A 66,324-nucleotide genomic window follows, 5' to 3' on the forward strand; every position below is an offset into this window, starting at 1 on the left:
CGGGTTTCCCGCATTGCGGGCAGACGTTTTACTATCTGAGCCACCAGGGAAGCCTCTTCAAGAGGATCTTCCCAACCCAGAGATCGAACCCGTGTCTCTTCTGTCTCCCGCATCGGCAGGCGGATTTTTAACCACCTATCCCAAATAGTTTGTAGCGGAGCATTCTGGGCTTTGTAGTAACTTCGTTCGTCGAGTTGTTGCAACCGGCTCTCGCAGTTACACTACATTTCCCAGAAGCCTTCGGGGCCGGTTGTTTGCTTGTCCCTCACCCTGACTTCCGGCGTCGCCAGGATCCAAGGGGCCAATCGGAAGGCTGGGATTGCCGGTTCCCGGCACGCTGATTGGTGCGTTTGTGCAGAGTCGGCGTTCAAATTTTTCAACGGTACTGAATGAGTCCCGCGGCGGGTCTTCGCGGCGGTCGGTTGACAGCGCTGGGCTGAGGTGAGCAGTGAGGAGGGAAGAGGAGCAATTGGGGCGCCCGGCGGTCTTCACCCTAATTTCAAGCGACTGGAGGTCTCCGCGTGCAGGGCGCAGCTCCTGGGACGTGTACTGCGGGGGTGCCGCCCTCACCCGCGGTGCAGGAGCGGAGCTTCCGGCCTCCCTTCCCTTCGCTACAGGATTTCCCCGTGAAGTTCGGCGGACCGGGTCTAGCAGGCTGTGTTAGCAGGTAGAGGCGGAGGCCAGCGTGGGAAATGGAGGAATTAGGGCGAGGCTGTGGGCTAAGGGTAATGACAATTATATTATTACCCAGCACACAGGCAATTAGAGTTTACTGGACTCAGCACTGTGTGTTTTTTCATTTAATTTTCTTCCCAAGCCAGTGAAGTCGGTGCTAGTCTTAGCACTCGTTTATAGGAGGGGAAATGAGGCCCGTAATCTAGATAAATTTCTAGAAATGGGTGATACAGTAGCCCGCCCTCAAGACGTGGCGTTTGGTGGAGGAAAACAGGTGTGGCTACGAAACAACTGCATCTCATAACTATTTTGTAAAATAGAAAGGTAAAGGAAGTGAGAACATAATTGAAGGCGTGTAATTCGACTTAACTTTCTGTTGGGGGATTTAAAATTCATTCGGTTTTATCAGCTCTCCCCCTTTGTGTGCATCACGGGGTATTGCCTTTCTGATTTCCTGTCCTAAAACACTTAACAGATTGGAGTGGAAAGAAAAAGTGAACCAGATTATAATATTGTAGGATTGTTTTTCTCCCTGTTTTCTTCATTGCTGCTGCTGCTGCTAAGTCGCTTCAGTCGTGTCCGGCTCTGTGCGACCCCGTAGACGGCAGCCCACCAGGCTCCTTTGTCCACGGGATTCTCCAGGCAAGAATACTGGAGTGGGTTGTCATTTCCTTCCCCGGTTTTCTTCATTAGTGGTTTCTTTTTCTCACAATTTTCTAGTACTTAGGTACCAAGAACTTCCAATCAGTCCTGCTTAGGACAAGATAGCATCTGAGTGCTCTACAGATTTTGCTTTATGATCATCACTTGGAGTTTGCCCTGATTCAGCCTTACCTTGTCTTGATAATCTATGGCCTGTCTTTGAAATTGTCTCATGAGATGTCAAAATTCGAACTATTTGCTGCAATACTAAGAATATTTTTGTGTTGCAGCCTCAGTGTATCACACCCCCTGTCAAGCCACCCCTAAATCAAACTTGAGTCCCTTTGGTTGGTTGTTTTGGTTTTGTACTGTGGGCGTGTCAATTCAGTATTAGGTTGTCACTCTTGGGATCAAAATTATTGTGACTCCTAGCTCACTTAGCTAATTGATCTTTGAGGTTATTTATACTCTGTGCTCAGATTGGTGTAAGATACTGTGTGTGTACAGTCAAAGGGTTTCTGGTATGCTTGAGGACAAAAGTCCGATTCAAGTTGACAAGTGACAATTAGAACAAGACAAGATAGCATCTGCATATTCTAGTTTTTGTATTGTAAGCACCTGGCAGTTTAGAGGTAAGGGAGATTGTTGAGGCTTAAAACAGGCAAAGGTAGCTTTGGGGAGCAGGGGGGACGCAAACTGCTCTTGATAGAGTTCGGTTAGGAACCAAGGCAGTCTTGGTGCATGGAAACCACCCATTCAATATCTGTTGAATTGGAAAGGCAAGGAGGTGTTACCTTAAATTGACTACAAAATTTCAGGTATGAAAAACTGAGTATATTGAATTAGATTGATAAATTTGTTTAAATCTTCAAGTCATTTAAATAAAATAGTTATTTTGGCCAGCCTTATGCTTAAGTCTGTGCATTCTGACCTTAATAAAGTTACCTTATCCTGTAGCTGCAATTAAGTTTCAATAGGTGACAAGATTAGTGGAAGGGTCCTTTATTTCTTAGGCACCAGGAGAGGGTCAGAGTTCTCCCATATTTCCTATGTGTATTTTTTCTTTAGCCTTTCCCTAATTCTTTTGAAATTGTTGGGGAGGAAAGGAGGAGGAGAGTTTTGTGGGTTTTTTTTTTTTTTTGAAAGTTTTGAGGTGTTTTTTTTTTCCCAAGTCTTTAGTTTATGGCTGAATTGCGTCTTCATTGCGGCACATGTGCTCTTCGTTTTGCTGTGCTCAGGCTTTCTCTAGTTGTGGTGTGCGGGTGTCTTCTCTTGTGGACCTTAAGGCATGCAAGCTTCAGTAGTTGTGGCTTGTAGGCTTAGTTGCTCCATGGCATGTGGCATCCTAGGTCCCGGACCAGGGATTAAACCCATGTCCCCTGCATTGACAGGCAGATTCCCAACCTCTTGACCACCAGGGAAGTCCCCAAGAGGAGAGATTTAAATGTCCTTTGGCAAACAAATTTTCTTTGCCATGGGTAAAGGTAGGAAGCAGAGTTTACTCCAGGGACATTGAACAACCCAATTAATTCTGTGAATAGATCTGTGTTTGAGACAGTTCACCTGCCAAGGTACTTTGTGAAGAAAGTATAGGTAACTGGAAGGGGTTCTGTTTTTGTTTGTTTGCGTAAAGAAACTTGATTGGGGGAAATTAAGGTTAGTGAGAAAGATATAAAATTGTATGTAGGAGCAAACTTTAGAAATTTTTTTAATAAAATGCTGTTTCTCCTTTTTTAAATTTAAAAAGGTAGTAAATTTTTTTCATATACAGTGTGCCTACACTTTGTCCTGATATTTGAATAGGACACACACTAATGACCCCTTGATGTTAGTGTTCCTCAGTTGCAGACTGTGGAGAGGTTGCTTTGAAGTGGAAGTATGTAACAGCAAAAACACAGGGGCATAGCACATATACCCTAAAAAACTTTAAGAACACTTTTACACTAATGAAACAATAATATGTTAAGTTTGGTGTTTGGGGGCATCATGCTATTTAGACCTTAGCTCTCGGAAGTACTCTGGTTTTAAGCATGGTTATCCTTGGTGTTTTATACCACCCCTTCTGTTCTCTGCTAACCTTTTTTGCTACGAAGAACTTAAACCTGTTTCATCATCTTTCTGCTTCTTTCAGATTCTGGAAAAGAAGTATTTTCTGGACTTCAGAATTTCAGAAGAGAGGTGAAAGAGTATATTGCAACTTTGAATAAAGTCTGTAGTCAGGGGTACTGACCAGATTAAACCACAGGTAAGGCTGTGTTCACAGTGTTACATTGAAAAACAAGGGGACTGCTAATAGCTTAAAAATTATTTAAATAATTTTCATTCATCTTTGTAATAACATTTTGGAATAAAATTTATTTAATATGGAAAAGAAAATAATGTCACCCACTATCCTGCTTCTCAGATAAATTATGGCTAGCATTTTGGTAGATCTCCTTCCAATTTGCGGGGGGACTGGGTAACGTATATTTAGTTTCAAGAAATCACGCACTAATAACTATCATTTTTTTCCACTTTATAATTAGGCTATGAAAATTTTGTCATTTCATTAAAATTTTCTGTAACATAATTTTAATGGTTAATATATCATTCCATTATATGGTTCTGCTGTAGTATTTTATACAGTTGAATCACTGATCAAAAAGAATGGATATTTTTATAAGACTTTCGTACGAAACAACAAATTGCCTCATAGGGAAATTGTGCTGATTTACCTATCCACTGACAGTGTACATCACACAAGCACAATTTTACATTTATAAAAAATTTAATATTTAGATTCACGAGGTGCAAAAATCAAAGTAATATAAAAAAATTTAGCATTCAAAATCTTCCAACCCTGTCACTGTCTATCTCACCCCTTGCCACCTCATTGGTAATCACTTTTTGGGGTGTCTGCTTTCCAAGCTGGAGAAGGAAACGGCAGCCCACTCAGTATTCTTGCCTGGAAAATCCCATGGATGGCGGAGCCTGGTAGGCTACCGTCCATGGGGTCGCAAAGAGTCGGACACGACTGAGCAACTTCACTTCACTTCACTCCACTTCACTTCTGCTTTCCAAACCAGACACCTTTTGAGGGATATCATTCTCTGTAAGACTGAGTGAGATTTGACTAGGATTGTAACCTCCTATAGCCCCACTGTCAGCCCTTACAAAGTCTCTTAGCTCCTTACTTTTGGAACATCAGAACACTTTGGTAAAGGTAAAAGTTGTTATTTGGCCTAGAGGTAAATGGCATCTTTGATTTCTATCCAGGTTCTATTAGTCATGTAAGAGTGAATTATGGTTTATAGAGTTCTGTGGATGAATAAAAAAAGTGGAACTGAATTTGTAATCATTCAAAAATGAAATATGAAAGTTTGGAAGGAAAGGGATAGAAAAGTGTGTTTGCTTGAGATTTTTGGACAGTGATGAATTAGAACAAATGTCCTTGTGTCCTGTGCTGACTTCTAAGTGCTTGGACAGTGAGAGATTGTCATTGGATTTTAAATTGACCCAATTTTGGAAGCTTCATAGATCTGTTTCTGTAAACAGATCTGATTTCAACATAGAAGTTAGCAAACAAATGTGGAAACACAAAGTCCATTAACTTCCTTCAGACTTGGTTTGTGACTTTGATTAACAATGAAAATTGCAGCCTGGATTGTGTTGCCATTTGCTGTCTCTTGCTAATCCTATGTATAGGAAAAAAAGAAAAAAAGAATGTAGGTATTTTCTCCCTGGGTAAGATGAAAATAACTCAACTCTAACTTGTGGTAGTGTAACAAGATCTCTTATCCCTTGTGGAAATAGGAGAGGGTGTCCCTGGGGAAATGGCACTGCCTGGGATAGGACCATTTTAACTACACTTCTAATGAGGTCCTGACTTACTCTGTTTATTCTGTTGTATTACCATTTATTTAACTCATGATTTTCCTCCAAAAGAACAAGGCAAGACAGTTCACAAGTAAACTGTGAGGTACTTGAGATCATCTATCACACCAAAGTTTTGGTGTGTTTTGCTCAGGAGCTGCTGGTCTGCTATTTCAGCCTTGCTTAGAATGCATCCTTTTCCAGCTTTCCTCCACCCTACTCTAAACCTGCACCTATTGATTTATAGAGCTTGTCATGGCTGGTTATTTTTGGTTGGAGAGTGAAGAGAGACAGGGAGCCATGGAGGTTAATTTCAGTTTAATGTGGAAATATGTTACATTGCTTCTTTTACAATCTTTCTCAATTGCATGCTTCCCGGTATGTGTTTTCCTTTTCCATTTATTTCTTCTGCTAGAAAAAGTCAGTATTCATCTTTATTTTTTTTTTAATCCTGTTAAGAATTTATTCAGTGAACATTTCTTACTAGATCAATAGAGTAAATTTTTTGATAGCACATCTTTAATTAACAGTCTTTATTGGTTCACTTCAAGTCTGAAAATAAGGTTTTGTTAAGCTACCCTCCCATTTCTCTCTGGTGATTCTAACCTATTCTTTTTTTTTTTTTTTAGTATTTTATTATTTTTTAAAAAATGTAAATTTATTTATTCTAATTGGAGGCTAAATTACTTTACAATATTGTGTTGGTTTTGCCATACATTGACATGAATCCGCCACGGGTGTACACGTGTTCCCCATCCTGAACCCCCCCTCCCACCTCCCTCCTTATAGCATCCCTCTGGGTCATCCCAGTGCACCAGCCCCAAGCACCCTGTATCATACGTCAAACCTGGCCTGGCGATTCATTTCACATATGATATTATACATGTTTCAGTGCTGTTCTTGCAAATCATCCCACCCTCGCCCTCTCCCACAGAGTCCAAAAGACTGTTCTAGACATCTGTGTCTCTTTTGCTGTCTCGCATACAGGGTTGTCGTTACCGTCTTTCTAAATTCCATATATAAGTGTTATTATACTGTATTGGTGTTTTTCTTTCTGGCTTACTTCACTCTGTATAATAGGCTCCAGTTTCATCCACCTCAGTAGAACTGATTTAAATGTATTCTTTTTAATGGCTGAGTAATACTCCATTGTGTATATGTACCACAGCTTTCTTATCCATTCATCTGCTGATGGACATCTAGGTTGCTTCCATGTCCTGGCTATTATAAACAGTGCTGCGATGAACATTGGGGTACATGTGTCTCTTTCAATTCTAGTTTCCTTGGTGTGTATGCCCAGCAGTGGGATTGCTGGGTCGTATGGCAGTTCTATTTCCAGGTTTTTAAGGAATCTCCACACTGTTCTCCATAGTGGCTGTACTAGTTTGCATTCCCACCAACAGTGTAAGAGGGTTCCCTTTTAGTATTCATCTTTAGCCTGCAGAACTCTGCATGTCTGTCTGTATCTTTTATGTATCACTTCCACCAGCAAACCTTCTCTGACCCTCCTTCATCTATTACCCTTTTCTGCACTTCCACAATGCTGTTTGTTTATCCCTCATTACTGCACAGTTCACCCTGTGTCACAATTAACTGTGAGTTCCTTATGGGGAAGGATTATATGTATCTTTTCAGACTTTGTTTTTTTGGAAACAAGAATAAGCTATGTGATATGATGGATGGCACTCAATAGGCAGTTTTAAAAGGAACCTAACTAGTTCATAACGTAGGAGAAGCCTTTCCCTCAGGTCTGTCATAGGATTATTGGTCAGGAAGAGCTATTTCTTCACACAGAATATTTAGTTTTGCAGGAGTCTGAAGCTGTGGTGAATTCAGGTAATTTTGAAATGTGAAGCCGATTCTCTTGCGGCAGCTTGATTTGTGTTGGGGAATGTGGTTGACGCATGTGCTTTTTTTTTTTTTTTCAGTGAAACCTGTTGACAGAAATTCAATCTTGATTAAGGGGTGCAGGAAAGCATCCAGTTCCACCCTGCTTGGGGCTCTCATTTAAACAGTTGGCTTTGGCCTGTTTCATTTCCCACAAGGCTTTTAGTATTTGAAGGTTTTACATCCTAATATTTGTGGGAGAGGCGCTGTAATGAAGCTAGCGGTTGCCAGTAGTTACTTTTGGTTTTGTTCATGTATTTGTGCAGTCACTCTTTATTGAGGAGAGTCAGACTTCTCAATGGATATATATTTATTTGTTCCTTTTTTTTTTTGGTAGTAGGGTAGAGGGGTGTACTAGACTAAAAGATGACTCAAAAGAAGATTTTTTGAAAAAGAGATCATTTTAAAAATTAGTATTTTAGTTTAAAATGTTTAACCTACATAAAAATTAGGCATATTTAGGTTTGAGCCCCCTTTGCCTTTTAACCCGCACTGATCAAATGCAGTCCTAGACTTCAGAGCACATCCCTCCTTCTGATGCTTGAGTAGTCCCTTTTATTTTACTCTGAACTGAGAGATTCAGACAAACCTCCATCTTGTTTATAGCAAAAATTTATATGCAAGAGTACAAACTTAGAAAAAGAGAAATTAAGGGGTGATGTTTTAGTTTATGAGAAGATTCAGCTCCGAGCTTTCTTGGTATACTTAGAATAGGGTTTTTAATTTACCAGGGTGTTCTTTTTGCAAAACTTGTTAAAAATGCTTAATTTTTCTGTAGAGAATAGTTTACTTTTGCATTTGTCTAACAGCCTCCTCATTTTTGAAGGAATATTGATAGGAAAACCCTGTGTATTATAGTGACCTCAGATTTTGTAATCCTATAGACCGAGTCTTATAACTCAGTACTGCTACCTGCCAGTTTGTGATCCTGGAGTAGCTTGGATCCTGGAGGAACTGAGTGAAGTCGCTCAGTCGTGTCCGACTTTTTGTGACCCCCGTGGACTATAGCCTGCCAGGATCCTCCATCTGTGGGATTTTCCAGGCAAGAATACTGAAGTGGGTTGTCATTTCCTTCTCCAGGGGATTTTCCCGACCCAGAGATTGAACCTGGGTCTCCCGCGTTACAGGTGGGCTCTTTACTGTCTGAGCCACCAGGGAGTAGCTGAGTCAGTTCCTTATTTGTAAAACAGTGATGATGATATTTACTTTCTGTTTTGTTAATACAGTTTAAATGAGATAATTTATATGAAGTGCCTAGTAAAGTGCTTGTGCTTGGCCTGTAGTACACAATCAGTATTTGGAAGTTATTATCTAAATAATATTGTCTCTCACTCCTTGACATTTGATATTGATCTACATAAATATCTATCTTTAAGCAGATAGGAGAGGCATTGGATAGTGTGGTGGATAAGGACACTCCCTTTAGGGCTTGTCTGAGTTCAAATCCTGGCTCTGCTATTTATGTGTATGACCATGAACAAATAGTAAATCTCTCTGTGCCTCAGTTTTCTCATCTGTGAAATTAATAATAGTACCCACTTGATAGAATTACTGTGAAAATTTAGTGGAGTTAATACATGAAAACACTACACAGTGTCTGCTTGTCATAAGTATTCAGTAATTAATAGTTATTACTATTTTTAACTTTGCTTTCAAAGTTTTTATTAGGTCAATACACAGGATATTATACAGAAACATTAACAAAGGAAATATTTATCATTTGGGTATGTGAAGTTAGTATCGGGTTTATAGACCATGTAAATGGGAAGCATTATTTCCAAAAATCAAAAGGTTTAACAGTTATTGCTGGATTATAAGAATAATACAAATCCCAGAAAACCTAATGACTTCTGGACTGTCACCATGGATTTCGGGGGATAATAATACTGCTTAACTAGCTCTTTAAACTGCAAAGATATGCATTGAAATAATAGAATACGAAAGTCAATATAGTGAAAAGTGTTCCCCTGACCCAGACCTCTCAGCTTTCTTCCCAGTCCCAAATGCTGTTAACACTTTTGTGTCTTGTGCAATAGTCTATGTATGTATAAAGGTATTCATGAGTATACATTACCTCTTTCCTCTTTAACTTGAATGAGAGCACACACTTGTGCATTTTGCTTTTCTTATTTAATAGTTCTTGGAGCTCATTCTGTAGAAATCACATATGTAACATTATTTAATATTAAAGTTACTTAATATCTCAACATGTGATTGTGCCATAATTTATTCAACTAATCTATTGGTCAAATTCACATATTCAGTTTTTTGGCTTTTACGAACATGCTTTGTGAGTATTCTTATATATGCATAGATACATGTTTATAAGATAAATTTCTACTTTTGGCAAGAACTATCAAAGAAAAATGCAAATTATTTTCCAGAGAGCCTAGCAGTGTAGCTCCATAATTTAAAAAGAAAAAAGGCTGTGAGGGGTTAAATTTGAATTCTTTCCAGGTGGTTTTCAGCAGCATGCTTTGGTGGAATCATGATTTTTAGAAGACTAAGTGGGATTGCTGCATATTACATTCCTGCCTCTTCCCTCCCCCTAGCTTTACTTGTCTTTGTAACATTCCTGCCTGGGAAGTCTTCCCAGTGACCTGGGTTAGGCATTAAGATCATGGGAATCCAAGATTTTCCCATGTCTTCTAGGATGTTTGTTCAAAGAATAGGAAAACTTTCTTCTTACAGCAGAGGAATTTTAGCCACTGTCAGTTGCCTGGAGAATCTTCCAGCAGGGTCCTTTGAGTAGAAATATGGTCAAGGAGAGGAAAGGTATCAGTAGGTCAAAAGGCAGTGATCATATCATAGCACTCAAAATACTTTCTTTCTTGTTTATGGAAAGTAGGTAGGCAGAAAGGTGGAGTGACTTCCCCTTTGTCATATACATCAAGTAATGCCCGGGAGAGGCCTAGAATTCTGTATTTCCATGTTGGGATTGCTTAGTAAGGACCTATATGAAGAGAATTTTATTGTCTGGAGGTAGGTGGTTGCTGATATTTCATCATCACTGATCAGTAGCTCAGTGGTACCTGTTACTCTCGGCCATTTACTCCTGTGTGTATGATGACTGCTGTAGCTCTAGCCATTACATCTGCATTCAGGCGAGAAGCAAGGTAAGGACAAGGGGAGGAGCAAGGGCTGTAGTATATATTAGGAAAGTATGAGTTTTCTTATGAATCCCTCAGCAGATTCCTGCTTTGTTCTTATTGGCCAAACTGTCCCATGGCTACTACTCCAGGCTTGGAAACTTGGTGATCAAGGGGGTGATTTCTGTCTTAGAGCACTTTTTACTGTTTTGATGGTGTTCAATGAAAAATATTTAATCATAGCTTGACTTAAGCCATGTTAACCTCTAATTTTCTTTATGCTTATAGTTCATACTATATGATTTAAATATGTATACCATCTTATCTCTTAAGTCTGATTAATAGTCTTAAAATAAGTCTAGGTGTCCCTGATGGCTCAAATGGTAAAGAATCCACCTGCAATGCAGGAGACCTGGATTTGATTCCTGGGTTGGGAAGATTCCCTGGAGGAGGGCGTAGCAACCCACTCCAGTATTCTTGCCTGGAGAATCTCATGGACAGAGGAGCCTGACAGGCTACAGTCCATGGGGTCATAAGGAGTCTGACACGACTGAGTGACTAAGCTCAGCACATCTTTTAAGTCTGATAGGCCTCCTGTCTAGATTTTGAATTCCTTTGTGTCTGGGACTAAATCTTATACTTTTTGTATGAGACAGTGTCTCATCCTTGAATATTAGTGAGAAAGGAGCTCCAGTATTATCAAGCCCAGATTTATGGCCCCTAGCAAGTATGAGTGAACTGCTAACACATAGCTTACTGAGTTAAATTGAATAATGAAAGTAGAAATGGGGAAGTGTGAAAACTTAAGAATTGAGGATAATAAAGAATCCTCGATTCAGGGTAAAAGACTATGAAGACTGTCTCTACTTGGAAAGAAATACAGTACTGTTTCCTATGCAAATATAGACCATAACTACATTAACATGCTTCTCTAATTCACAGGGTGAGGGCAGATGATGTAGAAAACATATTATACTAAAGTCAGGTGCCTCAGTTCTAGATCACATTCTTCATTTATATAACTTTATGATATTGGGCAAATCTTTTTCAATTTCCCTTACTTTCAGCTTCTTCTTCTAGGATGGGAATAATTGATGCTTTAGAGGATTGTTGAGGGTATTAAAATTGTATGTATTTAGTATTGTTATTTCATGGTGCTTGGCATGTGTAAGCACCTTTGGTACCTTGTTTTTACCATGATCATTAGTAGTAGTGTTGTATGATCCTAGAGGACCTCATTTTGCTTTCTTTAATCTTTATCTATAAACTGAAAAATATAGGTGTTATTTAAAACTCCTCCCAACTCCAAAATGTCATATTTCTACACTAAGTACTTCAATTGGAGCATTGTTACAAAGATACCTGTGGAGGTATAGCTTCAGTGAGTTCATAGGGGAGACCATGGGAGGATGAGGTTCTTTGGTGTGTAGATTGATTTCACCATGTAAACCAAATAGAACAAATTCCTTCTGAATTACCCAAGTCCACTGAGAGAAATTACCCAAGTCCACTGACCAAACCACCGAGCAACAATGAGGTTGCTGCTACTGCTAAGTCACTTCAGTCGTGTCCGACTCTGTGTGACCCCATGGATGGCAGCCCGCCAGGCTCCCCTGTCCCTGGGATTCTCCAGGCAAGAACACTGGAGTGGGTTGCCATTTCCTTGCATGAAAGTGAAAAGTGAAAGTGAAGTCGCTCAGTTGTGCCCGACTCCTAGCGATCCCATGGACTGCAGCCTACTAGGCTCCTCCGTCCATGGGATTTCCCAGGCAAGAGTACTGGAGTGGGGTGCCATTGTTGGGTGGACCTAATCTCATAATTTATCTCAGAGCATAAGTATAGTGGTATAATGTAGAGAAAATGAGTACTGAGGGCTATTAGTACCTGGAAGAGAACTGGCACACCTCTCTGTAATGCAAAGGGATATTACTCTCCTGAGGAACGTTTTCACATTATATGTCAATAGCCAGTGATTCTGTCTTTAAGAATTTGTCTTCAGGGAAGAATTAAGTATATATATACACAGAAACTTAGCTTCATAGATATTCTTCTAGTAGTATCTTTTAAGTGAAAGTATTGGGATAGTCCTAATATAAGGGATAAGTAAATTAGGACACAGTCATTAGTTGCTGATATATCTATATTGACATGGAAGATGCTTGCAATATGTGAAGCAGATTCAAAATGTCAATGATCTCAATGAAAAAAAAAAAGTAAAAGTTAAGTGTGTGTATTTGTTGTGTGTGTAGAGAGAGATTGAGAGAAATTGTGTGGGTGTGTGAAGTAGTATAGCATTGTGGATTTTTATGAAAGCTGTTTTTGTGATCTCATTTAAAAAATGAGCATGTATTTATAAAGGCTTAAAGAAAGTACTTAAATTAGCAAATGTGTATGTAAGTCATTGTAAGTCATTAACTGATGTCTACTTCTCTTCCATGATACAGAATACTTTAAGTCCATGTCATTCCATAATGAAGACAAATGATTCAATGGGTTTTGTAGGGAAATTATTTGCCAAGTGAGTATAGACTTTAGGCTGTTACTTTCAGCTGTTTTTTTAACCACATTGGGTTGGAGTGGGGAGCTGACACGCCTACACAGGTTTCCACAGGACAGAGGACACAGGACACATGACAGCTCTTCTGTACAAAGTATGCAGAAGTAAGGATGGGCCCACATCTTTTTTTTTTAACCTAATCTGCATGTTGTCCCTTTTATGTATTTTTAAAGGTATTTGTCTTTATGCCCAGGAGTAGTATTTTTTACAAAAGTATTTTTAAAGAAGAAACCTGTACTTGGCAAAACACTATTGAGATTTTTTACTATGTATGAGATACTGTTCTGAGCACCTTAATGGATGAGTTATACACAAGTGAGTATAATTCATCCTTGTCTACAGGAACTTAGCATTTACTAGGAGAGAGATCTGCATAGTTAACTAATATAAAATTAGATGGTATAAAAGCACAATGGCTTTGGAGGGGCAACAGTAATGTATGGTAGGTGAAAATTGGGAAAGATTTTAGAGATGATTGAATTGGACTTCGATGAGTAAGATTTTGGTTGGTAGCTATGATGTGTTTCAGAAATTGGGTTATTCAGGGCAAAGAGAAAATGCATTGGATGTGGATGAGACTGGAAATGAGAAAATGGTAGATTGAGGAAAATAAGATAATGAACGTAAAAGACTTAGCACAGTACATGACATTTTATAGGTATTCATTAAATTTGGCCTCTTTCTAATTCCAATATATTTACTTCAAGGAGTGTTAAGTTACTGAAAAAGTAAACTTTACTTTTAGTGTGATTTGAAAAGTAAGGCCTATTGCCCAGGTTATTTTCAGAATTGCATATGTGATTGTAAAAGCAAAATAGGGTACCAGTACCTTAGATAAATGTGCAGTCAAATTTCTGAACCATTTATCTCCTTAGGAAGTGACCTGTTGAGAAAAGTGACACAAACGTTGGAAGTAACCTACTGTTTTGCACCACGGGTGGAACACAATGTCACAAGTCACAACCTCTTATTCCTATGATGCTCCAACGGACTTTATCAATTTTTCATCTTTGACTGATGAGGAAGATACGCAACACATAGATTCCTGGTTTGGTAAGTGTCTGCTTTTCTAGTTGTTTTAAGGGATAGTGACTTGCTTTGTGCTGAGCACCTTTCAGAAGAATGGATTGTAGATAACTAAAACATAAACTCCTTTCTGCACTCAGAGACTTTGTCATCATGATATGATAGAAATAGTTGAAATGTCCACTATTTTGGAAATGGACTATCAGTAGAAATCAAAGTTTTGCAGTTAAAAATGATGAATAGTTAAGCTTTATGAACATATGGTAAAATCCTGGTAAAATCCGGTTGAAGTTAAGTGAAATTCAACTACATGTCTATAGTGAGGGCAGTCACATAAAAACTTGCTTTGTTGTCACTGAGCATAGAGTATAACATTACAGCTGGAATGTTGACAGTGCTACACTCCACCAGTCTTACTCAGATTTCCTCAGTTTCACTTGTACTTATTTTCATGTGTATTAAGTTCTATGTGATTTTATCACCTGCGTTGGTTCATTGATTTACTACCACAGTCTAGATATCAAACTGTTCTAACATCATGAGGATCCTTGTGTTCCCCTTTTAGAACTATACTCATCTCCCTCTTGCTACCTCTCCCCAGCTCTTTTTTTTTTTAATTTATTTTTTATTGAAGGATAATTGTTTTACAGAATTTTCCTGTTTTCTGTCAAATCTCAACATGAATCAGCCATAGGTATACATATATCTTCTCCCTTTTGAACCTACCTCCCATCTCCTTCCCCATCCTACCCTTCTAGGTTGATACAGAGCCCCTGTTTGAGTTTCCTGAGCCATACAGCAAATTCCCTTTGGCTATCTATTTTACATATTGTAATATAAGTTTCCATGTTACTCTTTCCGTACATCTTACCCTCTCCTCCCCTCTCCCCATGTCCATAAGTGTTCTCTGTCTTTATATTACTTTGGGATAGTATGTGAGACCAATGATATGTCATGCTAGTTATTGCTGGGTCTTCTTCATTTTCTTCTTTCTCATTAAGAGAAATCAGTATGTGATGGGGGTAGAAATGAGTCCATTGCAGCTGTACTTAACACTTACAGTGCAGTGTCCAGATGTGATAGCATATGCCATTCTCTTGGAAAAGGACTCTCATGAAATCCAGTGGGTCTGTCGGGTGTATATAGGAGAAAGGGTGGCTAAGAAAGCCTGCTGCCGTACAGAAGGTCTTCTCCATGCCCTTGGTCCACTGAAACCCTGAGGAAATAGCTGGCTGTCTCTCTTTTTCCAAGTTTTTTTCTTGAAAACAGGAAAGGAAATATTAGTACAACATTACTTTTAAGTATACTTTGGAAGAAAAAAATGGATCCTGCTGTTTTTTCAAAATCATCTTAGTTTTAATGTTCAGTTCAGTTCAGTTGCTCAGTTGTGTCTAACTCTTTGAGACCCCATGGACTGCAGCACACCAGGCCTCCCTATCCATCGCCAGCTCCCGGAATTTACTCAAACTCATGTCCATTGAGTCAAGTGATGCCATCCAACCATCTCATCCTCTGTCATCCCCTCCTCCTCCCGCCTTCAGTCTTTCCCAGCATCAGGGTCTTTTCAAATGAGTCAGTTCTTCGCATCAGGTAGCCAAGTATTGGAGTTTCAGCTTCAGCATCAGTCCTTCCAGTGAATATTCAGGACTGATTTCCTTTAGGATAGACTGGTTGGATCTCCTTGCAGTCCAAGGGATTCTCAAAAGTCTTCTTCAACACCACAGTTCAAAAGCATCAGTTCTTTGGCACTCAGTTTTCTTTATCAGATCAGATCAGTCGCTCAGTCGTGTCCGACTCTTTGCAACCCCATGAATCGCAGCACGCCAGGCCTCCCTGTCCATCACCAACTCCCGGAGTTCACTCAGACTCGTGTCCATCGAGTCAGTGATGCCATCCAGCCATTTCATCCTCTGTTGTCCCCTTCTCCTCTTGCCCCCAATCCCTCCCAGCATCAGAGTCTTTTCCAATGAGTCAATTCTTCGCATGAGGTGGCCAAGTACTGGAATTTCAGCTTTAGCATCATTCCTTCCAAAGAAATCCCAGGGCTGATCTCCTTCAGAATGGACTGGTTGGATCTCCTTGCAGTCCAAGGGACTCTCAAGAGTCTTCTCCAACACCACAGTTCAAAAGCATCAATTCTTCGGCGCTCAGCCTTCTTCACAGTCCGACTCTCACATCCATACATGACCACAGGAAAAACCATAGCCTTGACTAGATGAACCTTTGTTGGCAAAGTAATGTCTCTGCTTTTGAATATGCTATCTAGGTTGGTCATAATTTTTCTTCCAAGGAGTGAGCGTCTTTTAATTTCATGAAATCTATACATGAATACTGGAAAAACCATAGCTTTGACTAGACGGACCTTTCTTGGCCAAGTAATGTCTCTGGTTTTTAATATGCTGTCTAGGTTGGTCATAACTTTTATTCCAAGGAGTGAGCGTCTTAATTTCATGGCTGCAGTCACCATCTGCAGTGATTTTGAACCCCAGGAAAATAAAGTCTGTCACTGTTTCCACTGTTTCCCAACTATTTGCCATGAAGTGATGGGACCAGATGCCATGATCTTAGTTTTTTGAATGTTGAGCTTGAAGCCAAGTTTTTCACTCTCCTCTTTCATCAAGAGGCTCTTTAGTTCTTCGATTTCTGCCATAAGGGTGGTGTCATCTGCGTATCTGGGGTTATTGATATTTCTCCCAGCAATCTTGATTCCAGCTTGTGCTTCATCCAGCCCAGCGTTTCTCATGATGTACTCTGCATATAAGTTAAATAAACAGGGTGACAATATATGGCCTTGATGTACTCCTTTCCCTATTTGGAACCAGTCTGTTCCATGTCCGGTTCTAACTGTTGCTTCCTGACCTGCATATAGATTTCTCAGGAGGCAGGTCAGGTGGTCTGGTATTCCTATCTCTTTCAGAATTTTCCAGAGTTTGTTGTGGTCCACACAAGTTCTAATGTATTCCTTTATAATTTTCTTCCAGATAATCACGTCTTGTTACACAGTTGCAGTCAGAGTATACATTCACAGTGGGACTCAGCACATTCCTAAAACTTGTATCAGTAGGCTGTTGATAGAACACACTTTTCACTGCTTGTACTGGCTTTGGTCATGGCAAAACCTAAGATATAATTCCCTGAGAGAACCTACCTCTATTCCATCCTCTTGCACTCCACACTGTCTTAATTGAGGAAGAACCTCAACTCAATTAGACTACAAGATGTCACTTGTAAGCCTTACCAATCTCACTGATTACAGTTTTCTTTAAAAGGAACATGATGTATTTAGGTAGTAGATAAGGCCAGTTTATGATTATATGTTCCTAAATGTGTATCAAGCAAAGATAAAGAGCTATTCACAATGCAGAGTCTGCACTTCTCGTTTTCTGTAATACTTTGTTCAGCGTTACCAGTGTTTTAGTGATAAGTTTTTGCAGTTGCTGTCTCTGTTATATAACCTGTACTTATTTTTTTTAATCACTGAAACTTGGCTGGTACTTGCCAAATGAGTTCGAAGTGTACCAGTAGGAGGCTTTAAGCCTCATTTTAAGTGTATGACACTCTTTTGTTTGCTTCCTTGCTGGTTGTTTAGATGATCATGATTTTACCTTTTCACAGATGAGAAGGCTAATCTGGAGAATAAGTTTCCTGGGAAGGATGGTACAGGAGGGCTTTATCAGGGCAAAACACCTCTGAGGAAGGCTAATCTTCATCGAGATGTCACACCTTTGAGGCCAGGTAAGAAAGAATATCTTAGAAAAAAGCTCCTTGGCAGAATGGTGGAGCAGTATATTAGGAACCCGAGGGACCTGGGGAAATTACCTAAATGATGTATCCCTTTGTTTTTAATTGGTGAAATGGGCTAATTCATTTATTCATTTCATGGTAAGTTGAAAACTAATGATGTGCTATGTTCTTTTCATTTTTCTTTGAGAAATTAAGCTAACATAGAATTTTATTACCAGATATGTAACTATTTTCTTTTTTGACTAGATTTAATGTAACCTAACCTGAGTCTGGCTGGGAAACAAAACAGCAGGAAAGAAGAATGTACTGCTTGATAATTATGCAAGAATTCTTTGAGTCTTGTATCTGATTTTAAAAGATGATTGACATTTAACTAATAGTTACTAAATATACAAAATACTGTCTGTTTGATTAGAACAAAAAGTATTCTTTTAAGAGGTCATAAATCCTCAAAAATGATTGTTTTGAAATAGTAGCTGTATTTAGATATAATTCACATGTCATACAATTCACCTGCTTAAAGTGTATATTTCAGTCTTCTTTCATATGCTTGTGGAATACTTGCGCAATCACCATAATCAGTTTAGAACATTTGAGAGTTAATCTTATGGGTTAATCTGAAACTCGCCCCAATTGCAGCACTAACTAGAGGGCCATATTAGGTAGTCGCTGTATTTTCAGTGAACTTGTTTAGTTTGCAGAGTCTCAGTTGCTAGGCTGACTTTCAAACACAGGTGATATCTTACTGAATTTGGGGTCTGGACAAGTATCCATCTTTCTTGCGTAAGAGGTTATAACCATGTATACATATTTCACTTGAGGTGCTTAGAAGTGTGGAAGATTTTTCTGTTGCTTTGATGGTCTTTGTGCTCTTCTTGAACTGAAAGAGGATGTGATGGTACCTTGTCTGTCTGGACCACTTTCAGTTTAAAATTATTTGTCAGCAGTGAGCCCCAGAGCTGGACGCCTCTGCTTGGCCCATCATGTATCAAAAACCACATACACTGCTTCCACTCGTGCATACCCCTCGACCACAGGGTTTTTGTTCTTTCTTAGTACACATTCTCACCTGTCTCATCAGTGCTAGTCTACCCTTAATCTAACTGAAAAATTCTTATACATCATTCAGTTTCCAACTTAAATATCTTTTTTTCTCTAATTGATTCCCCTTATTTGTGTTCACAAAGCACTTTTCAGAGCCCTGGTTTTTTGGGGGTTTTTTTGGCCTCTCAGCATGTGGGATCTTAGTTCTCCAACCAGGGATCACACCCACTCCCCCTTGCAGTTGAAGCATGGTCTTCACTACTGGACTATCAGGGAAGTCCCTAGACCTCTATTTTAATTTCATCTTTTATTGTGTTGCTAGTACAAATAATTATGATAAATTTTTCTATATTGATCTTTTATCCTACAACCTTCTAAACTCACTTATTAGTTTTAGTACCTTTTTTGTAGATTTCATCAGATTTCTGCCTTAGTGATTATGTCATCTGCAAATAAGCCTTTTGTTTTTCTTGCATATTGCAGTGCCTAGAGCCTTTAATGTAACGTTGAATAGGAGAGAAGTAGACATGCTTGTTTTATTCCTGATTTTAGGGGAAAGCATGCAGGCTTTTACCATTAAGTATAATGTTAACTGTAGTCCTTTTTTTTTTTGGAGCCCTCAGTTCTTATTTTGATTTCAATCCTGATGTAGTTTTTATATAGATGTCCTTTATCAGGTTGAGGAATTTCTCTTCTATTCCTATTTTGCTGATAATGTTTATAGTAATATATGCTAAATTTTCCTAGATGCTTTGTCTGCATATATTAGGATGTTTATATGATTTTCTTCCCTTTCTTTTTAGTTTTTAAATTGCTTAGTTACTCTGCTTTTCCAATTTTAAGCCAGTCTTTGTTTTCTGGAATGAATCCCAATTGGTCAGGATGGTATTTTTCTTTATATATATATTTTAGGTTTAGTTTGTTACATTATTTTGTTGAAAATTTTCTTCATCTGTGTTCATGGGGAATAATCTGTAGTTTTCCTTTCTTGTGATGCATTTGTTTGGTTTTGATAGAGTAAATGTTCACCTTACTATATAAATATACCCTTTTCATATCTCTAGAAGAATTTGTGTAAAATTAATATTATAGAATTCACCATTCAAGCCATCTGGCTCTGCAGTTTTCTTTGCAGAGAGGTTTTTAACTAAAAATTCAATTTCTTTAGCAAATATAGATTATCTGTTTCTTCTTGAATGAGCTTTGGTAGTTTGTCTTTCAAGTAATTTTCAATGTCATCTAAGTTGTTTAATTTATAGGCAAAAAGTTGTCATAATGTTTCCTTATTATCCTTTTGATACTTATAAATTCTGTAGTGATATCACCTCTCTCATTCCCTGTATTAGCAATTTGTGTCGTCTCTCGCTATTTTTCTAATCAGTGTGGCTAAAGATTTAGCAGTGTTATTAATCTTCTCAAAGAGCCAGCTTATCAGAGTTACCAATCTAACACCTCTCCAGTATTCTTGTCTGGAGAATCCCAATGGACAGAGGAGCCTGAGGAGCCTACATTCCATAGGGTCGCAAAGAGTTGGACACGACTAAAGTGACTTAGCACATACACGTATGCATGGCTATTATAGTCTTGCTGATTTTTCTGTCAACTTGTTCCATCAGTTAGGGAGAAGTTTTGAAATTTCAAACTATGATTGTGGATTGTTTATTTCTCCTTAAGTATCTGGTATGAATACAGATGATACAGTATCCCACTTGATTATGGTGTATGATCCTTTTTTGGTTGAGAATTTTTGCATCTATGTTCATCAGTGACATTGACCTTTTTCTGTAGTATCTGTGTCTGGTTTTGATATCAGGGTGATGCTGGCCCCATGGAATGAGTTTGGAAGAGTTCCTTTCTCTGCAGTTTTTTTAAATAGCTTGAGAAGGATAGGTGTTAACTCTTCTAAATGTTTGGTAGAATTTACCTGTGAAGTCATCTGTTTCTGGACTTTTGTTTGTTGGGAGTTTTTTTAAATTAATGATTCAAATTCATTACTAGTAATTGGTTTCTTAATCTTTTCTATTACTTCCTGATTCAGTCTTAGGAGATTGTACATTTCTAGGAATTTTTCCATTTCTTCTAGGTTGTCCATTTTATTGGCATATAGATGTTTGTAATAATCTCCTGTGATCTTTTGTATTTTTGTGGTGTTGCTTGCAGCTTCTCCTTTTCCATTTCTGACTTTATTGATTTGGCCTTTCTCTCTTCTTAATGAGTCTAGCTAAAATGTTTATCAATTTTATCTTTTCAAAGGACCAGCCCTTAGTTTCATTCATCTTTTCTATTTTTCTTTTAGTCACTATTTCATTTATTTCCATTTATTTACTTCTTTCTGTTCTGATCTTTATGGTTTTTTTTTTTTTTTTTTTTTTCGTTCTACTAACTGGGTTTTGTTTGTTCTTTCTCTGGTTGATTTAGGTGTAAGTTTAGGTTGATCGTTTGAGATTTTTCTTGTTTCCTAAGGTAAGCTTGTATTGCTGTAAACTTCCGTCTTAGAACCACTTTTGCTGCATCCCATAGGTTTTGGACTGTTGTGTTTTTCATTTGTCTCCAGGTATTTTTTTGATTTCTTTGATTCCTTCAGTGATCCATTGGTTGTTTAGTAGCATATCGGTTAACCTCCAAGTGTTTTTGTGTTTTTGCAGTTTTTTTCTTGTGGTTGGCTGCTAGTGTTATAGTGTTGTGGTCAGAAAAGATGCTTAATATGATTTCAGTTTTCTGAAATTTACAGAAGTTTGTATTGTGGCGTAGAATGTGATCTGTCCTGGGGAATGTTCCATGTGCACTTGAAAATGATGTGTTTTGCTGCTTTTGAATGAAGTGTTCTCTCTCTATATATCTGGTCTACTGTGTTCTTTAAGGCCAGTGTTTCCTTCCTGAGTTTTCTGTCTGGATAATCTGTCCATTGAGGTAAGTGAGGTGTTAAAGTTCTCTGTTGTTGTGTAACTGTCAGTTTCTCCCTTTATGATTGTTAATATTTGTTTTATATGTTTAGGTGGTCCTATGTTGGGTACATATATATTTATAATTGCTGTATCTTCTTTTTGAATTGATTTCTTGATCATAAGTAATATCCTTTGTCTTTGTAACAGTCTTTGTTTTCAAGTCCATTTTGTCTGATATAATTATTGCTACCCCTGCTTTCCTTTGATTTGTATTTGCATAGAATGCCTTTTACCATCCTCTCACTTCTGTTTGTGTGTGTCTTTAGATCTGAAGTCAGTCTCTTGTAGGCAGCATATATATGGGTCTTGTTTTGTATCCATTCAACTACTTGGTGTCTTTTGATTGGAGCATTTAATCCATTTGCATTTAGACTAATTACTGATATATATCTACTTATTGCCATTTTAATTGTTTGGGTATTGTTTTTATATATCTGCTTTTGTTCCTTTGTTCTCTTCCCTTATGGTTTGATGACTATCTGTAGTTTTATATTTGTATTCCTCTCTTTTTTATGTGTCTGTATATCTATTATAGATTTTTTTTTGGTTTGTGATTACCATGAGGTTTATATATATGTATCTATATCTCCATGATTATTTTATGTTGCTAATCTCATAATTTCAAATGAATTTTAACAGCCCTGAATTTGTACTCTCCTCCCCTTACGATTACTGTCTTTAACATATGCTTACTGAAAAGTCAGTGGATAGCCTTATGGGCAGGCTTCCCTGGTAGCTCAGCTAGTAAAGAATCCACATGCAATGCAGGAGACCCTGGTTTGATTCCTGGGTTGGGAAGATCCCCTGGAGAAGGGATAGGCTACCCACTCCAGTGTTCTTGCCTGGAGAATTCCGTGGACAGAGAAGCCTGGTGGGCTGCAGTCCATGGGGTTGCAAAGAGTTGGACAAACTGAGCGACTCACTCTTTCACTTTCATGATTATTATAAATGCATTTTTTACAGGCAGCATATAGTTAGGTCTTTTTTAAAATTTAATCATCTGTGTCTTTTAATTGGGTAAGATACTATTGAAGCTTTGACATGGCATACTATTTTTTTTTTCTATGTCTTTTTCTCCTCTCGAGAAAGAAAGTTCTTTAGGAAATGAGCTAAATAATTGTTCTCTGGAATAAATATTGTGTGAAATGTGTTTTCTTGGCCTGACTTTTATTCCCTGTCATCTGGTTGAAGTGAACTTGAATCAAGGCTCAATTCATAAGCTGTACTATCAAATGCTATTTTTTCCATGAAGCCTTAACTTGATTGTTTCTTTTTCATTATTCTCAGCACTTTTTTTCTGCTTCTGTTTTATGGTGTCCATAGTAACATCAGAATATTTTGATAAAATATCTCCTTCTTCTTCCCACCCCATACACAGTCCCTTTTCTTAGATGCTACATTTTAAAATTCTTATTGTTTTAAATTTAATTGGCAGTACTCTTGCCTAGAAAATCCCATGGATGGAGGAGCCTGGTAGGCTGCAGTCCATGGGGTCGCGAAGAGTCAGGCACGACTGAGCGACTTCACTTTCACTTTTCACTTTCATGCATTGGAGAAGAAAATGGCAACCCACTCCAGTGTTCTTGCCTGGAGAATCCCAGGGATGGGGGAGCCTGGTGGGCTGCCGTCTATGGGGTTGCACAGAGTCAGACATGACTTAGCAGCAGCAGCAGCAGCAGGGGGTTGTATTTATAATGTCTGGTCATATGATTACTACAGAAATATTTACATTATTTTGATTATGTAAATATTACTCAATGCCAGGTCAGTTACTGTGATGCAGCTACATTTCTTCTTGGTTCTTCTTGGTGTTATTTGTCACAATCCCTTGACCACATAAAGATGATCTTGACATCAGGGTCAGGTAGATTCTTTAAACTTGATCAATTACTTAAAATTTTGTCACATTTGAGCTTGCTACATATTGAACAATGATCCTTGGAAGCTGTACTGCTTTATTCGAGGGCGGCATTATTTTTCTTAGTTTCTTCTTAGTGTCTTGTTCCCTGGGTCTTATGTCCTCTTTCTTGTATTCTTTCATTTGTACTTCATTAGGTAGGGATACGTCCCCAGGGAACTTCCTAAGATAAGGTGCAGGAAGAGAACTTGGAGTTCTCACATGTCTGAAAATGTCATTGTTTCACCTTCGTTTACTATTGAAAGTTGGACTTAATATAGAACTGCAGTTTAAAAGATTTTTTTCTTGATTTCTCTGAAGGCATTGTTCCATTATCTTTTATCTTCCTTTGTTGCTGATGAGAAATTCAGCTTATTCTGTTTTCCTTACTTAGGTGATTTCATTTTTTCACAGAAGCTTTCAGAATTTTTATCTTTTTGAAATGTCAAGAGAGGGACTTTCTTGGTGGTCTGATGGCTAAGACTCTGGTCTCAGTGCAGGATGCCCAGGTTTGATACCTGGTCAGGGAACCAGATTCCACATGTTACAACTAAGAATTCATATGCCACAACTAAAGATCCCACATGCCATGACAAAGATCAGCAATTCCACATGCTGCAACTGAGACTCAGTACAGCCAGATAAATAAATAATGAAACAAAGTGTCATGAGGGGTTTAGGATAGTTTTTTCTGAGGTGCCTTAGACTAGTAAATAGGCAGGGCTCTGGATATTTCATTTCTGCTTCAACTATAAAGTAGCTTTTATAAATTGGTCTTCTGCACAAGATTTCACTGGAACAAAAGGTTCCACTGCTTAGGAGGATACACACACACATATTTCAATCTAGAATTCTGTATTAAGTCATATGTATATATAGACATGTATTTCCTTGGGATTTGAGTATAGACTAGTTTTTGTTCTCTTGCAGTTGATAATACTTACAACAAACAAGCAGAAAAAGAAAATCTGGTGGAAGAGTCCATTCCATCAAATGAATGTCCCTCTACGAAAGTCAAAGAAACCACATCAAGAAATAATCCAGTTCAGCCTCAGAGGTAAGAGGTGTTCAAAAGTGGCGGTTATATTAATAATGTTCAGAGAAGGGTTATGTGTCCCATAGTACATTAGACTTTTCATGTTACCTTATTTAATCTTTATAACATTAATGAGTTGTAGGTAATATACTTACTTTATATAGATAAGGGCTCAGAGGTGCTAAAGTTGCTTGTCCGGGGCAGATTTATTTCAGAGACAGGATTCAAACTGTTTATAAGAAACAGCTAGAATTTTTCCAAAGTGACTGTACCATTTTACATTTCCATAAGCAAGACAGTATGAGAGTATCAGTTGCTCAATATCTTGGCCAACACTTGGTATTATCAGTCTTTTTACTGATACTTCATTGTATTTATAATTTGCATTTTCTTGATGACTAATGATGTTGATCACATTTTCATGTGGTTTCTGGCCATTCATATGTTTACATATATAATTACTAAAGACCTTGATGCTGGGAAAGATTGAGGGCAGGAGGAGAAGGGGACGACAGAGGATGAGATGGTTGGATGGTATCACCGACTCAATGCACATGGGTTTGGGTGGACTCTGGGAGTTGGTGATAGACAGGGAGACCTGGGGTGCTACGGTTCATGGGATCACAAAGAGTCGGACACGACTGAGCAACTGAACTGAACTGATAATTGCTTTTTAAATCTGCCTTCTTGGAGTCTCCCCTATGCCTGAAGATCTTAGTGGTCAGCCAAAACCAAGTAGGGTTTATATTCAGGCTTAAGTTTTCATCCTCTGTGTGGTTCTCTTAACTTCTGGAGTATTGCCTCTAAATTTCCAGCTGCTTTGCTTCAGATGCCTCAAGCTAGTAAGACTTGAGTCGTGTGCTGTCCTACTATATGCACACTGGGTAATGCACTGAATCAAAAAAAATCCAGCAAACTCACCAGTCTTACCTACTGCACTTGTCTTTTAAGGATGGACACCTCACCAGTTTCTGCTTTCTTCACTGGGCATGTTTGGTCTCCCCTAAATACACATTTCCTTCTCCAGAGGATCTTCCCGACCCAGGGATTGAACCCGGGTCTTCCGCATTGTAGGCAGACGCTTTACTGTCTGAGCTACCAGGGAAGTCCAAATACACATAGTTAGCATATATAGTAACAGGAAACTTGTGGAGAGTTTTGGCTTAGATTTTGAGTGACTTGTAGCTCTTTTTCTTCTAGGACTTTCCTCCGAGGTTTCTAGCTCCTGTACTAGCCTGAATTCTGTCTTCTGTTATCTAAAGCCAGTGAGAGTAGTTTTCTGCTGTTGGAGCTGCCACATTTGGGGCATGCCTGCAGGCAAAAAACTCATAACTCTTAACCTTTGTAGTTACTATTCATGGATAAATATTCCTGTTTTCTGCCTGCTTTTGGTCACTTTTCCAGTGCACTCAAATAGTCATATTTTTGTATATTGTGTACATTTTGTAATAATATGCAAGAAGATTTGCATGATAAATATACTGTACATTACTCCATATTTTTGTTTTTATGAGTCCCTTTAGAGATTAATATGAAAATACTTGCAGATGAAAGATATGAAATTTGGGATTTGCTTCAAAATCTAAGATGGGTAGATGAAAAGAAAGTTAACAGTGTGATTGGCTATAAGTTGGTAATTTTTTTTTCTATAAGTTGATAATTTTTAAAGCTGAATGATGAGTACCTATTGGTTCTTTATGTTATTCTCCATTTTTAATATGTTTTAAATTCTTTATGATAAAGATTTTTAAATTAGGTGCTCTATGCACTCATAAAAACTTGAATATATACTAATAAATCTTGAGAGTGTTGAGAAAAATTAAACAACATCTAAATAAATGACAGGACATAGTACATCCATGTTTTATTTGTTCTGGCTATGCTGAGTCTTCTTTGCTGTGCGGGCCTCTCTGATTGCAGCAAGTAGAGGCTGCTGTAGTTGTGGTGCAGGCTTCTCTTGTTGCAGACCCGGGGCTCCAGGCATGTGGGCTTCGGTAGTTGCAGCACGTGGACTCAATAGTTGTGGTTCCTGGCTCTAGAGCACAGGCTCAATAGTTATGGCTCATGAGCCTGTTGCCCTGCAGCATGTGGAATCTTGCCAAGTCAGGGATTGACTGCTTGTCTGCTGCACTGACAGGCAGATTCTTTACCACTGAGACACCAGAGACGCCCCCTTGTTAATGCTTTGAGAGGCTCAATACTATAAATATCAAGTCTCCTTACCTGACCTATAGATTCAATGCTATCTCTACAAAAGTCCCAAAGGTTTTCATTTTGGACAGTGATAAGTTGATGCTAAAAGTTATACAGAAATGCAAAGGTCCAAGAGTAGTCAAAATACTTTTAAAGTATTTTGTAGATAGCAAGTCATATTATAAAGCTACAATAATTAATGCTTTGTATTAATTTGGGTATTGCCCAATGATGAGGCCAATGGAATCATATAGAAGCTTACTCTGTCATATATGGACATATATGGACACAATATATACAAAAGTGGTACTGCATGCCTATGAGGAGAGGATGTTTTTATTTTTCCCCTTCAGTAAACAATGACTGGACAATGGGTAGCCAAATAGAACAAAATGAGAGTTGTCACCTATCTCACTCCATATAAAACAGTCAGTACTAGGTGAATTGTAGATCTAAATGTGAAAACACAGCTCAAGTAAGGAAATACAGGAGAATACCTTCATGACCTTGGAATAGGGAAAGATTTCTTAAATAGAATCCACACAGAAAAGCACTGACATGCTTTTTGGGAAGAAGTGCTTTTTGAACTTACTATCTAATCAAATGATACCATAAAGAGTGAGAAGCCCCACCCCCCACACCCCTCAAAAAAAAGAGTGAGAAGCCAACCCCTAGATTGGCGGGAGATATTTGTAACACTTAAAACCTACAGCGGGCTCATATGCACAGTATATAAAGAATTCCTACTAATCAGAAAAAGATTCACAATGCAGTAGAAAACAACCAAGAGACTTAACTAGTACTTAATGAAAGATGATAACCAAATAGCCAATAAACATGTGAAAAGGTGCTCAATCTCCCTGGGAAAAGCAAACTAAAACCACAGTGAGGCTCTATGATTAATATATACCAATCTGTATGACTGAAATTAAGTCATCTGACAATACCAAGCGTTTAGGAGAATGTAGAGCGATACAGACTCTTATAAATTTGCCAGTGTAAGCATAAGTTGGTAAAAACACCTTGGAAAATAACTTTAGTTAATAAACCAATGTCCTGTGACTTGGCAATCTTACAACAACAATGTGTATATCAGGAGACATATGCGAGAATCAACAGTTGATTGGATAAATAGTGGTATGTTCCTATAATGAATGTTATAGAGCATTGAAAATTCGTGAATTAGAACTCCATGAATAAATGTGGTTGAATCTCACAAACATAATATTGAGACAGAAAGCAAGACAGAAAAAATATATAAAGTTTTTATTTTCTCTTCAAACCAACATACAGTGTTTATGGAATGCATGTCTATATGGTAAAAAAGATAAAGCCTAAGTAGTCATTACTGTAAAAGTCAAGGTAGCACCTGCTGCCAGTGTTTTGTTTCTTAGTCTAGGTGGTGATTTCATGAGTCTTCACTTTATAATCATTAACTTAACTTGGTTTTTGTGTACTTTTTGTTATGTGTTACATATTTTAAGAAAAATTGGGGGTCATGACTAAAAGAGGAGAAAATAAACACTTTAGTAAATTTCTGGGAGATCTTCTAACTTCAAGGCTGACTAGTTCGCTGTATAACAGGGTCAAGTCACCTCATCTTTTTTTTTTACTTTTACTGATATCTTCAAAAGGAAGGAGTTGTACCAGTGCCTTTTTACAAAATTAAATCAACTTTATTGAGGTTTGATTTACAAATACCAGTGCACTTAAAGTACCAACATTTTATGGTGAATTTTCAAAAGCTATCAGTAAGACATTAGATTTTTAGAGTGGAAATAATACCATTTTTTGTAGTTTGTACAAATAGCCTTTGTAGTTTGACGTATTTTCACATTTCTGCAACATATCTAGTAGATGTATTCATTACAGATAAGTTTTGTCAATTCTTCTACCATAGAAGATCTCTCAGACTCTCTGCTAAGAAGAATTTGGAACAGAAAGAAAAGCAGCATGTAAAAATGAAAGCCAAGAGATGTGGTACTCCTGTAATCATCAATGAATTTCCACCCTCCAAAAAAATGAAAGTGTAAGTAGCCACAGCTTCTGTCAGTTGGCATAGATTTTACCCCTGTTTGCTCCTATGGTAATAGCAAGCAGAATACATGGTGCTTGTTCTTATTTTTGTCAGTTAGGAGTACATTTTGTTGAAGGTAATATAGCCAATTTAATTAGAGAAGTTTAAAGAACAGTGATTTATTTGCTTCATAGAATTCTGAAAGTAGTTTGCTGCTAGCTTTGGTTCGATGACATTTCTGAGTCTTAGTGGGGGTTTTTTCCCCCCCATACTTGCTGCTCAAGATGGCTGCTCTGTGTTTCTTAGCTTCTTCCTTGTGCTTGTTGCCTCATTATCACAAGATAGCTTCTCTATCTCTAGGTATCATATCCATGTTTGAGAGAAGAAGGGTCTGGCGAAGAAAGAGGGGTAGCATCCATAATAGGAAAGTAAAATATTTTCCAGTAATGCTTATGTTTATACAGTAGTTGACTGAACTGTAAATTAGATCCCCTCTAGTTGCAGTACAGATTATTGAAGCAAGTACAATACTTTTACCCTCATATGTTGGCTGCCCCAAACAAAATTAGAGTTCTGTTAATAAGAAGTGGAAGTGAAATCGCTCAGTGGTGTCTGACTCTTTGCGACCCCATGGACTGTAGCCTACCAGGCTTCTCCATCCATGGGATTTTCCAGGCAAGAATACCGGAGTGGGTTGCCATTTAAAGTGACATAAATTTTGGAAAGGAAACTATCTTGCATTTGTTCATTTGATGATGAGCAGTTGGAATCTCTTCCCACCTTCCTGAACCATCACCAGACAACTCTTACCTGACTTCTGTTGGTGTTCTCAAAGTTTGCTTGTTGTAGCTGTTGTTATATATAAATTGATGATACTGTTGAAAGAACCTTGGCTGTTGAAGTATGGCTGTTGTCCTAAAGAATGAGAAAACTTAAGCCATGTGTAGTAGTAGATCTGGGGAGGAGATTGAGATATTTGTATGCTGTAGGGGATTGAGATATTTTTTGTCCTTTTCAACTCAAGTTCTCACAATAAAAAGAAGTTGGAAGAAGAGGAAGAAGGCAATGCTTGTCAAGATATTTCTGAAAAGAATGAATCTTCCCCAGAAAAAGCCAAGGGCAGACATACTGCGCCTTGTATCCCACCTGTAAGGTATGATACTTTCCTGAATTTCAGCTTTAGAGTCAGAGTAAAATTACAAATGTGTACAACTACAGTCTGTTTGAAGCACATGGAGCCTGGGAAACTGTAAAGGCTGTCACCATGGTAAGGTACATTGTTTATGTCCTAGTGGGTGCTTGAGTTTTATACATTGAAAAAAAACAAACTATTAAATGTAAAAGAAATAGAAAAAAGTTAGTAAAAGTTCTTGTTCAGTCGCTCAGTCATGTCTGACTCTTTGCAACCCTGTGAACTGCAGCTTGCCAGGCTTCCCTGTCCTTCACAGTCTCCTGGAGCTTGCCCAAACTCATGTCTGTTGAATCAGTGATTCCATCCAACCCTCTCATCCTCTGTTGTGTCCTCCTCCTGCCTTCAGTCTTTCCCAGCGTCAGGGTCTTTCCTCTGAGTCCTCTCTTCACATCACGTGATCAATTACCTAAATTGAACAGTATTTACTTTGTCAAGCTCCATTCTGGACTTTACTCAAGTAAAATACCTATTTTTACAGTCAGTATTTAAGCAGTCTTTGGATTTTGCTTTATTCACTCACTATGAAACTCTTATTTTCTGTACTGCTACAAAATCTTCACATTTATCTTTCCTTTTGGTTGATGGTTTACATTCTTTATATTAATTGGAAAATTTCCTGTTAAAAATGCTGTTTCAAATTTTTCACTGTTACAAGGAATCAGTGAACATCTTTATAGAGAGATTCTTTTCTTTGAGTAGTCTCCTCAAGATAAGGAAAGAGAAATTCCTTGGTCTATGAGTATGATCCTTTTTATGGCTATTGATATTGTCAGTTTTATTTCTGAAATAAATGTGTGAATTTTTAGTGCCATCAACTTTGAATATTTTTATTTCCTTGTAGTCTCACCTGTATTGAATTTTCTACTTTAAAATTGTATCAAATTTCACTGATATAATGTTGATGGCATCAAATTATTTTAATTTTTATTTGTTTGCTAACAGGATTGTATTACTGTTGCTGTAAACATCTTTTCCAGAGTTGTTTCCTTTTTATTTATCTGTAAGTGGTCTTAGTGATGTTTCATTACTAAGAATGACTACTTTATTATTGTTTTTTCTTAAGAATGGCTACTTTAAATTGAACTTATGCTATGTCAATTATTTCAGAAACTGGTTTTTAATAGTCACAAGTATTCTGTGAAAATGAATATTTGTATTACCCATTTAAACTGGGGAACACTGAGGTTCATAGAGGTTAAATAGTTTTCTCAAGATCACATAGGAAGGAAATGAAACAACAGGGTTGTGATTTGAACTCTGGTTGGCTCTACTCCAAAGGCTTTTCTCTTTATCATAGTATATATTTTATGTATATTAACCTTTTGCTGTGTTTATTGAAAATATTACTACTGGTTTTTTAGTTTTTCTTGTGTCATGAAAATTAATCATTATACAGTCAAATTTGTGGATATTTTGTAAAATCCTCTGTAGTCTATTTTAACTTTTTTTCTGAAAATTTTTCAATATTTTGGAATAAATTTTGCATCTTTTTTTTTATAGTGTTATCTAGGTTAGTATTGATTTCTTGGATAATACTTTTTGGTTTTGATGGTTATTTTATCCCAGGTTGAAAATCTAATCTATATAATGGCTTTAGATTTTTTTTTTTTTACCATTGAATCTCTTTCTCCTCTCCTCTCTCATCTCCTTTACTTATTTGCCCTTTAGGCAGAAGATTCTAAAAAGTACTGAGGAGCAAGAGTTGGAGAAGAGAATGAAAATGCAGCAGGAAGTGGTAGAGATGCGGAAAAGGAATGAAGAATTCAAAAAGTTTGCTCTTGCAGGAGCAGGTCAGTTTGGTTCTGATTGAGTCTGATTTATGAGGTGGTGCTTCTCATAACCTTGGTAGTTTTTAAAGTCTCAAAAGCAAAAATGTCTTTCTTGGTCAGTAGTCAGCGTAAAAAGATGTGTTTATTTAGGAGGCTGGACATGGGTGCCATTCATATCCCAATGATCATTCCCTAGAATGTTTTATGTACATTGGTCCTTTCTTAGAGCATGTTGTCATTCCTCTCCATCTCTAACTGTAGAAGTCACACCCATCTTTTTTTTTTTGACACCCATCTTTTGAGGTCTTTTCCATGAGTTCTTACCTCATTTTCCCAAGTAGAATTAATCTCTTCCTCTTTTTTCCTCCTAATTCTTTTTCTTTGTATTAGAAAAAGAAGGAACTAGGATTAAGACAGAAGATAGAGCAGTTGGACAGACCAATTTTTTTTTCCCCCCTATTTTATCCTAAGCAGAGGAGAAGAAAGTTGAGTGAATCTACTTGTAGCTGGGGAGGAAAGTATGACTGGGGGAGCTGAAAGGATCAGAGTTCTTTTTTGCTTTAGCATAATTATATTGGTGAAGTCAAAGCTGTAAAGCTCTGGTTACTGGGTTGAAAAGCATCTTTGGAGTTTATGGGGTCTCCCTTTTAGAGATGCTTAGTTAAGTTTGTTTCTAAAGTCATTTCATAGCTTTTCTTGTCAAAAGTATTCCAGTTTCTCTGTGTCTCCAGAGCTATGAATACACCTGGGAGATGGGATTCTTCTCCCCTCTGCTACCTTATTACAATTTGCATCTGACTGAAGGCCCTCAAACTCGATAGTACTAAATGAATAAGGCACATATTTTGGTGTCCTTGAGGACTGTTTCAAATTGGGTTATATGCAGAGAGTAAATAAAGTTAGATCCATGGTAATAGAAATACCAAAAGGACTGACTAAAAAGGGACTTACTGTATGTATGTTCTGTATTATTAGTGTTACCTGTATGTTTTACTGTACTTTTTACTCAGGACAACCTGTGAAGAAATCAGTGAGCCAGGTAACCAAAGCAGTTGACTTCCACTTCCGCACAGATGAGCGGGTCAAACAGCATCCTAAAAACCAGGAGGAGTATAAGGAAGTGAACTTTACATCGGAACTGCGAAAGCATCCTCCATCTCCTGTAAGTTGACTGACTAAGTTAATATTCTTGTTAGTTATTCAGCGAAGATTCTGGTGTAGTATTTATGGTCACTGTTTATAATGTAATTGAGAGAAGCATGTGTCTTTCAGTTACAATATATCTAAATCCTCACTTTGCCCCCTGTTAGCTGTGTGATCTTGAATAAATCACTTTCTCTGGGAAGCATCTTATCAAATTACTATGAAAACTGAATTGAGAATGTACATAAAACACATAGAATTACATGTGGCAAATTGTAGGTACAGGTTTGTATGGCTTGTGCTATTAAACATTTGTTTAAAAAAATCTTGTGTCTGCAAAGTTTTGTGCAAACTACAATGGGTTTATGGGAAAAGTCAAGTTGGGGCAGACCACTCAAATCCTATACCGTTTTGTTACCAGAGCGCTAACAAAAGCAGTAATAATCCTAAATTAAAAATCTAGCACTAAGAATTTCTACCTGCATTTGCAGTCACCATCATCATTATTTTTTTTTTTTTTAAGTAGGTTAATCTCTTTTTAAAAAATTAGTTTTTGGTTGCACTGGGCCTTTATCATTGTGTGTGGGCTTTATCTAGTTGTGGCGAGCAGGGGTTACTCTTTGTTGTGGTGCATGAGCTGCTCGTTGCAGTGGCTTCTCTTGTTACAGAGCACAGGCTCTAGGCATACGGGCTTCAGTAGCTGCAGTACATGAGCTCAGTAGCTGGGGCTCTTGGGCCCTAGTGTGCACAGGTTTCAGTAGTTGTGGTTGCTCCACAACGTGTGAAATCTTCCTGGGCCAGGGATCAAACCCAGGTTCCCTGCATTGGCAGGAAGACTCTTACCCACTGTACCACCAGGGAAATCCACCAGCATTACTTGTTTAAGTCAGTCCTTTGCAGACTTAAATTGGAGTTGTGATTCTTCTTTGAGATGTAGGTCCTTGAGTTTTACTTCCAGTCAGAAACTAATTTTATAAAAATTAGTGACCCAAGGAGTAGGCTTCTTCATTAGTCAGTTTTGGGGTAGGATATGAGAAGATAATTTGATTCAGGTAGCTGCCTGAGCTGATCCAGAAGCCCAGTTAAAATTTTTAAATGACTCAGGGTAGGATACCTATACAGCTTTTTTCCCCTTCTAATTCTAAGAAAACTCACTCTTGATTGCTTCAAAACATGAGCATGCTTGGAAAAATCACCTTATGTACAGAATAGACAATTTGTTAAGTGCTGGATGCTTTCTCCCCCTTTTTAAAAGATGGGAGTATACAGATTATAACCCTTGCTCAAGGACCGACAACTTAAGAAGAAGAATCATCTTGGCTTTCCATGGATTCTTTTCCTTTTGATCTTCTGTGCTGAGTTTGAGGCTTGAGGTGGATCTGAGCTCTTCCATAACATTTCATTTAGGGAATGAATTCTTTCTTTTCAGGCCCGAGTGACTAAGGGATGCACCATTGTTATGCCTTTCAACCTGTCACAAGGAAAGAAAAGAACATTTGATGAGACGGCTTCTACATATGTTCCCCTTGCACAGCAGGTTGAAGCATTCCATAAACGAACCCCTACCAGATACCACTTGAGGAACAGGAAGGATGATATTAGTAAGTTTCTTTCTAGTATCATACTTGGCTGGAGCCTCCCCTAGAATTCCCTTTGCTTGCATCTCAGGTACAAATTTGTCTTTAGTTGAAATCCTAGTTTTTGAACTAAAGCCTGGCATATGTTGTATGCAGACAACAAATGTACCCATAGTTGAACATTTCTCAAACCACCTAGCTATCTGTCCACTCATACCCATCAACCACCTTGATCCTCCTGGTCAGTAATTGGCTGAGGGGAATTAAGGTAACATGAGATGTCATGACACATCAAGGCTGTCTTTGCCATGTGTCAAGGTGCACACTTACCTACAGAAAATGAAAGCTTTCTATTCACTTACTGTTGTGTGCTTTTTGTTCATTGGTTCAATAAATGTTGACTGCTACAAAGCAGATACTCTGTGTGATGTAGGCAGTATAGAAGTGAGCAAAACAGACTTGGTGCTCAACATCAAGTTTGTAATTCAGTGAGAGAGATAAACAGGTCATCACAGATTATTGTGAGTTCTGTGAATGTGGAAGGAAATACAAGAATCAAAGGAAGTGCAAGATAGGGAGAGCAGGTCTGTGTGCTGAGAAGTCCAGGCAGGGAAATACAGGAGAGAAAAGGGATAACCAATGGTTAAGACCCTGTACAGGTAGGAGAGGGATACTTAGCACAGGTAGGGTGATTGTTCTTTGAAAGGGGAGTAGAAGAGAGGAATGAGTGCAAATGTTGGTTAGATTGTAGATTTGGTGGTGAACCGACGAAAGGAAGCTAATCTGACAGTGTGTATCTTTATGAAAATAACTCCTAAAAGAAGTTTGAGTATTGGAGGTGTGGTGTAAACTAGTTGTCAACCGTGTAGGGTAGTATTCTGGATAAAGCAAACTCTGGTTGTTTGACTTTGAAGGTTTCTGAATTTTTCCTGCCTTTGCCTAGGCACTGTTTAGTGCTATTCTAGGCAGCCAGATGAGTTAGTTCCTTTAAGGACAGCATTTCCTAATGTTACATGTTCTATTAGCCATTTGTCAAATTTTATATCATGAAAATAATCTTTTTTATTCTAATGGAAATGTAAGTATTAACCATGACTTTCCAAATATATGTGACTCTTTAATTAGAGTCTGGTATTCTGCTCTTAGAATCTTGATCCTAGCAAATAGAAAGAAAAATTATTTTCTGTGATTTTTATTTAAAATTTTGGACTATTATAGCTCAATAATAGTTATATGTATACTTGAAGCCTGGCTTATTTCTAAAATAAGTAGATTTGTTTTCCATCTCCAATTGTTAGGTGGTAAGGTCTAAATTAGAAAATTCATTCTGGGTAATTATGAAAATTGACAAGATTGCTTCTGGCCAGGTAAATAGTATTTTCTGTGAATGGTGATGGTGATCTTAATATTTTCTGTGAATGGTGCTGGTGATCTTAATATTGATGCTTTGACATAGCTTTTTTTTTTTTTTTTACTTTTTTCATTTGACTTTCTGTGGGAGATAGTCTTGATGTTTTGATATAGATGCTTTTAAGGAGTTCATAATACTGGAAATTGTTACTTGGTCTTCAGAAATGCCTTATTTTAAATCTTATTTGTCAATAACATGCAAAATAGTTGGCACTGTCAGTAGAAAGGCAGTGCAGGCCTCGGCAGTGAAAAGAAATCCATCAGACACAAATGGATTTTAGATTCAGAAGATGACAGCAGAGTTTACCCACAGGCTACCTTTATCATCACCTCTCAACAAAGAGTGATAGGGGAGAAGGGACTGAATGTTTCTCAGACTGACTGTTGTGATCTGAGCTGAGCTGAGTGTGAGGGGCCAGCCACCTGTGGCTTAGCATCTGGGCTGCCTAGCTGAATCAGCACCTACAGGTAAACGGGGTCTTAGCTAGGTGAATGTCTGTGCTCTTGGTTTACAGTGCCATTACCCTCCAAATCTGTGGTCAGAATATGCAGAGACCCACAGACTCCTGTGCTGCAAACCAAGCATCGTACAAGGCCTGTGACCTGCAAGAGTGCAGCGGATCTGGAGGCCGAGGAGCTTGAGAAGCAGCAACAGTAAGTTCCACTGGCAGTATTTGAGGAAGAGTTCCAAAAACCTGCCTGCTTCCTTTTCACTTCTGTAAGGGGGACAGTTACTGTTTTTCTTGCCTTGGAAATTATGGTATTTGAGCTACAGGCTCTGCCTTGCCTCTGTGATGAAAGGATTGAAAGTGGGAGTAGGGAGCTGTCCTGGAGTGTAAACTGGTAAAAAAAAAAAATAATCAGAGGTTGGGGTGGGAGAATTTACGATTCCAATAAAGAGGGCCCTTTGAAGTTTAGATAAATCTCACCCTTTTATGGCTACCCAAGGGATTGTTACAACTCTTACCAGTGGAGAGAACTGGAATTTAATGGGAGTTAAGTCTGGGGGTTGTCTCCTGTGGCCTTCTTTCTCCCTTGTACTTCCTTTGAGAAGAGGGAGTTTCTTTTCTCAAAAGAAGTTCAAGAGAAACCCCAATCTTTAGGGTGGTGGGGATGTTAGACTGTCTTGTTTTTTCTTTGCTCTCGAGGCAGGGATAATGGCTATGGAGAGAGTTGAATTTTTGTTGCACATGATGGATAATCATAATGATTAATTTTTTTTTTTTTTCCTGGTTTTGGCCTACTTTGTTGTTTAGTTTTCATTTTATTAAAAAAATCTTTTTTTGTGGTTATCACTTAAATTCTCGCCTTACAGATACAAATTCAAAGCACAGGAACTTGATCCCAGAATTCTTGAAGGTGGGCCCATCTTGCCTAAGAAACCGCCTGTGAAGCCACCTACTCAGCCTGTTGGCTTTGATTTAGAAATTGAGAAAAGGATCCAGGAGCGGGAGTCAAAGAAGAAACTGGAAGAGGAACACTATGAATTTCATTCCAGGCCCTGCCCTACTAAGATCTTGGAAGATGTTGTGGTGAGAGCGGGGAGGCCCTGCGGACTAGTAGAAGTGTTGTGTTCACCACCACGTGTCCCCCAGTCACACATGTTTGGATACTGTGATCAGGACATCGTATTAGGCGCTCTGGGTGAAAAAGAGTCATGGCAGAGGTGGATTTTGCTCTTAGGAAACTTGAAGTCCAGTATGGGATCATAAAGTAGCCAGTGGCAGAGCTGGGATATGAATTTAGGTAATGTGGTTCAAAGGTCCATGCTCTTGTATTAAAATAGGAGGTACCTTTTAAAATGAAAGCTTCTTAGGAAAATGTGTGATTATTTTTTAGAAAGCTGTCTACATCCTACCTAAATATCACCAGTATGACCTGAACTCCATTTTTAGAAACACTGATGGAGGAAATTGGTTTGGCAGTTTGTTGTTCTTTGGAAATGTTGTGGTGAAGTGGTAAGTGGGGATGGGTGGCTAGAGTTCATTAGGAGTTAAGTGAGATCATAGAGTAGTATTGTACTGGGTAATGTGTTGTTGAGAGTTCTGGATAAACGGATCAGCAAAACACTAGGTGAGTAAGTAAGAACCTACTGAACTGATATGGTATGCTGTAGGGTAGTCATTGCCACGTCACCTGGGTCTCAGAGTCCTCTGGGATTTTGTTACATAAACAGATTCCTGGGCCCCACCCCTGGAGTTTCGATTGTCAGGTGCAGCATAGATTAGAGAGCCCCGATGAAGACCTTAGCGTCTGACACAGAGTATGCAGTTGTGCTGTTAATAGTAATAACTGTTGCATGCTTACATTGTGCAGCGTTTTATGTAATTATCTTATTGATTTCTCATAACAACTCTTAAGAAATAGGTTCTCTTTTTATCCCTACTTTTCAGATTAGCCAAGAGATGCTAAGAGGTGTCTAGTATGCAGAACCAGGATTTGAACCGTCATCTCCTTAAACACTGTGTTTCTCTACCTCACAATGCTGTTATCATTGTTTATTCTGACAAGTGCAATTTGGAGTTTGTTTTCAGCTCTTTCCCTACTGAAATTTCCAGGGACGTCAACTTTTGGATTCTAGAGAAAACAAAGCATAGAAGGAGTCATAGATACATTTATTCCTTCTGTTCTCTTCATTTTTTAGAAAAGGGGGGCTTTCTTTGAAGGAAGAACATGGCTTGCCCATAGAAACATTTTTAAAAGTTGATGGCAGAACTGAAGTTAGGTGTCTTAACTTTTAGTGCTGGACTCGTAAAGCAAAAAAAATGCCTCCAGAGCCTGAGTGCAGCTGTCTGTCTGCGACTGTTGTCTCCATCTGTGTCCCCTCGATGCTGAAGCTCTCTTTCCTGTGTCCTTACAGCGTTTCTTGCGCTCTCCCACTTGTTGATAGGTGGCAAGGAGACAACGGGGCTGATGAGAGATGGGCTTGGGCAGCAGTGGGCCTTGAGGCAGGGATGAGAAAAGGGCTTTTGGGGCTGAGGTGGAGTGATGAAAGCCTTGAGCTCCAGGGTGTGAAATGTGAACTTGGTGCCGACATCCAGTGGGGAGCTGGGGCTCCACAGAGGTGGATATGATATCAGTGAGGCCAGTGAGTAATTTTAGCAGTGATATTTTAGGGACTTGGGGACACCAGCAGGCTTTAAAAATTTTTTTTTTCATAGTCCCTGAGATAACATTGCTTCATGGTAATTTCCTAATTGCTCTGGGACAGGCCTGATAACTTGTCCCAGGGCACTTAGGGGCAATCTGCCTTAGGGAGACGTGCTCACCCCTTACATCCCATCCCGGGCTGCTTTTCCTAAATGTGTCTTTTATCCATCCACGTTGCCCACTTATACCGATTTATCAGCTCTTTAGAAATACCCTCCCTCAGCTTCCTTTCAGAGCTTCCCCATTGCTTCAGCTACATATTCTGTTGGGTTTCTTCAGAGCACTTGTGAAAATCAAAAAATACTTGGTTTGTTACTCTTTCATTGTCTTTTCTTTCCTCCACTAGAATGTGAGCTCCCAGATAGCAAGGACCATGTCTGTCTGTATTGTTCACTCCTGCTTCCCCAACATCTAAGCATAGCATAGGCACTGGGGTATTGAACAACTGTGTGAGAGACCATACAAGCTGAAACCCATCAGCCTGTGTTAGACACTGGGAATTCGAATGAAATCAGACACAGCCTTCATCCTCAAAGCTTTCACAGTCTAGAAGAGCAGATTGGCATGTAGACAAATAAGGACAGTAATACTAATCAACATTTGTTCCCTGAACAATTACTACTACTTGTAGGTGCTGTAGAGGAATGCAAATGGCAGTATCTCTACCCTCAAGGAGCTTATAACTAAAAACAATTTTAAAACAGTAAAACAAGAAGCTTTCTGTGTTTCTAGAAACCTAGTTTCTTTATCTCTATTTCTGAATGAGCCCCTATTGGCTTTGATTGCAGTGGAGATGGGTATGGATAAATAGTTGCTGCAAAGTTGATTTTCATAAATCACCTTTCCTTCTCCCTCAAGTAATATGAGGATTGATCCCACTCATATAAATATCTCTTTCCTGGCTTACTTATTAGGGATTTCTTTTAAAATGCACATTTCTCTGCTGGGAGGATGCAGACAGAGGGGAAAAGTAGGAAATGAGGAATTATTTTAGAACTAAATGAGTTCTCAGATATTTATTTCAATTATTTTTATGAAAAGAAAAAAAAAAAAAAAAACAAGGACACATTATACAGATTAGAATGAAAGCTGGGCTAGATAAGACCTCTGACTTCTTGTTCAGTGTTCTTTCCATTTCCACCTGTCCTGGCTGTGTTCAAGCTCCAGGCTAGTGTCCACCTGTCCAGGATGTAGAACAAGAGACTTTTGTTGTTTTCTGGTAAGCATTAGATGAAAACCCATTTCATAAACTTTTGTCAGTCTGGTTATAAGTTCTGTAGTAAATTTTACTATATTAGCGATTCTGATTTGCTTTGGAAAGTGTGTGACAACTTTTCACAGCAGATTGAAGCTCCCCTTTACAGTAGTCACCTTGAGAGAGTACGTATTCTTTTCAAAGGTTGATAGTGTGTACAAAACATTTTGGAAAAGCCACTTGTCTTGGATGTTGTAGCAGTTTTTTGGATCTCTTCAACAATACCAGGTCTTGATACTTTAAAGATAATTAGCTTTTAGGAGTTGGTCTAAAGTCATTCAGAACTAAAACTTCAGAGTAGTCCAAAGTAATAAAGCTGGAAACAATATTGCTTAATTAAAACTGAACAGTGAGCAACTGCCTTGCACGGCCCTAAAACTGGCTTTGAAGGCCACTCCAAGAAAGACATTCCAAACATGTTTGGAGCAGTTGCAGCATTGTTGGGATTAAGAAGTCTTCCAAGGTATAAATTAGAGTCCAAGAGTCTTCAAGGTATAAATTCTGTTATTCATGCTTACAGTATTCATTCAACAAACATTTACTGAATGCCTGATACTTGCCAAGATCTGTGTTAGGTATTAGGGACTGATGGAATAACAGTCCCTACTCTCAAAGCACTCATAGCAGGAGGAGATGAATATCTTAAATCAACAAGGGCAATGAAGGGTTGTTTTTTTTTTTTAATAAATTTATTTATTGTTGCTGTGCACAGGCTTTCTCTAGTTGATGTGAATGGGGGCTCTTCTCTAGCGGTGCACGGGCTCTGGGGAGCTCTGGTTCATCACTAGTTGTGGCCTATAGGCTTAGTTACCCAGTGGCATGTGGGATCATCCCAGACCAGGGATCAAACCTGTGTCCCCTGCATTGGCAGGTGGATTCTCAACCACTGGACGACCAGGGAGGTCCTGCAATGAAGTTTTTGTATGTACCATAATAAACTATGTACAAGGGAGAGTGGGGTCAGTAGGTTCAGGGAGTCATCTACTGACGGGTTTTATAAAAGAGGAGATGCTTTAGTGGAGGCTTGAAAAGAAAGATTAGATACTTCCTAGCAGCTGGAGCATTTCAGAGAGAGCATAGGCAAAGGTATTGAGATGAGAACCAGTGTTAAATTTTGGCAGTTGCCAGTAGTTCATTGTGGCTAGAAGGTGATGTCTAAAGAGGGACAGGAGACATGCCTGGAGAGTCAGTCAGGGTACCAAATTATGAAGCATCTTGTCCTTCACGCTGGAGAAGGCAGTGGCACCCCACTCCAGTACTCTTGCCTGGAAAATCCCATGGACGGAGGAGCCTGGTAGGCTGCAGTCCATGGGGTCGCTGAGAGTGGGACACGACCGAGCAACTTCACTTTCACTTTTCACTTTCATGCATTGGAGAAGGAAATGGCAACCCACTCCAGTGTTCTTGCCTGGAGAATCCCAGGGACGGGGCAGCCTGGTGGGCTGCTGTCTATGGGGTCGCACAGAGTCGGACACGACTGAAGCGACTTCAGCAGCAGCAGCAGCAATGTCTACTTAGAACAGTATAACATATTCCTTAGCATGAAGGACTGCTGCTGCTAAGTCACTTCAGTCGTGTCCGACTCTGTGCGACCCCATAGACGGCAGCCCACCAGGCTCCCCCGTCCCTGGGATTCTCCAGGCAAGAACACTGGAGTGGGTTGCCATTTCCTTCTCCAATGCATGAAAGTGAAAAGTGAAAGTGAAGTTGCTCGGTCGTGTCCAACTCTCAGCGACCCCATGGACTGCAGCCTACCAGGCTCCTCCGTCCATGGGATTTTCCAGGCAAGAGTACTGGAGTGGGGTGCCACTGCCTTCTCTGAAGTAAACATTAGGAGCCATAAAAAGAATTTTAAATCAGGAAGTAAGATGATCAGATCTTTTGACTGTATAAGAAGATGGACTCGCAGAATGAGATGAGAAGCTGAAAGTTGTTAGTGGGCTAGTGGAACGGTACAGGCAATAGACAGTGTGGCCTATGGCATAACAATGAAGAGTTAGAGAAGTGGAATAGAGAGCTGATGGGGGAAGCATATGGATGTGGGTGTAACAAATAAGGAGTTACTGAGGATGTCTTTAAGATATTTAAGAAATTGATCTGGTCATACACTATATGCAGAACAACAGCCCTAGAGATTGCCAGATTCATGATAGAGGGTAAACTCTAGCAGAGTTAGAAAATTCTTCTGGAACAGCTTTCTAAAATATGTTCGTTTGAATCACGTGCATGGTATGATGATACACATAATTCAGTCAGAAAGGATTTGAAATGTTGGCAGTGTTTTGGAATCACAAAGCAGGAAAATCTTCGAAGGAGTTGAATGTATAAGAATTAAGGAATATAGAGATTAAATGCCTCTTTTAATCTGCTCCCAAAGAGATGTGAGAGTTGATAGTTTGGTGTTCTTTTCAAATTTTATTTTCTATGGTTAGATTAATTATATATATATATTTTGTTTTATTTTTAGTGTATATGCAGGTATCTTTTGATTTGACTTATTAAATTTTTTTTTTGGAGTATAGTTGATTTACAGTGTGTTAGTTTCAGATGTACAGCAAAGTGATTCTGTTATATACATACACATATAGTCATTTTTTTCAGATTCTTTTCTCATATAGGTTATTTTAGAATATCGAATAGAGTTCTCTGTGCTATATAGTAGGTCCTTGTTGATTTTCTGTTTTGTATACAGTGGTGTGTGTGTGTTAATCCCAAGCTCCTAATTTATCCCTGCCCACCCCCCATCCCCCTTGGCCCTATTTCCCCTTTGGTAACCATAAGTTTATTTTTGAGATCTGTGAGTCTGTTTCTGTTTGTGAATAAGTTCATTTATATTATTTAAAAATTTTTGATTCCACATATGAGTGATACCATATATTTGTCTTTCTACATGTACATTTTAAAAACACAAAATATTTTTTGTTTCAGCCACTTGTCCCTCCTTTCTCAATATTATGAATACTGTTCTATGTCAGTAATAAAGATTTATTTTATTCTTTTTGATGACTGTATAATATTCTATTGTGTGGATATGCACCACAGTTTAAGAAAGGATTTAACCAGTTGTTTTTATTCTTTTTAAAAATGTTATATTGAAATATACCTAAAAACTAAACTAGAGGTCAAATATTAGGGTGTAATATTGGGTGAAAGAGAATGACCATTTAAAGGTTTAATAGCCAATTCCTAAAGATTGTACCAGCTTATGTCCTATACCTCACCCAACTGTATGTGACTGCCAGCTTCTCGTCACATGCCAACCAACACTGGTATTAATTAGTCTTTAAAGTGTATTACTCAGTCTTTTAGATGAAAAATGCCTGATTATAGTTTCTAAAATTCTTGAGATTTAGCCTCTTGTGTATCTTTGTTAACTTCTTGCTCTTTGTCCAGTTATTTGGCAAACAGAAATTAAGCTAGACCTTGCCCAGTGCTTTTTTCCATTCACCTTTTGAGGGTACGTGTGTGCGTGCTAAGTCGCATCAGTTGTGTCCGACTCTGTGCGACCCCAGAGACGGCAGCCCACCAGGCTCCCCCATCCCTGGGATTCTCCAGGCAAGAACACTGGAGTGGGTTGCCATTTCCTTCTCCAGTGCATGAAAGTGAAAAGGGAAAGTGAAGTCGCTCAGTCGTGTCCGACTCTCAGCGACCCCATGGACTGCAGCCTACCAGGCTCCTCCAACCATGGGGTTTTCCAGGCAAGAGCACTGGAGTGGGGTGCCGTTGTAACATTTTAAAATATAAATTTTTATTGTAGAGCTGTATGTGAAATAGGTTTAGGAGAATGGACCATATTCTGTCCCTAGTTAACATTTGGAAATCCTTTTTGATTTTGTTTTTAAGGGATTGGGGTATAAAAGGGAGAGAAGCAATAAAATATTGACGTTAGTTTATTTTGTGGTGTTTTTCAAAAATACCAAAAAATATTTTGATGAGTTTTATTTTTTATTGAATATACAACTCAAACTATGTTTTTTGGTGATCTTCTATCATGTTAATACACCTTTGGAATACTAATACATACCAGTGTTAGGTGGATAAATAACAACTAGCCTTTTTTGATTTCTGATACATGAACTTCTAAGAAAGGTATTAATTTCATCACATAACCTAGTTGAGATTGTTCTGGGATATCTAATTGAGTTGCTTACTCCCTTCAGGGTGTTCCTGAAAAGAAAGAGCTTCCAATCACTGTTCCAAAGTCACCAGCCTTTGCTCTGAAGAACAGAATCAGAATGCCCACCAAAGAAGATGAGGTGATTCCCTAGGATGGGATCTCTATTCCTTCTGCATAATCAATTTAAGCATTGCGTGCATGCTAAGTCACTTCAGTTGTGTCCGACTCTGTGATCCTATGGACTGTAGCCCACCAGGCTCCTCTGTTCATGGGTCTCCAGGCAGGAATACTGGAGAGGGTTGCCATGCCCTTCTCCAAATCTAAATGTTACTCTTTCTTAAACATAGAGGAATTCAAAGGCAGTCATTCTTGCCTGAAGTTGTCTTAACAATGGGTATGAATGATTGGTCATCTATTTTTGCTCTTCCAAGAACAAAGTAGTAAGTGTATGAGGCTCTTTGCCAACAAAGGTCTGTCTAGTCAAAGCTATGGTTTTTCCAGTAGTCATATACGGATGTGAGACTTGGACCATAAAGAAAGCTAAGTGCTGAAGAATTAATGCTTTAGAATTACGGTGCTGGAGAAGACTCTTAAAAGTCCCTTAGACAGCAAGGAGTTCAAGCCAGTTAGTCCTAAAGGAAATCAACCCTGAATATTCATTGGAAGGACTGATGTTGAAGTGGAAACTCTGATACTTTGGCCATCTGATACAAAGAGCTGATACATTGGACAAGACCCTGATGCTGGGAGATTGAGGGCAGGAGGAAAAGGGGGCAACAGAGGATGATATAGTTGGACGGCATCACCAACTCAATGGACATGAATCTTAGCAAACTCTGGGGCACAGTGAAGGACAGGGAACCCTGGTGTGCTGCAGTCCATGGGGTCTCAAAGAGTTGGACATGGCTTAGCAACTGAATGACAATGATGAGTCATTTTGGCTTTTAGTGGTAACTGGTTGTAACAAGTTATGTTTGTTTCCATTGGATTGAAAAATCAGTCTTTTTTTAAGACCTATACTCTATTTTGCCTGAGCTATTGTCATCATTCAGTGAAGGATTTTTAAAATTCACACTAAGTAGTAACATCTGCTCTATCCTATCTCCATTGACCCAAAGGGTAAAGAGGTGACTATGTGGTGATGGTTCATGAAGCTGGAATATATAAACTGTCATTGATCAGGCTAGTTTCTTATTACATCTCCCTTTTTATCTATAAATATCCAGAGTTAGGGTAATTTTATAGCATATCTCAAGCATAAACCTTTTTATAGATTCATTTGAAACTAGAATACACAGTAATCTTATGTTACCAGCTTGAACCCAGTCAACTTACTTGGTCCTATTCTGGGTTTGGCAACTGGAAATACTCCCAGTCACATGTTTTAGCGGAGTCTGGAGGCTGGGTCAAAAAAGAGGCCAGGATATATGCTTGGTTAGTACTTTTCTTCTGTTCTTCATTTTACTCACACTGTTTGAGCTCATTTAGTTTTTCCAACCTTCCTGTGAAAAATTTTAGATCCTTTAAAAGTAATTGTGTTAGTTTATCAAATGCTTTCACGTTGATCATACCCCTGTGAGTTAATAAATGACTTAGGTTGGTGAGTTGGTAGGTATCCCTCTTTGATAGAAAAGGAAGCTAAGACACCTGAGAGGTTGAGTGACTTGCCTTAATGACTTCTTTCATATATTGTCTTCTGACTTCCCATTCAGAGGAGGCGAGAGAGTGAGAAATCTTGTCTCTAAACTGCAATTTTTTCCCTTAGGAAGAGGAGGAGCCAGTAGTGATAAGAGCTCAACCTGTGCCATATTTTGGAATGCCTTTTAAGCCCCAGATCCCAGTGGGGAGAACTGTGGAAGTATGCCCTTTTTCTTTTGATTCCCGGGACAAAGAACGTCAGTTACAGAAAGAGAAGAAAATAAAAGAACTCCAGAAAGGAGAGGTGGGTGTTCCATTTCTATAAGTAGCATAATATTAATACTAGTCTTTAATCCCTCAAAGGTAATCTTTTATTTTGCACTTTTTAAAAAGTATATTTATTTGGCTGCATCGGGTCTTAGTTGCGCCTTGCGGGATCTTCATCGCAACACATGGACGCTCTAGTTGTGGGTCATGGGCCCCAGAGCATGTGGGCTCTCTAGTTGCCCCATGACATGGAAGGCATTTCTTAACCACTGGACCCCCAGGGGAGTTCCTTTTGTTGTACTTTTAACTGTATAATCACTAACTTCCTTTGATTTCTCTAAGAACCTTATGAAGTATAAATAGGGCAAATAATTTAAATAACCATTCTGGAAGTTAAGCACAAGGAAGTTAAGTGACTTGCCCAGGAGCATGCTGGTAGTTATTGGCAAAATTGGGAGGAAAACCTCAATTTCCTTTTGAGCTTATTAGTTTTCTGTACCGTGCTGGTTTGAAAAACTTGCCTTTCATATTTTTCAGATTCATCCAAATATTCTGGAGCAGCTGTGGCTTTCTGACTAGAAAGGCCTTATCTTAAATCTTACATTTTCTTTTCTATTAGGTGCCCAAGTTCAAGGCACATCCTTTGCCTCACTTTGACACCATTAACCTGCCAGAAAAGAAGGTGAAGAATACCACCCAGGTTGAGCCATTCTGCTTGGAGACAGACAGAAGAGGTGCCCTGAAGGCACAGACTTGGAAGCACCAGGTGGGGATGGGGAAAGCAGTTAAAATGTGAATTGCTTGACTGTTGGTTTGTTGCAGTAGGTAGACCCGCTACACCAGGCTTCATCTGGGAACTAACATACCAGATTGTTTTAGGGACTCTTACTGTAGTCAGGGGGTCAGAAAACTTTTTCTATAAAATACCATATATTAAGTATTATAGATTGTATAGGTTACATATAGTCTCTGTCACATGTTGTGTATTTCAACCCTTTAAAAATATAAAGACCATCTTTAGCCTAAGGGCTGTACAAAAAGACATTGCAAGCTGGATTTGGTCTATAAGCTAAAGTTTGTAAGTGATCATCTGGAGAATGTGAGAGCTGATAGACTGTTTTCGTGACAGGAGATTCTTAAAGATCTTATTTATTTCATCTACTAGACTTGTTCATTAAATATTCACTTTTTTCTGTTGGTGCTTTAATAAGCAACTGTGTGATAAAAATAAATTCTCAATAGAGTATGTTTTCTCAACATAGTGTGCTATTTGCTCTTTATAGATGATAGGTGATTTAAAATAGTTAATCGGTTGTTGGCCGGTTTAGTTGGGATCTAATTCTGCCTTGTCTGGAAAAAAAATCTGAATCCTTAAGTTTGTCAGTATTAATATTATCTCTTATTTTGGAATCTGTCCAAAAGGGGCTCAGGCTTGATCTTTATAGAAAGTCACCCCTATTGAAGCCCAAGAGATATGATTGATTAAGTTACTAAGTCTAGGCCCCTTGTTGGTGCTGTTCTCTAGAACTTAGGGCTGTTGCTTTGAAAGCAATCATGACATAGAATGTTGGGGGTATTTTCCAAAATAAAAAGATTTTTTTTAGTTTTTCAGACTTACATAAAAGAAAGAATAGTATAATGAACTTCCATGAACCTGGCACCGTGTTTTCTAGTGCTCAAAACATGGAAAATCTTACTTCATCTAACTTTTTACCTACTCATCTCTATACTGGATATTTCTGCCTACACAAGATTATTTTGAAGCAAATCCTAGGTGCTATCTCATTTTATTCAAAAATACTTCAATGTGTAACTTTAAAATGCAAGGATTAAAAGAATTTCATAACTCCAGTGCTATTATCACACTTAAAAAGATTAACAGTAATTTCTTAATAGTGACAAATAGCATTCATATATCCCCTGTCTCTCATTTTTAAAACAGTTGAATTGTTCAAATCAGGATCGAGAAAAGGTCCATATTTTATATTGGTTTGATAAATCTCTAAATCCCTTTTCACCTATAGGCCGCTCTATGTGCATTTTGTACGTTGAATAAATGGGATTGTTTGTCCTATCTAGGTTTTACAATCTGGATTTTGGTCATTGTGTTCCCATGGTATTGATTAATAATCACCTGCTGTCTTTATAGATGAAACAGTTCAGAAACATTTGAACTTGAGTAATTGAGGTGGTAGTTATGGAGAGTTGGTGGTTGCTTGGCTGACAGATTTTCTTTCTTATAGCTGGACGAAGAACTAAAACAGCAGAAAGAAGCAGCTTGCTTCAAGGCTCGTCCAAACACTGTCATCTCCCAGGAGCCCTTTGTTCCTAAGCGAGAGAAAAAATCCGTTATCGGTAGTATTTTATGTGTTCTTGAGGGATTGGGGAAGAATTGTGAGACTTCCTAGAATTGAGTTGTGTCAGTACAGTGCTGTGTCAACCAGAAGCATTTGTGTGTAGAGATCTAGCGTTTCTTCCTTAGATCTTTGTTGAATGTAGAAGAACAGCGTCTGGGTGGAGGCAGCTGGCATTTCAACAATTTTACTTCCCAGCTCAGAGAGTAGCAAGTAAGGAGGGAAGAGCCAGGACTTCTTTCTGGACTTCACCCTAAAGCTAGTCTTAGATAGAAAACATTTGATTCCTTTAAGAACTGAGCTGCATTTCTAGTAAAGTGGGATTCTTCTCCTAAATCTGTCTCACAGTCACTATGTAGTTTTGAGCAAGCCACTATCTGTATGGGTCTTAAGTAGATGATTTATAGGGGTCCTTACAACCCTGAAAACTTGAGGACTTTTTGTATGTGGTATGCTTCACCTTTCTTCCCCTTGGGCCTCCTTTGAGCTCCGCCTTTCTGTTGCCACGCATCTCTGTACACTTGCTGGGTCTGTGGGGCTAGGGTTCCGCAAGTTATGCTTGTGCACCAATATTTTCTCTGTTTCTGTACTCAGAGGGCCTTTCTGGTTCTCTAGTTCAGGAACCTTTTCAGCTGGCGACAGAGAAGAGAGCCAAGGAGCGGCAGGAGCTGGAGAAAAGAATGGCTGAGGTGGAGGCCCTGAAAGCCCAGCAGCTAGAGGAAGCCAGGCAGCAGGAGGAAGAGCAGCAGAAGGAGGAATTAGCCAGACTACGGAAAGAACTGGTAACTGGGCACCCTACGTGCTGACTAACCCATGATTGCATCTGTTTTGTTTATCTGTACCTTGCCTTGTTCCAGAAGGGATCTAAGGCGGCCTCCAAGGATGCATCGAAGATGAGAAGTCACACAAACCAAGGGTGGTGACAAAGTTGACAAGTGAACGAGGCTGAAGATGTGTATATTGTGATCCATGGATCTCCTAAGTTTATACCATAGTTTTGGCCCTTTATGGGAACCAACCTGTCAGTTGCAAAACTTATCATGGTCGAGAGCTGTACATATCTTTGATCCTAGATTCAGTCAGAATTTCTTCCTGAAGAGAACATCACATGCTATGCCAGTGCACAGTAACACATTTGTAGGACTTTAAAAAATACATACTTTTGGTTGTGCTGGGTCTTCATTGCTGTGTGCAGGCTTCTCATCATGGCGGCATCTCTTGTTGCAGAGCACAGGCTCTGGGCCCATGGGCTTCAGTAGTTGTGCTCCACGGCATGTGGAATCTTCCCAGACAAGGGATCAAACCTGTGTCCCCTGCATTGGCAGGGGGACTTCTATCCACTGTACCACCAAGGAAGTCTCAGGACTCTTTATTTAACTTATTTTTATTATTGCCTTAAGGCTTAAGGAATAATAAGGAAACCAATGTGTTTTACAATTAGAATATATAGGTAAGGAAGGGCATGGGAATTGTGGACAAGTGTATTTTCATTTTCCTCGTAATACTTGATTCAGATTCCTTGGAGATATAGTGCATATCAGTCCAGGTGATGTTCCATGCTATCACTAGATAATGACTTAAATATTAATTATCCAAAAAGAAAGCTTAATTCACCTTAAGGACCCTTTCACTAAAACAGTAGCAAGCCACATGAACTGCATTAATGAGGAACATTTTAGATGGAACTTCAAATGCTTAATGTAATAAAAGGATGACTGTGGAAATACATGTTATTGAGATTCTGTCGAAAATAGCTAAGCCAGCAGTTGATATAGCTGTTGGTAGAGGTGACAATGCCAAGGAAGACTCTAGAGACAAACTATTAAAGGGAATAGCTTCTTGACAAAACCAAGCTACCATTTGCTGATTAGATGAAAAAATACATATATGTAATCCTCAGTCCAGATACACTCAGAAAGCCAGCCTCAAATGTTTTGACTTTTCTTCATTGCTTGAGTCCTGCCTCTTGTGTTTATCCATATTGTAGAGCTCTTTAGTAATCTGGTTTGATTCAGGGTTAAGAACGGATGGGACCATGCCTTCTCCCAGCAACACTTCCTAGTTTTTTGTTTGCTTGTTTGTTTGCTTTAAAGTCCATACTTTAGGTGAATATTAAGACTCAGTAAGCTTAAGATTGTACTCTGACAGATTCTTAAGGTGTAACTCCCCTCTGATGTAATTGAGTACACCCCCATTGTACCCCAGTACTGAACAGTCAGACTGGAGATAGGTGCACTCTGAGGAGTCCAGCAAGACCAGAATAGAAATCTACTTGGGGGACGTCCCTGGTGGTCCAGTCCCCTCCAATGCAGGGGGTGAGGGGTCAGTTCCTGGTTGGGGAGCTAAGATCCGGCATGCCTCATGGCCAAAAAACCAGAGCATGAAAAACAGAAGCAACATTGTAACAAATTCAAAAAATGGTCCACATTAAAAAAAAAAAAAAAAAAAACTTTAGAATAATAGAAATGAAATCTACTTGGGCTCCAGAGCTCTTAATGCTTTGCTGCTAGACTGTGTTGCCTTTTTCCCCCTTCTCTTAATTAGTGACTGGGATGTGCAATACTATACAAAAAGGTTCTCAAGAAAAATAAAAACACCTGTAAGTGTAGTTCTCTAACCTCCTTATCAATGGGAATTACATTTTTCTCTGCAGGTGCACAAAGCAAATCCAATACGAAGATACCAGGGTGTGGAAGTCAAGTCCAGTGACCAGCCCCTGACCGTGCCCGTCTCACCCAAGTTCTCTACCCGATTCCACTGCTAAACTTGGCTTTGAGCTGCAGACACCATCTGGGAACCTGAGCTGCTTTTTCCATCAAACCAGGAGCCACCTTTGTCATGGGGGCATAGAGAGAATCCATTTCTCCAGGCTTTTTCCTACCCATGCCTTACAGAGCATGCCTGACAAGTGTGGACTCCCGATTTCATTGAGAGTTGTTTTCCTATATTATTGTGGCTAATAATGAGACTCAACTCATGTATGTCTCAACCAGACTCTTTGGAACCATCAGTATGATGGTTGACCTTCAGTATGGACCTTAATTCTGACTAGAATTTAAGCCTCTGTATCAGCGCAGTGTAATTTCTATTGCCCTTATCTCACCTCTTTTTTTCTATTTTAATCATAAAATAAACATAGTTAAATACTGATAGATTTAAGTCATGGATTAAATGGAACCATCAGATTCTTTCTTCTTCTCTATGAAAAATGAAGTTAGAGTTAAGGAGCCCATCACTATGAGTGGGGAAGCCTCATGAACTGCCTGACGAGGAAGAGACTTGACTGACCAGAACCTCAAAGTGGCCATCAGCTGGCTTCAGGCAGGTCTGCTATTCAGGCAAATTCTTCCCTTGTTGGTGCCTATGATAACGGAACGCTGAGCAGTACATGTGTTAAGTCTTCCAGTGACCGGGACTGGAATAAAATTTGTTTTTCCCCTCCCTCCCCCCAGCCCCAATTTTTTGTTATTTGATGTTTCTACATCTGTTGAGCCCCTTTAGAGGTCACATCTTATTGGGGAAGTGGTTACTTTGAGAGAAGAGTCCAGGAGCTTTTTAAAGTATAGGTCTGTCCTTAAAGCAAAGTGCTCTTTTCTGTCCTATGTCAGAATTCTTCCATTGTTTGAACTCCCTCCTAGGAACAACTCTGGAAAACTGTTATTCCTTCAAAACGGACTGTGCCTTCTTCTCCAAATGTGTTTTTTCTCATCTGGTAAACTCTTCCTTATGAAATCTTTCTCATAAATCTTTCCTTGACCTTGACCATCTCGTCCGGTAAGGATGATAACTTCTTTGTGCCTCCCAGATGTTTCTTAATGTATATATCTCTAGTAGAACAGGTAAACCACTGAGTTTCTTGGACTTGTTTACAAACTAGTAGAGATGTAGATAACTAAAATTGTTATTCCTTGAAGATAAAAATTAGGGTAATCATATCCGTGGTCCTTGTATTCTGTTGGCACAGAATTTGCTAGGTTCATGCGAAATAGTTTATTTTCTTTTAGACTTGATATCGTTTATGAACTCTTACTCTGTACCAGTCTTAATTCTGTGCCACGAGTTAAAGGCTGTAGCCATATTCTGCCGAGGCCAGTCAGTCCTAAGCAGTATATATGATGTTGGATCTATTTTATATTCCTTTTGTTTATTCATTCGGTGAGCATTATCTACAGTCCATTGCAGATTTAGTGATGGGCAACAAAGTGACGTGTGATTTGCAGATCCCTGCGTCTCCTGAAGGCCCACAGACTGATACAAAGGGCAGTTCTTTTGCTTATTTCCTAGAGATATGTGGTGTAAGTTCCATAACAACTTGTGTAGTTCCTGTACGAAAGATTGATTTGGTGCTAGTTATATATATGTTGGCATTGTTTTAGTCTCTGGGCATATAAGCAATGAACAGAAATAGAAGACCTTGACTTTATGGAGGTTGCCTTTTAGAAGGGAGACAGACAATAAACAAGTAACTGTCCTCTTCTGTCAGGTGATAAATGTTTCTCTGACTGACTGCTATGTGGAAAATAGACTGAGATGGGGATGTGGGGGGCATGTGAGATTGAACAGGAAGGAGAGGAGGTTCTTGCTGTTGTCCAGGTGAGAAATGGTAGTGGCTTGGGCTAGAGCTGTAGCAGTGGAGGTGATGAGAAATGGTTGGATTCTCAATGGATTTTGAAGCTGTAACTGACAAGACTTGCTGACTGACTGGACTTGGAGAGGGAGAGAGGGTAGAGAAGGGCATTCAGGTATCAGCCTGAAACAGAGATAGAGTTCTCCAGGCCTTGTGCTGTGAAAAATCAGTTCTACCCCAGCCCTTGTATCTCTTGTGGATTCTCAGGGGGTGAGGAGGACTTCCATTTGTTTCTTGTCACCTCTCTGGTTTTTCTACCTCTGTTCATATATTTGGTCCCCTGTCTGTGTTTGTTCTTTTCGACTTTTCTCCTTCCCGTGTATCAGCAGTTCTCTCAACAGTTCGCTATCGTTCGTAGAGTACCATCTAAAACCATTGTTTCATATATTTTGTCCATTTATTGTTTCAGTTTCAGATAGAAGAATAAATCTGGCCCTCAGGTTGAGAATTTTAGAGTATTATCAAGAATTGCGGACCTATGGGATTTTTCACCCCATTTGCTCCAGCCTGGATTACCCGCTGTGGACATACCCACATCAGGGTGGTAATGTGTGACAGCCTTAGAGACAACAAGGAGGGATTATATTACTTCAGAGCAAATAGCTTTTCAAATTAAGATGGCCTTGCTTCCCAAAATTTCTGGGTGGCTGTCTATCTCTTCTCAGCATCTCTTCTCTGTCTAGTATTGAATCCTTTCTTTTGGACCACCTCATGTGACCTTCATTTTTCTAGTAAAGGCTCCCATTTTCCCTGAAAATCAAACTGCTTTTATTTTACAGAGAAATTCGGGTTCTGTTTTATCCTTCAAGACTTGTCCAAGAGGGAGCTTTGCTTTTAATACTCAAGCTACCCTGGAATTTTCCTAAACAAAGAACTGGACCTCTAATAGGAATTTACTGAATTCTTCTGAGAACTCTGGTGGCCATACTTGGCTTGGCAGTTTTGTAAAACTTGTAGCCCATGTGTACATGCAGATTATTGGAATTCCCACACCTTCTGGGAAGGACTCTTGTTTTCAGTGTTGTTTTGACTTGGTCATGGTTCCCTATTACTTACATAGTGTTTTATACTAATTAATACAAAATTATTGTTCACTCTTAATTTGATCATTTTGTCCTTGTGTAATTGCTTTATTGCCATTTTGACTCCTGTTTCATTCCTTACCAGTTCTTTTCCACAGAATTTTGTCCTTGGAAAGTGGAGCTTAAGTGGTAGACAGGCTGCAGTGGCATTTGCTCCAACATTTAATAGAGATAAGTCTTGTACACAAATAGACGTCATACAAGATAGGATGTGACTGAGTAACAGGAGACAGAAAAAATGCTGCAGGAATTTAGAAATTCTTGTTTGAGGTGAGATTGCCGTTCTTAAAGATGTCTCTTTTTTAAGTAAAAATTATGAAAGTAGTACAGTCATCCCTCAGTATCCACAAGGGATTGGTTCCAGGACCTGTGGATACCAAAATCCACAGATGCTCAAGTCTCCTATGAAGTGGATGTAACCTATGTACATCCTCCCATGTACTTGAAATCATCCCTAGATTACTTACAGTACCTAATACAATGTAAATGGTTGTAAATACAATGTAAATGGTATGTAAAAAGTTGTCCCTATACAGTAAATTCAAGTTTTGTTTTCTGGAACTTCTGGAAATTTTTTTTTTTTTTTTTTTAATTTTTGATCTGTGATTGGTTGAATCTGCAGATATGGAACTTATAGTTACAGAGGGCTGACTGGACTGCCTTTTGGAAACAAAAAGGTACAAACTGTGTAAAACGTGACAGTCTCCCTTACTGTCCCTCCTCCCGCTCCCCGAGAGTTACCCATTATTAACAGTTGTTTATTCTTCCAGAATGTTTTTTATATACACACAGAGTCACAGAGCATTTTTTTAATAATAAGATGATAGCATTATGCATTTGCCTTTAATTTATTCTTTGAAGGTCACATTAATCAAAATTCAAAAGCTGCGAAGGTGTTTTAGTTCCCCACTCCAGGTATAGGTGGTACTCCAGGTTTGTTTCCTTGCAGAGATGGCTTCAGCATGGATGTATTCCTACCTGCTCTCTCTTATTTTCCCACACATAGTATCATAATTTACACTCTGCACCTTGCTCTTTTCATATGTATTTTGCATTGGGTGATGTGACTACCTTGGGCATTGTGCTAGCTTTCTCCCTGACGAAAGTATGAACCTTCTTAGGAGAATCTAGTGTGATGAGGAGGCACACCTGGAGTGGGGTCTAGTTCTGTGTGACATCCTGGCCAAGTGACCTGATGTCCCAAGGGCTTGAGGTCAGGTCAGCAACACCTGCCCTTTTAGCTCTTCATGGCTTCGCTGAAACCTTGACGGCTTATTGGCCTGAGTATCTGGTTAAACCTGTGTATCCTCTCTGGTAAATCTTGATATGCTTCCTTTTCAGTCCCTTCTGAGTCTTGCCTGCTGGGGAAGTTCCTCATTGCTGAGAGTAGCAGTTAAAAAAGCTGTCAGCCACGTGGCTGGGCTCCTGTTTCTGCACAGGCAGGCTGAGTAACAACTTGGTGGTGTGGATCCAGGTAGAAACTGGCCAGCATTCTGAATCTGCCTTGCAGCCTGCTGGGATGCTCAGTTTAGACAACATATAAAGTTTCCTGGATACAGGACAAACCCAGGCCTATGGAAAGAGCAGGAAGGTTAAAGTGTGTGGTACTTTGAACAGTGACGAGGGCGTAACCAGGGAGCTGACGTGTTTGCTTCAATGCCAAGAATTCCAGGACAATTTGTTATTCAACCAAAGCCTGTGTAGTTGCTACAAAAAAGAAGCCTGGGGACATATCTTTTCCTTGTTTTTGTCTTCCTACATATCCATTCTCTTTTCTAGTGCTGTGGTAAAGATTGCTGACATCAAAAACAATGTCTGATGCTGTTTGCTATTCTCTTTCTCACAAGAGAATAAGAGGCAGGGCTCTGGTCAAAACATGGCTCTTATGTGCTGAAAGTATCAGCTTCTTGAAAGGGCTTGACAAATGCTAACATACTCCAAGAAACCATGGTTGGAAGGGCTTAGGAAAATCCTAGGTTTTATCAGGAATTATTTTGCCAGATTAAGCCTAGCCTGAGGGCATCAATTACCTTCTTTCTTTTTCTTAAAATTTTATTAAATGGGAAATAAAAACTGACCTGTCTGATGTGCCAAAACCCAAGTAGTTATGGGACTAGTATCCCAGAACCTCACAGGCAGGTGTGTGAAAGGGTTAAGAATGGTTCATCAGCTTGTTTCAGCACTGGCAGTATTCTGGAGAAGGAAATGGCATCCCACTCCAGTATTTTTGCCTGGAGAATTCGTGGACAGAGGAGCCTGGCAGGCTACAGTCTACGGGGTCCAAGAGTGGACACAGCTAAGTGACTAAGCACACACACAGTGTTCTCAGGGCTTCTTTCAGGAGCCAAGGTGGGTGTTTTTCAGTGGGTCAAATATATAGTCAGTGGTTATAAATTGTTATTTGAAAAGCATTTGGGGGCAGCATTACCAAGTTTGCTGGTAAGGAGGGATGAAAAGTCTGAGTCTGACCTGACACTGACATATTCCACTCACAGTGTTCCAGTATACTCTCTTACATACTCTTTGAATTTGCTCTATGCAAAAATCTCAGCTGGATTTTGCAGTGTTTTTAAAATTGGGATTTATTGTTAATTATATACAGTTCAGAAAATACCTGGTAATGGCAGAAGAAAAAAATCCATGGTCCCATCACCCATGTTGAACACTGGTGTTTCTATGTATAATCTTCTCTTATAAAAATTTTTTTCTACATTGTAGTGGTTTTCTGTTTATATGTATTTTTTGTATTCTGATTTTTTTTTTCAGCGTAGTAACTCAAATATTTTTCCTGTATTACTGCATACTCTATAAATACCAATCGTAATAGCAGCATGCTGTTCCATTGTCTTGAGTTTACTTCTCCCCATTGAAAATATTTGTTTTGCAAAAGATTTTTCTAGGCTATTTGTAAGACAGATTTCTTTGTCCCCCCAATGTATTTTATCTGTCTCTAAAATTTAAATGGCTGTTTCAAACCACTTAGTCAATCTTTGTAATTAAAATGTTCAAAGGAAATATAAGTCCCTCCCAAAAACATAGTTAATGACATCATTCTGGCACACACGTTTGCAAATTGGAAAGCTCCTTTTGGCTGACATGCCCATGTTACTGGCCCTGGTGCCAGTGAAAAAGTTTATTGGCCCTTAGCAAAGCCTTTCTCAAGAGAATTCTAGTTATGCTATTTTAAAGTTTTGGAACTCTGTGTCTTAAGACAGATTTACCCAGTAGATTGTCTCAAAGCTGTTGAGATTTGTCTTAGGACCGCCTTTGTCTTTCTTAACTAGCTGGGCTATGAGGTGTCTTTTAGGAAGAGTAGAGGCAGGGAATATAATCTCTCTTCTGGCACAGGCACACTGGGTGACCTTTAAAAAGGCATTCTGCTGTTCTGGACCTCAGTTTCCACATTACTTCAGTTTCCATATCGTCAAAGAGGAGATTGAATTAGAAAGAAAAATAAGGTTCTTCCCAGCTTGAATATTTTCAGATTTTTTTCCTAGGCAATTTGTTTTAATCACAATAGCCCTGCTTTCACATTTATATTTTTCTATAGTCAGCTGCTCAGTCACTGCAAGAGGGCTCTTCTAGCAAGCTCCCTGCCCCTAGATTTCATTTGGACTTCAGTGAAGTATGTTGGAGACCAGTGCACTAACTCGTTGAGGACTTTCCAAGGGTTGTTCTGGAAGCGGAAATCTAGCCCAGATCACACCAGGGGACTAATCTCTGAATAATGTCCTCTGACACACGCACATATTTTCTGATGTTTCTCTTGACCTTGGAACTGGTTAGAGACAGCACAGAATGCTCAATGAATTCTAACAGACTACAACAAGGAAGTCCCTCCCACCCTTGGCTTTTCCAAGATGTAAGCCTCTTGAATTGTTAGAGGCAGTTTAAGGATATCACCTTGCCTTGCTGCTCTTCTATTTCTCTCTGCTGCAATTCAGTTTTTATAATGTTTGTGATCAAAGGGACCTTGGATGGATTTGAGATAATTGTCACAGAATTCTGGAGGAGTACAAAATTGTTTAGTGGAGTGAATCCTAGATTGGGGATTGGGAGAGCAGCTTCTGGTTTTGTGGTCTTGAGCATATCATTTGCATTTTGTGGGTCTCAGTTCTCCATCTTAGAAGTTTAAAACAGCGTTTCTAGAAAGGACCTTTTCTCCGGTTCCATGAATGAGAATTCGCTCCTAGCTAGAAAATGACCAGAAAGCACTCTGGGCTGTCCTAGTGACTGGCACATTGGGCACTCATTCATCCCTGTGTTGGCCAGTGTGATTCAGTGTGACCCTGCTTGGGTTGTATATTCAATATTAATTGTCAGTATGTGTCATCAGAGGCCCCTGCAGTTTACCCAAAGGTAGCAGCCTGACAGGACAGGGCCAGCAGCTACTAGTCAGCCATAAGCAAGAGAGGCAAGGAAGTTTAGTCGAGCTTGTAGAATCCCATTCTCACTGGTCCGGAGGTTGATGTCTACACTGTAGCCTCTGTGACTCTTATTTGCACATTAGCCATTTTCTCTCTTGTAATTTGTTACTACAATTATAGAAAACTAATACGTGAAGCAACATAGCAGGTAGGAGTTGGGAGGGGTTGTCAGTATCTTCCCACCTTCACTAAACAACTTTTTGTTCATCTCCCTAGCTATACCTGGTGGGCTGCCGTCTTGGGTTGCACAGAGTTGGACACAACTGAAGCGGCTTAGCAGCAGCAGCAGCAGCAGCTATACTGACCACAGGGTCTTTGTGTTTTCCTCACACACATACCAAAACACTCCTCACAGCCCCAGGAAAATGGGTAGGAATTGGCAGGCTTGAAAGCTCAGCCACTAGAGTTGGGGAACTTTTCTTTAGGGTGGTGGTCCTCAGGCTGGTCTGGAGACCAGCAGATCAGCATCACTGGTACTACAAATGCAAATTCTCCAGCCCCTGAATTAGACACTATGGACATGGAGCCCAGCACTGTGTTTTAACAAGCCCTGCAGAGAGCTGTGAGGTACCCCCAAGGGTGAGGACCGCTGTGTCAGGAGATGTCCTAGTGGACAACAGGACTCCCAACTCAATGCTCCCTATGAATCAGGAAATCTGCAGCCATTCTCTCCTGTGACCCTCAGTATCCAGGCCAAACCTAGAGCCCATGTGGACAGCAGGAACATGCCTCCCCTCTGAGCTCCCTGGAGAGTCACATTTGTGCAGCCTGTTCATGTTACCCAGGAGAGCTGCTGAGTTTGTTTATCTCCTTAGCCAAGGCTCCATTACCAGAATAAAGATGGAAGAATGCTTTTCCATATGTCCTTCCAACAAGTCATAAGACAGATGAGGAAAACTGAGGCTCTGAGTTTAAGTTACTATCCCAAAGTCACACTGCTGGTAAGTGGCAGAGTCAGAATTTGACCCAGGTCTGTGCCCTCAAGTGCCTTTTGCACCACACCAGTTACATCCCATGAGAGGATGGATGGACATTTTCAGGAGCTCCTGGAGGACAGGGCCTAGCTCTTTTGGGAGCCGAGTGACACTTGATCAAGAGCCCCATGGGTGAAGAAGAGATTGTTTCTATCACCCACCATGGCCAGCAACTGAGGACTTTGGAGCAAGCTTGTGGGCTGGAGCCCTCATTGAACTCTTGATGTTGCTTGTGGGAACCTCCTGCTACGCTTCCCAGAGGCTGGGAGCAGGCGGGGTTCTCTCTCCTCAGTTTCACCCAGCAGGCGTCTCCTCAGACCAAGCCGGATGCTTGCGTTCCTGTCCGGGATGCGGCAGCTGCCGGTCAATTAAGTCACAAGCCTCAGCAGACCTGAATGATAGCCAGAGTGGTCAAAGTGCCAAGTGAGTGCAGCCAGAAGGTGCTTTGTCCCAGGCCACTCACCCTTTATTTGAAACCCCCATTACCATCCCAGGTGCGACCCTCTTCTCCCAGCAGTCTCTCAGAGCTCATCACGCACCCCCTGGCTCATGTGGTAACCCAGTTCAGCAGACGGGCCTGGAGAGTTATAAATAGCTCGGGTAGGCCAGGAAGCCAACCGGTGCACCAGGACAGAACATGCATTCCCCGCTTTTGGAGCCATTTCCTGGGATCGTGTGCCGGGAGTGACTCTTATTGCAGATAAACTGATTCCTCTCCTCTCCAGGGTCTGCACTCTGCCCTTGAGTCTTGCTTCTTTCTGTTTGTGTTTGTCCCCCTGCCCCCACAGGCCCTGCCTTTGGAAGGTGGTGCTTCCAAGTCTACTTCTGGGACATTTCCTGTTCTTGGAACAGCTGCACCAGCCTGGGGTACCCTCCTGCTACATGATCCTATAGGGAGGTATCCAGTGGCCATGGGCAGTTTTCAGATGACCTTGTTCCTCTGACGTCATTAGATGGCTATTTTTGGCTTTGCTGTTTGTGCTGTAGAGAAATTGGGCTGGGATGGGCGAGAGGGAGAAAGCATGAAAGAGGGTTCGGTCTCGGTTTCTCATCGTCCCAGGGCCCTACCAAAGTAGGAGCATTTATACTTCAACATTCACAGAGCACCTACTGAATGTCAGGCCCTGCAGCTACCAAGTTGTGACATAATCTAAGTATTCTTCACTCGCCCACAAATTCACTGTTCAGCAGGCGTTTACTTGGTGGTGCGGAACAGTGACGATGAGTGAGGGCTCCGAGCCTGATGGCTTGGGTTTGAATTCTAGTCCCAGTGGAATCCCACATCTGAAACCTTGGGCAAACCTCTCTGTGACTCAGTTTCCTCTTGGAAACAGGACTGATAATAGTATCTACCTCATAACGTTACCATGAAGATTAGAGGAGTTCACATCTGCGTCTGGCACAGGGTAAATGCACAATAAATATTAGGGGCTATTACTATTAACAACAGAAGCACCACTGTTTGTACTGAGTCCTTGGGATATAAGGTTGACTGACATGGTCCTGATCTGTTCTGAGCTGGCACCTGATCCCTAGAGCCCCAGGTACTGGGGCAGTACACGCAGCCAATACAAGTCAGAAGGGAATACCTGCTGTGTGTACTGTGAGACCCTAGCTTGTGGGAGCATTCCAGGAAAACAGGTGAAGTTCTTGCCCTGGGAGAGCCTCAGAGCAGTGGTTTTTAACTCTGACAGCACATCAGAATCTTCTAGGCAGGTTTGAAAAATAACACTCTGAGCCCCACCTCCAAATGTGCTGCTTCAGTGGTTTGAGCTCAAGAGGGGCTCAGACTTTAGAAGTCATGAAAGTTCTCCAGACTTTCCCACGTGCATCAGGGTTGAGAATACAGCCCAGGCTAGAAGGTTGTGTGTCCTGGGAGTACCCTGCCGACTACCTCAGGACTGCCTCAAAGGTGGCCCTCTGACTCGTGGGTTCTCAAATTTCAGGAGTGCATGAACGCCCCCTGAAATGCTGGTTATAAAGACTGATTCCTGGGGCTCCATTTGAAGGAGGCTTCATTTTAAACAAACTCTAGGGCCTAGGCACTGAGAAAGCCTGCCACAGCCATACCTTCAGCTGAGAAGTCACTTGTGGTCCTCAGTCCCCAAAACTGTACCTCTGAGACCCCACGGTGTTTTACATCTCATGTGTAGCTCTAACCATTTTCTGTCTTGAGTTGTAGAAATCTGTATATTGATATCTTGAATTATTTATCGCCTAAGAGTTACGAATAGTCATTTCAAAATGTCTCAAAATCCAGACAAAGCATAAAAATAATCTCTCCTCCCACACCTGCATGTATATATGTGTGCTGCCAAGTCGCTTCAGTTGTGTCCGACTCTGTGCAACCCCATGGACTGCAGCCTACCAGGCTTCTCCGTCCATGGGATTCTCCAGCAAGAACACTGGAGTGGGTGTATATATGTGTATATGCATACATATCCCCCCAGATATTTTCTCTACAAATATTTTTAGCAACAAAAAGAACCCACTTCATGAAGAATTTTGCAGTCTTTTTTTCCCAAAAAAATGTACTATATGGTGATTCTGGAGCTTTTCCTCACCTTCATCTCTGTGTCCCCATAGTGACCAATTTAGTTCTTGCCACAGAGTAGGGCTTCCCTGGTGGCTCAGATGGTAAAGAATCTGCCTACAATGCAGGAGACCTGGATTCCATTCCTGGGTCAGGAAGATCCCCTGGAGGAGGGCATGACAACCCACTCCAGTATTCTTGCCCTGGAGTATCCTAGGACAGAGGAGCCTGGGGGGCTAAGGTCCATGGGGTCTCAAAGAGTCTGATAGGACTGAGTGACTGACACTTTCACAGAGTAGAGCACTTAGTAATAATCTTGGCAATAAAATTCTACAGTTCTGGGTTGAACAATGAGTGTCATTTAAACTTCCAGAGAAATCTACATCTAGTTGGTCACACAATGTCCATAGATCTCTGCTTACCCTCCTTGGAGGAAAGGACTTGGGTCTGTGGTAAGGACAGCAGCCTTACTTACCAGGACTGTCCCTGGGGCTGAGAGGTACTGCCAAAGCCCCAGGCTCAGGGACCCAAGATGGGAGAGGGCAGAAGAAAACAGCCCTTAGTTGCTCCCATATCAGGACTGGAGGGAAAGTCGTGAGGAGAGTTGGCTGCGCTCTTTGGAGTCAGAAAGGTCGTTGCTCAACTCCCTGGATTTTCCATCACAGCCCAGCAGGCAGAGGGTCAGGCCGGGAAATGTCTCCTCTGAGCCGGTCCTTTTAAAGCCTCTTGGCTAAATCTGTTTCCTCCAGGAGCCAGGGAAGCCAGTGCCCAAGTGGAGTTAACCCCTCCACACCCAAGGAATTCTCCCAGGGATGGTTGAGCCTGGGAGCCCAGGCTTCTGGAATGCAGAGCCTTCCAGGGCAAGAGGCCTAAGGAGCCGTGAACTCTGGCTGGAGAAACCTTCTCTCTGGCCTTGTTAAATCCAGCAGGCATAATTGCATCCTCCTGACCTTAATTCCCCTGGCGGGTTTAATTGGCCCTGGCATTGCCCCACTTCCTGTCCTGCCGCTGTAGAGGCGGGGGTGGGGGGTGGGGGTGCATGGCTGCACAGCTGGTGCAGGGTGGGAAGGCCCCTTCTAAAGGGTGGGCAGGGGCTCTGGCAGCCCCGAGGCAGGTGGAGGAGGTTTCCCCAGCCCTGTGCCTCCCAGGCAGCAGCTGGCCAAGCTGAGCTCAGCTCCGGCGGGTGGACAGGCGAGCAAGCTGCAGGCAACCCCGTGGATCCAGAAGCAGGCCAGGCTCTCGTCTCAGTAGGAGTGAGTGTGGAGAACCCTCCAGGGACAGATGAGCCTCCACCTGGGGGGTCCACGTGATGGAGACCCTACAGGGCAGCAGGCGCTGGGCCAACCACTCTACATCCCCGTGCTTGCTAAATGCTCCCAGCCATCCGTGGGAGAGAAGCAATGGGACAGAGTAGTTATGAGCTGGGCGTTGTGTTAGCTGGTTCAAACCCAACCCTGTGACTTTGCCCTGTGACCCAGTTTTCCTGTCACATCTGTGAAATGGGGATGAAACAGCTGATGTTTATATAGCACTTAAGTACCCACGCGCTGTTCTAATGCTTTATGTACATACTTCCCCTATGATGAAGGGGCTCGTCCTATAAATGAAAGACAAGAGAAAGCATTTGCCCGAGATTTACAGTCATTAATCTGAGAGCGTCACTGCCCAACCTCCTCAGCCACTGCTCAGCAGGACTGTGGTAAGGATGGAATGAGGACGGGGCCTGGCCCACTTGGTAAGAGTTATTATTTGGGAATCGTAACAGTAACAAATGTAGCAATGAAAGCCCCTTATGTTGTCCCAGCCTGGATTTTGGTCTCAAAAGGTGGCTGTGGATCTGAATCTGGGTGATTCGTAGTTCTTCAATAGCTGTGTGACTGTAGGGACAAACCTCTTACCCTCTCTCAGCATCAGTTTCCTCATCGTTAAGAGAGTCTAGCACTTGGCACCTAGAGTCCCTTGTGAAGATCCAACAAACTGAGCAAAGCCCCTGGCAGAGCCCTTAGTGGCCCTTCACGGGCACTCACTCAATAACGATCAGTACTGATGACCACGGTCATAATGAGAAGACATCAGCAAGGGCCATCATGATAGAGTAATCCCACGAACGTGGTCCAGAGCCTTGGACCCAGTTACTCATCAGGCACTGGTTGGCAAGTGCATTTTGTACCGGGGACACGTGTGAGCATCATACAGCCCCCTGCCCTCGAGGGGCTCTCGGACAGTGTCATTGGTGGGATCAGCCCAGAACTGGAAGGAGCAAGAGGAAGGAGTCCAGCATTTCGAGCTAAACCAGAACATGCTGTGGGGACAACCAAATAGAAGGCCAGGGGTCCATATTATAGGCACAGACAAGAAGATTTCAACCTTCAGAATGTTAGGAGGCCCATAAAACTGGTACCCGGCAGGGAGCCAGGGTGAGACACAGTCTGGGAAATTTTAGGCAAGAAAGAGAACTCTGAGCCATAAATAAGAACATTTCTGGCCCAGCTCCCTTCCTTGAAGAGTGATTTTTGGCAAGTTACTCTTTGGATTCTGCCGTCTTCACCTAGAAGACAGGTTGAGATCCTTCACAGAGTTATTATCAAGGTGATGTTTTAAGACAGTATGGATAAAGCTAATAGGAGGCACTAAAAAAATGGGATTTCCCATCTTTTCTGAGAGCCTGGGTTCAGATTCCAGCTCAGCCCCTTCCAAGCCCAATGGCTCTGGGTCAGCTGCTTAACTTCTCTGTGCTTCAATTCCACCATCTGTAATGGTACCTACCTCACTGAAGATTCCAAAGATCTGGTTCCGAAGATCACATGAGTGAACCTACACAGGAGCCCTTGGAACAAGGGTCAACACACGTGGCGAGTACTGTATAGCTGCTAGTATTTTTGCTTCCTAGAAAAGTCAGGCTGTCAGCTAGGAAGGAGAGGAATGGAATAGGGGAGGCCAGGTCAGAAGAGGAGGACAGACTGAATAAAAGGCAGCAAGCTGGGGAAGGGGCTCCAGCTCTGGTGTTTGCTAGCCTTCAACTGACAACCCCGACACTTTCTCACCTAAGAAAACATCATTCATTTTGAATAGTAATCTGTTCACATAATTTTAGGTTCAAATAAAAAAGTAGAAGAGTATGCAGTGACATCTTTCTCCCACCTCTGGCTCCCAGTTTCTTAGCCTGTCAAAGAAAACTTCATGCTTGTAAAGGGAAATTGTATATATTAGATATATTGCTGCTGCTGCTAAGTGGCTTCAGTTGTGTCCAACTCTGTGCGACCCCAGAGACGGCAGCCCACCAGGCTCCCCCGTCCCTGGGATTCTCCAGGCAAGAACACTGGAGTGGGTTGCCATTTCCTTCTTCAATGCATGAAAGTAAAAAGTGAACGTGAAGTCGCTCAGTCGTGTCCGACTCTTCACGACCCCATGGACTTCAGCCTACCAGGCTCCTCCATCCATGGGATTTTCCAGGCAAGAGTACTGGAGTGGGGTGCCATTGCCTTCTCTGATTAGATATGTTATGCTCACTATTATAAATTTTACCCCCTTTTGCACAAATGATAGCACCCTCTACATGCTGTTCTGCATGTTGCTTTTCGTCCCCCCATTTTGTAGGTTGCTTCTTGTCAGTTCACTCACAGCTTCTTCCATCTTTTTTACAGCTACACAATTTCCTACTGTTCAGATGTTCTGTATTCTCAAGCCATTTCCCCCTTCCCTGTCTCAATGGAGGGCAAGAGTTGCTTCCTCTATTGGATCATTGGAGGACCTGGGCCCTGCAGTGGGGTTGGAATGACTGGATGGGTCACCACAGTCAGGACCTGAACCCAGTCCTGAATCCACTCCAGAACTATTTCCAACGCACTCAGCTTGGGGCTAGTACTCAAGGTGGCCTGCAGAGAAGCTCTGGGCACAACGCCTGGGTGATGGAAGGCCCTTTGGATCATACCTCTCCCCATCCCATCTCTGCTTGAACACCTTGGGCTGGAGTGGTCCCTGGGTCACCACTGTGGAGGAGGATCCTTGGAAAAGATTCTCCACCAGCCAGCTCCCCCACTCTCCAGTGGGCCATTGGAAAGCCCTGTATCAGCTCAGGGGAGCAAAAACACTGACCATCTCTCACAGCTGTTTGGAACAGCATCCATCTCCCCAAGAGCCCAGGAAAAAGACATTTCAAAAGAAACGGCTTTCAGGCCCATAGGCAAGTTGAGCAAGCGCCCCCG

General features: G+C 40.3%; 1 protein-coding gene across 7 annotated transcripts; it reads left to right on the top strand.

Moving 5' to 3' along the window:
• Positions 1–283: 283 nt before the first annotated feature.
• On the top strand, positions 284–51,626 carry TPX2 (TPX2 microtubule nucleation factor). Of its 7 annotated transcripts, none has more exons than XM_055544705.1 (19): positions 284–441; positions 3,449–3,562; positions 12,590–12,663; positions 13,578–13,755; positions 17,344–17,463; positions 24,289–24,415; positions 28,488–28,616; positions 29,629–29,757; positions 31,465–31,586; positions 32,576–32,727; positions 34,138–34,309; positions 36,211–36,349; positions 37,011–37,227; positions 44,261–44,356; positions 45,983–46,159; positions 46,742–46,888; positions 48,366–48,477; positions 49,071–49,258; positions 51,130–51,626. In XM_055544705.1, the coding sequence occupies exons 4-19, from the start codon at positions 13,650–13,652 to the stop codon at positions 51,238–51,240; spliced, it is 2,244 nt and encodes a 747-aa protein (XP_055400680.1). In that variant the 5' UTR covers positions 284–441; positions 3,449–3,562; positions 12,590–12,663; positions 13,578–13,649; the 3' UTR covers positions 51,241–51,626. The 7 variants fall into 7 exon arrangements, with proteins under 7 accessions (XP_055400680.1, XP_055400681.1, XP_055400678.1 ...); XM_055544706.1 differs by lacking the exon at positions 12,590–12,663 and adding an exon at positions 12,876–13,017; XM_055544707.1 differs by lacking the exon at positions 284–441 and adding an exon at positions 448–667.
• Positions 51,627–66,324: the final 14,698 nt, after the last annotated feature.

The sequence above is a fragment of the Bubalus kerabau genome, chromosome 13 (assembly GCF_029407905.1).
Source record: "Bubalus kerabau isolate K-KA32 ecotype Philippines breed swamp buffalo chromosome 13, PCC_UOA_SB_1v2, whole genome shotgun sequence".
Taxonomy (NCBI): Eukaryota; Metazoa; Chordata; class Mammalia; order Artiodactyla; family Bovidae; genus Bubalus; species Bubalus kerabau.

Bases quoted from the DNA above. Each gene is read 5' to 3' on its own strand.
- TPX2 (XM_055544705.1), top strand. From the start codon at position 13,650: ATGTCACAAGTCACAACCTCTTATTCCTATGATGCTCCAACGGACTTT. The intron at 24,416-28,487 runs GTAAGAGGTGTT...CTTCTACCATAG, and splicing joins AATCCAGTTCAGCCTCAGAG to AAGATCTCTCAGACTCTCTG. The intron at 49,259-51,129 runs GTAACTGGGCAC...TTTTCTCTGCAG, and splicing joins CCAGACTACGGAAAGAACTG to GTGCACAAAGCAAATCCAAT.